General features: G+C 31.6%; 8 protein-coding genes across 8 annotated transcripts; 4 read left to right on the top strand and 4 right to left on the bottom strand.

Moving 5' to 3' along the window:
- Positions 1 to 39,204: 39,204 nt before the first annotated feature.
- Positions 39,205 to 40,290, top strand: J7T55_014061 (uncharacterized protein; the record flags this gene model as incomplete). The annotated part of the gene is made up of 1 exon (XM_053140994.1): positions 39,205 to 40,290. One exon carries the CDS (start codon positions 39,205 to 39,207, stop codon positions 40,288 to 40,290), a length of 1,086 nt encoding a protein of 361 aa, XP_052996395.1.
- A 216-nt stretch (positions 40,291 to 40,506) lies between these two features.
- Positions 40,507 to 43,422, bottom strand: J7T55_014060 (uncharacterized protein; the record flags this gene model as incomplete). Its single annotated transcript, XM_053140993.1, has 8 exons — positions 40,507 to 40,617; positions 40,792 to 41,060; positions 41,121 to 41,776; positions 41,829 to 42,210; positions 42,286 to 42,403; positions 42,633 to 42,762; positions 42,887 to 42,950; positions 43,413 to 43,422. The coding sequence occupies 8 exons, from the start codon at positions 43,420 to 43,422 to the stop codon at positions 40,507 to 40,509; spliced, it is 1,740 nt and encodes a 579-aa protein (XP_052996394.1).
- A 222-nt stretch (positions 43,423 to 43,644) lies between these two features.
- Positions 43,645 to 45,611, top strand: J7T55_014059 (uncharacterized protein; the record flags this gene model as incomplete). Its single annotated transcript, XM_053140992.1, has 5 exons — positions 43,645 to 43,824; positions 44,241 to 44,336; positions 44,533 to 44,929; positions 45,020 to 45,459; positions 45,528 to 45,611. 5 exons carry the CDS (start codon positions 43,645 to 43,647, stop codon positions 45,609 to 45,611), a joined length of 1,197 nt encoding a protein of 398 aa, XP_052996393.1.
- A 532-nt stretch (positions 45,612 to 46,143) lies between these two features.
- On the top strand, positions 46,144 to 47,098 carry J7T55_014058 (DUF899 domain-containing protein; the record flags this gene model as incomplete). The annotated part of the gene is made up of 2 exons (XM_053140991.1): positions 46,144 to 46,381; positions 46,584 to 47,098. 2 exons carry the CDS (start codon positions 46,144 to 46,146, stop codon positions 47,096 to 47,098), a joined length of 753 nt encoding a protein of 250 aa, XP_052996392.1.
- A 4,438-nt stretch (positions 47,099 to 51,536) lies between these two features.
- J7T55_014056 (uncharacterized protein) lies at positions 51,537 to 51,737 on the bottom strand (the record flags this gene model as incomplete). The annotated part of the gene is made up of 1 exon (XM_053140990.1): positions 51,537 to 51,737. One exon carries the CDS (start codon positions 51,735 to 51,737, stop codon positions 51,537 to 51,539), a length of 201 nt encoding a protein of 66 aa, XP_052996391.1.
- Positions 51,738 to 53,465: 1,728 nt separating this feature from the next.
- On the bottom strand, positions 53,466 to 63,557 carry J7T55_014055 (uncharacterized protein; the record flags this gene model as incomplete). The annotated part of the gene is made up of 7 exons (XM_053140989.1): positions 53,466 to 53,552; positions 53,626 to 53,736; positions 53,936 to 53,994; positions 54,602 to 60,346; positions 60,408 to 60,582; positions 60,648 to 63,261; positions 63,322 to 63,557. 7 exons carry the CDS (start codon positions 63,555 to 63,557, stop codon positions 53,466 to 53,468), a joined length of 9,027 nt encoding a protein of 3,008 aa, XP_052996390.1.
- Positions 63,558 to 68,593: 5,036 nt separating this feature from the next.
- J7T55_014054 (uncharacterized protein) lies at positions 68,594 to 69,355 on the bottom strand (the record flags this gene model as incomplete). Its single annotated transcript, XM_053140988.1, has 4 exons — positions 68,594 to 68,770; positions 68,835 to 68,913; positions 69,142 to 69,248; positions 69,311 to 69,355. The coding sequence occupies 4 exons, from the start codon at positions 69,353 to 69,355 to the stop codon at positions 68,594 to 68,596; spliced, it is 408 nt and encodes a 135-aa protein (XP_052996389.1).
- Positions 69,356 to 70,368: 1,013 nt separating this feature from the next.
- J7T55_014053 (udp-glucose 4-epimerase) lies at positions 70,369 to 71,866 on the top strand (the record flags this gene model as incomplete). Its single annotated transcript, XM_053140987.1, has 2 exons — positions 70,369 to 70,627; positions 70,704 to 71,866. The coding sequence occupies 2 exons, from the start codon at positions 70,369 to 70,371 to the stop codon at positions 71,864 to 71,866; spliced, it is 1,422 nt and encodes a 473-aa protein (XP_052996388.1).
- Between the last annotated feature and the right edge of the window lie 223 nt (positions 71,867 to 72,089).

The following is a 72,089-nucleotide window of genomic DNA, read 5'->3' as shown; positions in this document are numbered from 1 at the left end:
AATAAAATAATTATATTATTAAAATTAATTATTAATTTAAATTAATTATAAAAGTATATTATAATTAATTTTAATAATTTAAATATTTTATTTTTAAAAATTTTTAATAAATAATATAAATATTAAAAGCTTATAATTTAAAATATAATTTATATATAAAATATTTAAAATTTTTAGTATTAATTAATAATTATTTTTTAAAATATTTTTAAAATATTTTTATTAATATTTTAAATTATTAATTAATTTTTTTTAAAATATATATTATTATAAAATATTAAATAATATTTTTTTTAAAAAACTTATTTATATATATAATATATTTATATATTATAATTAATAAAAGTATATATAAAACTTTAAATATAAAATAAAATAAAAAATTATTATATTTAATATTTAAAAAATTATATTTATTTTAAAATAAAATTTTAACTTTATAAAATAAGTTAATAATTATATTTATATAATTTAAAGATTTTAATATAAAAATTAAATAAATAATAAATTAAAAAATATAAAATAACTTATAATAAAATTAATAAATAATAAAAAATAAAAAAAAATTAAGTTTTTAATAATTTTTTATATTTATTATAATAAATTATAAAATTAAATATATAAATATAAATAAAATTTAAAGTTTAAGCTATATATTATAAAAAATATTAAAAAATAAAATTATATAATTATATAAGGTTTTTAAAATATATTTTAATATAAAAAGTTTAAAAAATAATTTAATTAAATAAAAAAATACTTACTTTATAAAAATAATAACTTATTAATAAAAGTAAAAAAAATAATAAAATTTATATAAATTAAGTAAATTATTAAATTAATTATAAAAAAGTTATATAATAAAGTATATAAAGCTTTAATATAATAGTAATTATTTAAATAATACTTTTTTAGCTTAAAAAATTTAATTTAAAAATTATTAGTTTAATTTTTTATATTAATATAATCTTTTTATAAAAAAGAATAATAAAATATTATTATAAATATATTAAATAATTATTAGTAAATTATAATATATAATTTACTTATAGCTTTAAAATATTTTATTTTTTAAATTTAATTATAAGTATTTTAAAAGTATTATTTAAAACTTTAAAACTTTTCATTATATAATAAAAAGCTTAAATAAAGATTATAATTTTATAAAATATATTAAGTATTTAAAAAAATATTTTTTTAAATATTAATTATATAAAAAAAGCTATTTAAAAGTTATAAAGTTTAAAGTAAAAAAATAATTAATATTTTATTATTTTTTAAACTTTTAAAAAAAATATTAATTAAAATAAAAAATACTTTTAATAAAGTTTAATTAAATTAACTTTATTTAAAAAAACTATTAATATTAAGTAAAAAAATAATTTTATAAATATTAATATATTAAAAAAAGTATTAAAAGTAAATATAAAAAGCTATAATAATATTTTTAAAATTAAAAAGCTTTTTATATTTTATAATTATAAAAAAACTTTATTAATTACTTTTTAATTATAAGTAATTAGTTAATTAAATAATTAATAATAAAAATTAATATTAAAAAAAAATATTTAAATAATAAGCTTATTAAATATTTAAAAAAAAGTTATAAATATAAAAATAAATTATAATTTTATTATAAAAAATATAATTATTGAATTAATTATTATTTTTTTTTATTTTAACTATAAAACTAAATATTATAAATAATATTAAAAGTAAAAACTTTATTAATTTAAAAAAAAAAAAACTTTTATATTAATATATATATAAAAATTATAAAATTAAAATAAAATAAAACTAAAACTACTTATAAATAAATATTTTTTATAATTAAATTTATTATATTATTATATTAATTAATTAAAATTATAATTATTATAATATTATTAATAAAAAATAATTTAATAATTAAATTTTTTATATATATTTTTTTTTTTTTAAATATTTAAAAAAGTAATTTATATATAAATAAAATATTATTTAAGGTTTATAATATATAAACTTAAAGTTTATATTAAATTATATAAATTTTAAAAGTAAGTTAGTTTAAAAAAAAAAGATTTAATAAAATCTTTAAAGCTATAACTATAAAGTAAATAAGCTTTATTAATAAAAGAGTTTTATAAAAACTTACTTAAAGGCTTATAAAAATTAACTGCTTTAGCTATAATTACTAGCTTTAATTATTTTTTTTTTAAAAAAAATATAAAAAGTATTAAAGCCTTTATAACTTTATAATTAAACTAATAACTTTTATATTTTTTATTTTAAAAAATATTTATTTAATTAAAAATCTTTTTTTAAAAAATACTATTATATTTACTTATAACTAAATTATTTTTATTTTTTATAATTATTATTTACTATATTTTAGCTTTTTTTATTAATATTATTTTAATACTTTTTTATTTTATTATATTTATTTATATTAAAATACTTATTTACTTTATTTAACTTATAATAATATTTTATTTATTATAAGTGCTAACTTTTATTAATTATTAATTTAATAAAATTAATATATTTTTAAATATACTTTTTTATTTTTTATATTTTTATATAAATTTACTTTTTTATAATATATACTTATTAAAATATAATTTATATTTTTAATTAAAATATATTTATAATAAAATTTAATTCTAAACTTTATATATTAATAATTTATTTAAAATAACTTTTTAGCTTTATACTAATTTAATATATATTACTTTAATTTTTATAATAAAGTAATAATTATTCTATTATTTATAACTTTGTTTAAAAAATAATTTTAATATTAAAAGTATAAATTTACTATAGTTAGGTACAGTATATATATATATAAAGAATGATAATATTTATTTATTAAACTTAAAGTAATAGGAAGGAAATTATTTAAGTTTACTTGCTAGCTAGCTAGCAGATAATAGCTAGCTAGCCTCTTAAAGGTCTTAAAAGGTGCCTATAACTAGCTATAGTAATAGCTCCCTTTTAAAAAAAACCACTAATATTAATATAAAATAAATAAAATAATATATATAAAACCTAAACTTTTAACTATTTAAATTTACTTTTAAATTTAAAAGTAATATATTATACTATCTTACCTTATAATTTAACCCTATAAAAAGGTAAGTATTATTTGAACTTAATAGTTTATATATACTTTATTTTACTGCTTAGCCTCTTACTAGCTATTTATTTATATAAATACTTTAAAAATAATAATAAATTATTATATTTATTTTATAAAAAATCTGTTTTAAATATATATTATTATCTTCTAATATAGCTATTATAAGTAAATAATGTATTATTAAAATATAAGCGCTTTATTTAAAAAGTAATTAAATAATTAATATAATTTATACAATATATACTTAACTAAAATATACTTATTTAATATATATTTACTTTTCCTTTTTAGTATTATTTATTATAAAAAATACTTTTAAATATAGGTTAGTAATTTAAATACTTATAAAATAATAATAACTTTTATTACTTAAACTTTTAATATATAAGCTATATTATAACTAACTTACTATAAGGTTTTACTTCTAAAATAAATATATAAAAAGTGTCATATAAAAGTATTATTATTTAATATTAAATATTTATAAAAATATATTAATTAATTTAAAGTTTTACTTTAATATATTTTTTTACTTTAAATTTCACTAGTACTTATTATAAAGTTTTACTATTATAAATATTTTAAAGTAAAACTATACCTTTTTTAAATAAGTAAATATATAATTAAAAATAATAATAAAAAGAAAAAGAGAAATATTATTAAAAGTAATAATTATAAAAGTAAATTTCCCTTTAGCTAATAGCTATATATTTAATATAAGCGCTTTAATACTAATAATAAGTATACCTTTTTAGTAAATTATTAAAAATAATAAGGTTTACTTTAAAGTTATTATAATATTAAATTTAGTAGTAATATATTTTTTACTAGTCTTTTTTAAAAATATTTATAAAAATATTTAAATAATGAAATAATTTTTAGCTATATAATATTTACTATAGCTTTTATTTTCTTTTAAAGTTAGTTTATAATATTATTAAAGGGTAAGTTAATAATATTAAAAAGGTTTTATTTATTTTTATAATGCTATTAGTAAGTATAAATAATCTTTTATATATTTTTTAACTATTATTTTATATATTAAATATTATATTTATAGCTATAACTAACTTATTTAATAAAGTGTTTAAATTAGCTTTTAGTATAGCTTTTACTTATATAGTAAGCTATTATATATTAAACCTTTTAATTTTTATTAAAGTTATTTTAGCTATTTTTATAATTAATTATTATTAGCTTAAAAAAAACTTTTTAATAAAAAAAGTTTTTTCTTTATAATATAAAAAATAAGTATAATATAAATATTATTAGATATACTTAGAATTTTAAAAAAAAGTTAAGCTTATAAGCTAAAAGGCTAATTTTATATTTAATTCACTATAATTTATAATATTATTATAAGTATTTATTGTCACGAGAGGGACATAAAAGAGGCGAAGCTCTCAAGTCTTGCTCATTATTGTAGAATTCTAAATAAGACCTGGTCTTGCTAAGAAAAAAGAGTAGGAGGAAAGGATGCCTCCGATTGCAGTCAGGCCTTAAGAGCAAAGGGCCTTAAGGCTGCAGGTGGTCTGTGCGCTGTGGCCCACCTGCAGTCACTCAACCTGCCCGCAGCGCCGTCACATTTATAAAGCAATTTATTAAATAAATAATATTTATTATATAAATAAAGGTATACTTTATTACCTTTTTTAAATTTAATAATATAATAGTATTAATTATAATAATACTTTACTTTAGCTATAATAAAGTTAATAATTAGCTTAGTATTATATTAAAAATAATTATATAAAAAGTATATTTTTTTAAAAGAAAATTTACTTATTACTATAATGGGTGTATCCTATATAAGTAAGGGTTCGGGTGTCCAGCCAGAAGCCAGGGTTTTTTAGTGCTTTTCTGCTGAAATCCGGTAAATCTGGCTACTTGATCTTTTCTTCTTCTCTTTATTTAACCTAGCTTAACTATAATAGTGTATTAGTGTTAGTAAAATATATAAACCTGTTATATTAAATTAGATTTCTTTAAATTTCCTATAATTTCTATAGTAAAGGAGATTTTAGTAGAAAAATATTAGAAAACCTGTTAAAGCTAGCTAAAATAAAGAAAAACTTTAATAATATACTAGGCGCTAATAAAAACCTAATAAAAACCAAATTTTTTAAAACGAAATATAATTTCTTATACTATATAATTTAAAACCTTGCATTTAGCTAAACAATATAAGCAGTAATATAAAACTAAAGTTTTTTAAGCAACGTTATATAATAAGTAGCTGAAAGCGTATTAAAAGCAGCTACTAGTATAATAAAAGGAACTATATAAAAGCTAAAGAAATTTATTAAACAGATAGGCTAACTGTAAATAATACCTTTATAACCCGTAATAACTTACCTGTAACCTACAACTACTTCTACTTTATTGTACTCTAATTGCACTTTTGCAGTTTCCAGTAATAATAAATATACTTATAAAGGGCTAAAAATAGTACTTAAAATTAGTTTTAAAATAGTACCTATAAGCTTATTGTAAAAAGCCCTTTTATAGCTTATATAAAATAAAAAACTAAACAAATATATCGATTTTCATACCTTATTAATTTTAAAACTTCTAATAAATAAATTAGCTAAATATATTAAAAAAAAGTAAAAAGTATAATATAGTATATACTAATATTTAAAAAAAAACTAAAAATCTAAAATCTAAATATTTTAGGAAAATAATAGTTTTAATAAAAACTTTAACCCGTAAAAGCTAATTTCCTATATAAATTGCACGTTTTTTACAATTATTTATAAAAAATAAAAAAAAAATAACCTAATAAAACTAAAATAAAAAAATAGCTAAGCCTTTAGCGAATTCCTTATAAATTTTAAAAATACTTTTGTAAAAACTAAAAAGTATGTATAGAATAATAAATCATATATCGCATAGCTATGCCAAAGAATATTGAAAGTATTAAAAAATAAGCTAATAACTGTAGCTTTCCTACTAGTTTTTAAGAAATATATAAAAACAGTTTAACAAGTAGCTTAAAAGTTTAAATAAATAAAGGAATTTAAATCGTTAATAAGCTATTACTAGTAAAAGCGTAAAAACCCAGCTTTACCCCTTTCCTCTTTTAGCTCTAACTATTTAAACTCTAATTTATAATTATTAAAAAATAATAAAAGGCTTATAATAAACTTTAAAGGTAATATATTAATAAAGATAAATTGTATAATAAAAGAAGAAAATTAAAAAAAATAAGGTAAAAACTGTATTTAGCCTATAAAATATTAACAAACAAAATAAGTCTTTAAAAAGGAATATAAAGCTTGCTTTTAAAATAAAAAGTATAGGAAATATAAAGCTTTAGGCTATTTTTAGAAAGGGTATCTATACGCTTTACTTTTAAACCTAAACTAAACCCCCTAAAATTTAAATATAAAAATAAACTTTACACAGGTAATTAAACTAAACCTTTCTAATAAATAGGAAAATAAAACCAGTATTTCTAAACTAAAAAAAAAGTAGCCCTAAAACAAAAACAAGCTTTAAAGCACAAAAGAACACTCATACATAGCTAAAAATAAAGGTATTAAAACTAAAATTTATATTTATTTATATAATTATTAATAATATTAACCAGAAAATTACCCTTATAAATAAAAAATATAAGTATTTTACTATAATTAATAAAGAAATAGTATATAGAATAGGTATACTTATTATATTAATATACCTACAAGCTTTAAAAGGTACTATACTTAATATTACTAATACATTTACCTAAAAAATTGCAAAGTTTAATATAAAAGTTAAAGGCTACTAAAAACTAGTTTATATATATATTATTCCTAACCTAAAATTTCCCTTAATCTTAAGAAAGCTATAGTTAATAAGGAATAAAGTATTTTTTATACTATACTAAAAGGAAATTTAATATAGGAAAGTAAACTATTAAATTCTTTATATTAGTTAAAAATAATAATTAAGTAAAATAAAAAAGCTAAAAGCAGTTATCTAAATCTTAGGTTTGACTTTTATAGTATACTTAAGGAAAATTAAAAGGAATTATAGGAAAACTATAATAAAATTAGTAATATTTATAATCTTTATAAAAAATATAAATAAAGCATTAAAAGTAAAAACCCCGCCTTTAAAGGAGGAGCTTTAAATAAGGATTCCCTTAAAATTCTATAATATACTATTATTATTTATAAAAAAAAAATAAACAAACTTAACCCTTATAAACCTAAGGTAAATTATAAAATTAACTTAAAAAAGAATAAAAAAAACTAAAAAATACCTATTCCCTTTAAGCTAGTTTATAGTATATTGCGAGAAAAACTCTTAATTTTAAAGAAAACGCTTTAAAACCTTTTAAATAAGAGCTTTATTTAAGTAAGCAGCAGTAAAGCTAAATCCCTAGTTATCTTTATTTAAAAACTAAGTAAAGGCTTGCAATTTTATTATGATTATAAAGCACTAAATACTATTATAAAGATAAATTAATACCTATTACCCCTAATCTTAAAAACTTTATATAACTTAATAAAAGCTAAATAGTTTATAAAAATAAACGTAATTTAAGCATTTTACAAAATATAAATAAAAGAGGATTATAAATAAAAAATAGCTTTTTATACTAAATATAGGCTTTTTAAGTAATTAATTACGCTTTTTAGCCTTTGTAAAGCTCTGGCTATATTTCAACAGTATATTAACTCTATCTTACAAAACTTACTAGATAAATACTGCTTAGCATATATAAACAACATCCTTATATATACTAGCAGAACCTAGAACTAATATATAAAAACTATACAAAAAGTATTTAAACGCCTAGCTTAAAATAAACTATACTTAAACCTAAATAAATGTAAATTTACTTAAAAACGTATAAAATACCTAAGGTTTATTATAATAGTAAGCGTTAAAATAATACTAAATCCTAAGAAAATATATGCAATATCAGAATAAAATATACCAACCTTAATTAAAAAAATACAAAGCTTCCTTAATTTTACTAACTTTTACTATATATTTATTAAAAATTATTCTATAAAAGCCGCGCTATTAATAGCGTTAATAAAAAAAAAGTTACATTTTAGTAGATAAAAAAACACTAAAATACGTTTATTAAACTTAAAAAGGCATTTATACAAGCTCTAATTCTAATGTAATAAAATTTAAATAAAAAAACATTCTTAAAAGCTAACTATAATAGATAAAAATTTAAAAAAATACTATCCTATAAAGTCAACAACTAGTTAAAGCTAATAGCCTTCCACTTGAAAAAACTAACAGTAGCTAAACAAAATTACTAAATTACCAATAAAAAAATATTAACAATTGTTAATTACCTCTACTAATAGCGCGCTAAACTAAAAAATATTAATAAGTTTACTATCCTTTCCAACTATAAAAACCTAAAAAAGTTTATAACTAAATAATAGCTTTTAAAATAGTAAGCCTAATATATAAAACTATTAGCAAAATTTCCCTTTAACCTAATATATAAACTAAATAAAAACACCTTAGCCCTTAATATACTTTCCTATAAAAACTAAAATTGTATAATAGTAAAAAATAAGAAAGCAAAAACTGTTTAAATAATCTTAAAAAAAGCACTAAAGCACTAGTATTTTAACATAACTCAACTAAAAAAAAGTATAAATCTAAAAAATCTTCAGATATTTAATAATCTAGATCTATAATAGCTATAGCCAGAAGCTATAGCTTGAAATAAAGGATATGTAGTAGTTTATAAAGCGCTTTAATAAAAAAATAAAAAGTTAAATTCAAAACTCTAATTCTAAATGTAGTTAGCTAAATATAATATTAATTCCTAAAAATACTTAAAATACTGCAAAAAATTATAAATCCCTAAAACCTTAATTACTATAAAAAAATAGTATAAAAAAGCTAGCCCAAAAAACTTAAAGCCTAATAAATTACATATAAAAATTATTTAAAATATCTACAACTTTAGCATTAATAAGCACTTTAAAAGGGAAAAAACGATTTTTGCTATAAACTAGTATTTTTACTAGTTTTTATTATAATAAAAAATTAAGTAATTCTTATAAAATTATAATATATATAGAAAGGTAAAAATATAAAAAAACATAAAAAAAGTATTTTTAAAGCCTTTACTAATTCCTAACTAATATTATTAAAAAATAGCTATAAACTTTATTATTAAGCTATTAAACTCAAAAAGGAATAAATTCAAAAGTATTCTTACTTTGCAAAGTTACTAATACTTATAAGTAATTTGTAATTGTTTAAGTAAGGAAATTATACTAAAACCTATACATTCTATAAATGTAAAAGCCTATATTAAGCGCTTTATATAATGCTAAGTAAGGTATTATTAGTAGCTAAAAGCAATTACTTTTAATTAAAAACTTAATTAAGTAAGCTGTTTTTAAAGGTATATTTATTAACTATTATAAATCGATTAATGCTTTAATATAGTATATTATTTAAAAATAAATAAAAAACTAAAAAAAATAAATTAAAAAATTAAAACCTACCTTTTAATTTTTATCCAATAAAATTAGAAAAACTAAGCAAAATAAATACTAGTAGTATAAATAGTGTTAAATAACTGTATAAACTTTAATATAAGTATATTAACTTTTTTTATAATTTACAATTATTAACCTAACTTAGTAATTTTAATATTTAAAAAAGTTAAATAGAAATTTTACTTAACTATATTTTTAAAAGGAAGAGTAAAAAAGTTTATAAATAAGCTATAATAAATCTTAAATATATACTAAGCTATTATAGCTTCCGCTATATAAACTTAAGAATTTATAGCTAACTGTAAAAAATCTGTAGCAGCTTAATTTTAAATTAAAGATTTAATTTAAATAAGCTTAAAAAATTATAAAACCCTATAATATAAAAAAAAAACTTAATTAAAAATATACGAAATTTTATATAGAATATATAATATCCCCCTTAACTATAAAAATTTTGGAATTTCTAAATAATAAGTACGCAAAAATCCATATAAAATTACTATAGCATGCTGCTATTAACCTGCTATCTAATTAAATCTAAAAAGATTCTTAACTATCTATAATAATAATTAATAAGTAATGAAAATATATAATAAAAAAATTGCTTTATATATATTTAAAATAAGTTAGTAAAGGGTATAAAAAAGAAAGCTTAATAAAATAAATAAATTATAGGAAATTTAATTAAACTAATTTAAAAAATTTAGTAAATATTATAACTTAAAATAAGTTTAAATAGAAATATAGTAACCTATAATAAGTTAGCAGCCTACTAAATTAATATATAATATATAATAGCTAGTAAAAAAAGGGAAATTAATAATGCAAGTAAATAAAAATAAATATAAAAAAATAAATATAAAAAAAGTAATACCCTAATTATACCTTATTTTAAAAATTAATATAAAAAAATATATATAGTATAAGTTATTAAAAAAGGAAAAAGGTATAGAATAAAAAAGGTAAAATTCTTATTTATAATAAAGAGATTAGGAAATTTAGAAAAAATTAAATAAAATTTAGAAAGCTACTAATAAAAATTAAAAAAGGAAAGAATTTAAACTTTTCTACCTATAATCCTTCTTTTTAAAGAAAGAGAAATAGGATATAGTAAAAGAGATTATAAAGAGAAGAGCAACTAAGGGGTATAAGAGTTAAAATTTATTATAAAGGTTGTAAAAAAGGGGTTTTTAATAGTTTTTTTATAGATTTTAGAGTAAAACTAGCGAAACTTAAAAAAAAAAAAAAAAAAAATTTATAAAATAAAAACTTAATTTTTTTATTATTAAGCTTATTAACTTATAAACTAGTAAATAAACCAACTAACTAGAAAATAAGCTACCTAAACTAGAAACCAAGCTATTTACTCTGAAAACTTAAGGGAAATTACTGGAAAATGCCTAATTGTTAGCGTTAGTATGCTAGATTACAGGGCTAAAAAAGCTAGCTATAGTATAACCGCTATTTCCGTTAGTATTAATTTAAAAACTAAATAAGAATATACGATTTTTACTTATAAAGAGAAAATACTATTTGTTTTATACTAAAGTATTGTATAGTATATAGTATAAAGCTTTTTAAAATGGGGATCCTAGAGGTATTAATAAAAGTTAGGAAAATTATAATAAAAACTAAAGAATTACTTTATAGATTTTATTATATTTAATATTTTTTTAATTGTAAAGATACTACTAGTATTTTAGGATTAAAGAGGGTAAGGTATAGTAGGTAGCTGCTAATATATTAGTAGTTTTTAGTACTTTTTATATAAAAATTATACCTTTAACAGTATAGCAATTTTCGCAGTACTTTAGTACTTTATTGTCTTTACTGCGGGCAAGAGTATAATTAAAGTTAGTAGAAACGCAGTAAAAACATTTATAGCTATTTCCCTATTAAATTGGTTAGGATTCTAGTTTAAAACATTTGGAAATTATATAAACCTAGTTTTAGATTTTAGCAGGTATAATAACTGCAAATAGAGGTATTTTAACGGACAAACGGAATATGGAAACTAATGAAATTTGTATAAACTTTAATCGTTAGCTACCGGAAACTATTAAATTTTTACTAGATTAAAGCTTACCTATAGTATTGGTAGTAGAAGGGGAAAAGAAAGTAAAAAGCGGGTAATTTTAAGGGATTTTATATTTTATAGAGGACGCTTGTGAATAGTTCTTTACTGCCTTTTTTCTGCTAAGCGATAAAATTCTAAAAAGGGGGTAATATAATGGGTGTGTCCTATATAAATAAGGGTTTGAGTGTTTAGCTAGAAGCTGGGGTTTTCTGGTGCTTTTCTACCGGAATTTAGTAAATCTAGCTACTTAATCTTTTCTTCTTCTCCCTATTTAACCTAGCTTAACTATAATAGTGCATTAGCGTTAGTAAAATATACAAACCCGTTATAATTATTATTAATAATTTAAATAATTTAGGAATTTTAAATTTAAATAATATCTTATATAATAAGTATTATATTAATACTAAATAGCTATTATTTAAATTTTATTTTAAAGTTAAAATAATATTTATTTAAATATACTTTAAATTAATAAAATAATAGTATTTAATAGTAATTTCTATAGTTTAGTTTTTTTGCTTAAATAAACTATTAATTTATAAGTAATAAGTAATAAATATAAGGACTTTTAAGCTTAAGCCTATTTATAATCTTTACTAAAAGTTTAAAATAAATTAGCAATTATAATTATAAATAATACTTTTTAAAACTAACTAATTTATAATTAAAAATATTTTAAATATAATTTTAGCCTAGCTTTAAATAGTATAAATTATATATTTTAAAATAAGCAATATTTACTTAGTAAACTTATTAGTAATTATTAATAGCTAATTAAAAGTAGCCTTATTTAATAATACTTATAAAGTTTCTTTTAAAGGTATATTAAAAAGCTTTTAAATAAAGTCTATAGCAATTACTTTTATAGGAATATTCTTTATAAAAATAAGTTATATATATTTAAAGTATTATTATTAGTTTATTTAGTTTAAATAATATATTTAATAATATTTTATATACTTTTTAACTTTTTATATTTTATAGTTAATATTAAAATTATTTAACTTAGCTAATATATAATTATACTTAAGATAATAACATTTATTATATACTATTTAAAATATATTTTAAATAAAATCTTTAAAAATATTAAGCTATTAAGTATTATTAGTATTATTAATATAATAAAAAAGCTTATAATTTAAAATAAATAGCAGCTTTTTATAAAAAAAATATTAGTATCTTTATTATAATTTTATTAAAATTATTTAATAATAAATTAATATTTAAAATTTTAATAATAGCTATTTTAAAATTAATTTTACAGCTATAGTATATAGTATCCTAGTATTCTTGCAGTTAATATATTTATTAAAATAATATAATTAGTTAGCGTTTATATATTAATTGTAAAATATAACTTAGGCTTAACTATACTATATTGTTAATTATTTAATATAAAATACTATTAAGCTTTTATTTATTATTAATTAGTATTTTATATATACAGCCTATTTTTTAACTTACTATATACTTAAATTTATTTTAGCTTTAATATCCCATTTTTATACTATACTAATTCTAGTATATATTTATTTACTTTTACTAATTTATAAATACTATATTTTATTATAATTATATTATATATATATTTTTTATTTATATATATATTATACTTATAGTATAATTTATTTTTAACTTTTTACTCCTTTTTTTTTATTATATATAGTAAAAATTATAATTTTAGCTACTACTTTTATTTAAAATACTTTTATATTATTTACTATTATATACCTTTTTATTATAACTATTTAAACTTTAATTTTATTTATTTTATTAAATATTATTAATATTTTTACTATTAATATTAAATTATAATATTTAATTATTAAAGCAGCTATTATAATTATTTTTATAATAATAAACTATATTATTAGTTTATATTTATTATAAATTATATTAATTAAAAAAAAAATAGTTTATTTAGCTAATTTTAAAATAATTTATATATATTATAAAATATATACTAATAATTTAAATTCTAATTTTATATTTTTAACTATAAAAATTTATTATAATAATAATTAGTTATATAAATATAAAGTATTTTTATAAAAAGTAAAAATTAATTTTAAAATATATATTTTATAATTATATAGTATTTACATTTTATCTATTATAATACTTATATTAATTAATATATTTAGTATAATAGTAAATATTACTAAATTAAATAATTTTACTAATAATAAATTTAATACTTTTACTAATATAATTAAATAAAAATTTTTTCTTTTAAAAATATTTAGCTCTTTTTTTTTTAATTTATTTTAAAAAAAATAAAAAAATAAATTTTATTAAATTAAATTTAATATTTTACTATTAGTAATTATTTTTAATTTTATTTTATTAGTATATAATTAAATTTATATAATAAAGTAATATATAGTATTATAATTAAATATAAATTATATATTAATAGTATATATATATATAATATTAATAAAAAGCTTTAAAATATATATTACTTTGTTTTCTTATATATTCTATTATTTTTTATAAAGTAAATTATTTAAATTAATATAAGTTTTTTAAATATTAATAATATAAATATTAATAATAGTATATAAAAACTAAAAGTAAAGTAAGCTTTTTACTTTTTTATATCTTTTTTTATTACTTTTAAAGCATTTATAATAATTTTAAATAAAAAGAATACTATTATCCCTACTTTAAAAATAAGGAATATTAATATAGCGCTATATTAACACTAATAAATTATATTAAAAGCTATTATCTTTATTTACTTTAGTTAGGAATTATAATAGCGCCTTTTTTTTAAAGTTTAATATACTAAGCCTTAATAATACTATAAATAATAGCTTTTCTACCTTTATAAAAATACAATTTCCCTTTATTTATTTTAAATTAACTTTTATATATAACTTAAAGTTTTAATTAGCTAAGTAAATATATAATAAACCCTATTTAGTAAAGTATAGCTTTTTAATATATTTATTTATAATAAAAAAATTATTTTAATATTTAAATATTTACTTATACTATTTAATTATATTCTTATTATTAAAAGGTATATTATTAATAATAAAATACTACTAATTATTATTTAAAAATTTTATATTCTAATACCCACTTATATAATAATATATACCTAAGCTTTAAGCTTATATAATTTTATATAAACAGGTATTTCTATATATACAAAGGGTTTTTAGTCATATTATAAATAGGTTAGTAATATAATTACAGCCCTATGCTAGTAAAGGTAGGGTATTAAAGTAAAGCAACTTAAGCTTATAGCAAGGCGCCCTATTAAAGTGCTAACTAAATTTAACAACCCTTTTAAGCAAAGCCTTTTACTTCCTCTAGTATAAAGCGCATTACTTACCTAGTTTATTTTTAATATTGTTTTTTACTTATTTAGTTATAACTTTTAATAGCTTTTAATAGTTAAATAATTCTAATATATAATATATTAATATATTAAGTTTAAACTTATTATTAATATATACTTTAATATTAAAATAATATAAAATAAAGTTTTATAAAGCCTTTATTTAAAACTAAAAAATAAATATTATATAGTTTTTAATTATAATAGCTTTTTTTTAAAAGTTATTTTTAATTTTTTTATAAAGGCTATATAGTTTAAGTATATTACCTCTAATATAAATAAATTATTTTTTTATTTTATAAATATATTTTTAAGCTATTAAATAATTTTTAATTTTTTTAATATTTAAATAGAATTTATAAATATTAAAAAACTAAAAGTTTTTAATATTTTTTTTAATTATTTATTCTTTAATTATATAATAGTAAAGTATACTATTTTTATAATTTTTTTATATAATATAGTACTAATTAAATTTAAATTTTTTAATACTAATTATAAATGCTTTTTTATTAAATATATACTTTAAATAAATAAAAAATATTAATTTTATAGTTAACTAAAATTCTTTTACTAATTTTTTTAATAAGTTAATAAAACTAAGCTTATTATTAAAATTAATAGTATTTTATTAATTTCTTTCATCCAGTTATATAATAAAAAAAAATTATTAATTTAGTTTAAAAATTATAAATTATAGAAATAATAATAATAATATATATAATATAGGGAATTAAAATTTTAAAACTATAAAATTTAAAAACTTAAAACTAAAAAGGTTTAATTAGTAAAAAAAAGAAAGAGAAAAAATAAAAAACAGTTATAAAAAATCTATAATAGGCAAGTTTTATTAGCAAATTTTAAAATAGTATATAGGATATTATAGTTAGATTTTAATAGGTGTTTTAATAACTTTATATAAATAAATAGTTTTGCGTATAGCAGGTTAGATATTACAGTTTAATTTAATATTATTTTTAAAAATTGAAAAAATATAAGTATATTTATAGCTAAAAAGTATATATTATTAGAAGTAAAATTATAATTTTATAGTAATAGTTTATAATTAACTATAACTTAAGCTAAATATTTAAAAAGAATAGTTAAGTTATATTTTAATTATACTCTTTTAATATAAGAGTAACTAAATAAGTTAGTTATAAAAAGCATTTTAAAATTGCTTTAAGTTAAAAAATAAAGTAAGATTATTTTATAATTAATTATTATTTTTAAAGGCTTATTTTAATTATTATTTAAAAGTAATTAGGCTTAAAATTGCTATTAATAACTAGTATAGTTTTAATATATTTAATTACTACTAGCTTATTATTTTAAATACTAAGTATATAAAAAATAACTTTAATAAACTTTTTTATTTATACTAGTTTATTTTTAATTTTTTAATATTAATAAAGTTTTTTAATTAGTATATACTTAAAATTAATAAAAAATTCTTACTTAATTAAAGTTTTTTTAGTACTAGTATTATTATAAACTATATAGTTTCTTTTAGTTAATAACTTTTTAATAATAATCTGCTAATATATAAATTAATAAAAGTTAAAGCTATTATTTAGCTAATTTAAATTATTATATATAAGTATTTTAGGAAGATTTAGCTATTGTTATAATTAAGAAATCTTTTTTGATAAAGGCTATTTAGCTTTAAATATATAACTAGTATAAATATAGTAATATTAACTATTTTTTAAAAAGATATTTTATAATAATAATAATAGATTTATTTAATAAATTTAGCTAATAATACTTAAGCTTAAGGTTAAAGATAACTTTTTATTAATAATAGTAATTAGCAAATTTTCTTATAATATTTTTATTAATTTATAATTTTAAATTAGGTATAATAAATAAGGTAGATTATATTATTATTATAAATATATATTATTATATAGGTATTAAAGTTTTTATTGGTAATATATTTTAAGTTAATATTTTTTTTAAATAGTTTAGCTAGTTTAAACTTTATTATTTTTTTTTTATTAGCTTTGTTAGCTTTATAGTTACTATTAGGTTTTTATTTAAAGTAAGCTTTATTAATAGCTTTATTATCAACCTTTTAAGCTTAATGTTTAGCTAATAGTATGTAAAGGTATATATATTACTTTTAAGTATTTTGCTTTTTTTAATTTTTATAAGTATTTAGTTTTTCTTAACTAGTATTTATAGATTACAATAGCTATAGTAGTTACTTTTAAGTAAAAGATTCCTTATAGCTTATACCCTAATATTTAATATCTTTTTATTATTAGCTAAAACCTTTATACTAGGTAGTATTTTATAATATAGTAGGTTTAGCTAGTAATATTATATATAGTATAGTTGCTTAAAAGTGTGTTAAAAAATAAAAAATAATATTAGTATAATTAGTTAATTTAATAATTAAAACTTTTTTTATTATTTAGCTTATAGCTAACCTTTAATTAAAGGAATAATATTTTAATTAACTTAAATATATTTAATATATAACTTTATTTACTAAAGCTGTTAAATTAATATTTAAAAGTTTAAATTAAAATTATATTAAATTATTAATAAAGCTATATATAGTAAGTTATAGTTATTAAATTAAAAGGATTTTATATTATATTATTAATTTTAAATATATTAAACTACTACTTTAACATCAAAAGCAATCTTTTTAAAAATAAGAAATTTACTAATTATACTATTAATTATATTAATAGGCTATAGTTTAAAGCATATTATTAAAGCTTTAAATAGTATATTTAGCTTTAAAGCTACTATTAAATATTTTAATTAAAGTAGCTTATTTATTCATTAATAATTAGCTTTATTAGTAAAAGCTATTAAAATAATATACTTAATATATTAACTATTATATTAATAATATAAAAATTTAAAATAGTTAATAAATAGATTTATATTAAAGTAAACTATTTTTTATATAAAACTTATATTAGCTTATTGCTAACTTTAAGCTTTTTTAGTTAAAATAAGCTAATATTCTTCTTTTTTAAAAGTAGCTAAAAGCAGCTAAGTTATTAAAATTCCAGTTTTTTTTTTAGTAATTTATTTTAATAAAAAGTATAGTTATTTAATTAACTATTTTTATATTTAAACTCATATATATAATATTTTTAAATACTTAGCTTAAATTATATAGTAGTAAGCTATTAATTAGCTTAAAAAATATAATAATTAAGATTTTATTATTTAATTTAAATAGTATTACTTTTAAAAATAAATATATTTTATAAGCTAGTAGCTTAATATAATAAAAAGGGAATTTTAATTAATTTTAAAGTTATAAATAAAAAGTAGTTTATATTAAAAGTAATTATAGTATATTTTACTATATTTAAGCTAGCTAAATAATAATAATTCTTTTAATAGCTTTAGTTAAATTTTAAATTTTAAATAGTAAATAAATAGGAGTATTTATTATTAATTATATTAAAATTGCTAATTATAATAATAATAAAATCTTAAAGCTAAAAGAATTTATAAAGCTTTTAAAACTTTAAGTATTTCTATTAGCTACCTCTCTTTTTTTAAAAAAGCTTAAGCTAATAGCTTTTAATACTATAATTAATTATACTATTAACCTGAATATAATTTATTATAGTATATTTATTTATAAAAAGTAATATATATTATATAAGTTATATAATAATAGTTAAATATAAACAGATTTTCCTTTAGCTTTTATACTTTTTTAATAAACTATTATAATATATATATAATTATTTTAAATATAAGAATATAATAAAGTAAATAAATATAAGGGATTATATTTTAAAGTATTATTATAGTTATATTAGTTATAATATGAATTAGCTATATAGTTTATAACTATATAGATTTAAAAAGTATATATTTAAATATATTTTTATAAGTTTTAGTAGTAAGTAAATAAAAATAATATAATTAAAAAGCTTAAAATTTAAACTTTTAAATAGTATATAATTATATATAATAGCTTTATAGTATATAAGTTATAGCTACTAATTGCTATAGTTAGGTATAGTATATATATATATAAAGAGTAATAATATTTATTTACTAGATTTAAAGTAATAAGAAGAAAATTATTTAAGTTTACCTGCTAGCTAGCTAGCAGGTAGCAGCCAGCTAGCCTCCTAAAAGTCTTAAGAGGTGCTCATGACTGGCTGTAGCAAAATCTTAATATTATATATATATCTTTATATAATATAATATTTTTAAAAATATATAGCTTTTATATATTAAGTTTACTAAGGTAATTATAGTTTTTTTTTAATCCCTTTTTTTTATTATAGCATTAATAGTAATAGTATTATTGAAAATAAAGGAATATTATATAATATATTATTTATTTTTATTAAAACTTATTTAATACTATAAGTAATAAACTTTAAACTTTTAATATTTTAAAAATATATTTAATAGCTTTTTAACTTTTAAATATTAAATATACTTTTATACTTTTATTTTATATATACTTATACTTTTAATATAAGTAAGCTTTTTCTATTTATTTAATTTACTTATTTTATAAGTTTTATAATTATATTAATTAAAATCTATTAATATATTAACCTTTTATAATATAAAGCTTAATTTCCTTTTTTTAAAAAAGGTATTTAACTACTTAAAAAGCATATAATTAGCTTACTTTAACCTTTAAAATTAAAACATAAATAATATATATTAATTATAATATTAAAGTTTATAAACTAATATTTATTAATAATTACTTTACATAGTATATTTAAAATAATTAGTAATAGCTTTTAATATAATTTTTTAAAAATAGTAAAATTCTTTATTAAAATAATATTTAATATTTATAAAAGCTTTTTATTAAAGTTTTAAGCTATTTTTATTTTAAAACTTATTATTTATAATAATTAAAAATAATAATATAATTAAGTAATTAATAAAATATTTATAAAATTAATTTATTTACTTTTAAATTTATTTAAGCTTTTATAGTAATTATAATTAAATTTAAAGCTATAACATAGTTTAAAATTAAAATATTTTCTTTAAATATATATTTTAAAAAGTTTAAAAGTAACTTATACTTTGATTTTAAATTTTTATAATCTTTTAATATTAATATTTTTAAAATAAATATATACTTTAAAATAAAATATATTTTTAAAATTTAATATTTTTTTAATTTATAACTCTATATATTTAATTACTATTATTAACTATATTAATTACTTTTTATTTACTTTTATAATTATACTTATATTTATAATTATTAATTTATTTTTATAATACTTATTATAAAAAATATAATTATTAATAAAAATACCTTTTTAAAATAATTTTAAATAATATATTTTAGCTTATTATAAATATAATACTCTTTAGTTTTATAATTATACTTTAGCTAATTTTAAATAACTTTATATTACTATATAATTTTAAAAGAAAAGTAATCTTATTATTTTTATATAAAGCTTTAAATAATACTTTAGTAATTAATTAATTAAACTAATATTTTAATTATAAAATTTATTAATATTAAATGTTTTTATAATTTTCTTTTTAATATTTTTATTTTATAATTATTTAATTAAATAATAATTAAGGTTTATTTATTAAGTTAAAATATAATATTTTTTTAAAGAAGTACTTTTTTATTTAAATATTCTTTAGCTAATTAATTATAAAGTTAAAAAATATTAATAAGCTTATTATAAATTTTTTTAATAAATTATTTATAACTTATATAATTATTTTATTAAGCTAATATATTTACTTTTAAATACCATAAAACTTTATACATTTTTTAATATTAAAATATTATATTTTAATTTAACTTTTAGTTTTTTTATTTAAATTATTTAATTTACTTTAAAGCTATTAAAATAAGTCTCTTAAAAAAGTAATTTAATTAAAATAGTTTTCTTTTAAATAAAAATTAATATTAATAGCTATATTATTATTTAAAAACTTTTAATTATATATATATAATTTTAATTAATATAATAATAATTAGTATTATTTTTTAAGTTTATTTTATAACTTTTATTATTATATTTTAAAAATTATAATTTATAAAATTATTATATTTAATAAGTAAATAAAAGAATTTAAAATAATATTTAATTAATTATTTAATTTTATTTATATAAACTTTATAAATTATAATATTTAAAATAATAAAATAATAAAAAGAATAAAAAGGATTATAATTACTATTTTTAATATTTAAGTTATAGTAAAATGAGTTATTAAAAAAATAAAAAAGGCTAATACTACTTTTTTTATTAATAAAGAAATTAAAAAAAAATAAAAAAGTAAAACTTTTATTATTATTAAACATTAAAATAATAATTATAAAGTTATTAAAAAATATACTTATAAATTATTTAAAAATAATATTATTTTACTTTTAAATAATTTAAATATTATATATTTAATATTGTTTTACTTTTAAATAATTTAAGTATTATATATTTAATATTCTTTTTATTTTAATATAAAGTTAAAAAATATTTTTTATAATAATATAATTCTTTTTTATGTTTTAATTTTAAAGCTTTAATTTAGTATTATATTTAAATAATATATATTTTTTTTATTAATTTTATATTATTTTTTTAAAAAAATTAAAAAAAGAAGTTTATTTTACTAAATTTTAATATTTAAGTTTTTTTTTAAAAAAAAAAGTTTAATTTTTTTTAATATTAGCTTATTAATTAATTTTAATTATATTATTAATTATATCTTTTTATTTTTTAAAATATTAAATATTATAATTTATATATTAATAAATAATATAAACTTTATTATTTATTTTATAAAATATATTAATAAGTAAGTGTATAATATAAACTTTTTAAAAAATACTTTTAATATTTATTATAATACTTAATAAATTATATATAAGTAAATAAGCTTTAATATTTTATAAATATTAATTTATTTATAAAAATATTATTATTTAATTTACTTATTTTTTATTTAATATAATTATTAATAAAAATAATTAAAATATAATATTTTAAAGCTTTTTTTTATTTATTTCTTATAAAAAGCAATAATATTATATTTATTATAAAATATATTTTTATTTTTTACTCTTTTATAAATTATAAATAATTAAATATTTATTTAAAAAGGTTTAATTATGAAAAGATTATTTAAGCTAAAATAAGTAGTTTTATTTATTTTAATAAAATTCTAGTAAAAAAGTTGCTTATAAGTAGGAGTTAAATTGAAATACTTATTATTATTATAATAGTTACTATTATTCTTAAAGAATTTATTTATTAATATAATTAAACTAATTAGTTAATTAATAAATTAATAATTATATAGCTTTTATAAGCTATAACAAATTAATACTTTTAAATTTAAAATATAATTTAAGCTTTATAATAAATATATAAGCTTAAATTTTATATTAAATTATATAAATTTAAAGAATAAGTTAGCTTAAAAAAGAAAGAAATAGAAAAAGAGCTTTAGCAGGGCTTTTAAGGCTGTAACTATAAAGTAAATAAGCTTTACTAATAAGAGGGTTTTATAGGGACCCACTTAGAGGCTTATAGAAACTAACTGCCTTAGCTACAGCTACTAGCCTTAATTATAAGTAAGTAAAAATTTAGTATTAACTTATAAGCTTGTATATTTTCAAATTATTTTAAATAAGTATACTTATTATATTATACCTTATATTATTTTAAGCTTTAATATAACTTTATTTTTAAAAAGCTTTAAAAAATAGTTTATTTAAATAGAATTTATTTTCCTAATATAAAATAAATTAAGAGAATATAAATATAAGAAAAAAAGTATTATAAGCTTATTTTAAAAAGATCTTTAAAAGTTAGTATTTTAATAATAAAAGCTATATTTTAGTATATTAAAAAATTCTTTTAAATAAAACCTTTTTTAATTACTATAACTATAATAAATATTACTAAAGCTTTAACTTTAAAATAAAACATTTTAAAAAATAACTTTTTTTCAAAATTAAATCTTTACTAATCTTTTTTTAATAAAGCTAAATTAAAAAAGCTTTTCTTTTTTAAAAATAAAATAAACTATATAATATATATACTGTAAAATAAAATAAGCTAAAAATAACTTTACTTTTTTAAAGCTTTTTTATATAATACTTTTAGGAAAAAATATTTATTTTATATAAAATATTAATAAAGCTATTTAAATAAAACTATATATAAATAATAGCTTATTAGTAAAGGCTTTAATATTTTATATAAAAAAGCTTAAAAATAACTTTTACTTTTATATAAACTATAAACCTTTTAATATAATTATAAAACTCAATAAATATTTATAACTACTAATTAAAAAAATATTATAAAATATTTTAAATATAAAGTAATTTATTATATTTAATATATAAATAGTTTTTTATAAGCTATATATTTATTTAAATAATAAATAAAGGATAGTATTTTAAATTAACTTTAAGCTTTTTGACTAACTAACTACCCTTTTTAAGCTTTTAAAAATACTTATTAGTTTTTAATATTATATTAATTAATTCCTTTATTTATATTTAAACTTAATTTATTTAATATATTTAAATAATATAGTTATTTATTCTAGTAATAAGTAATTAAGTAATATAAATAAAATTAAATAAATATTAACTATTTAAAAGCTATTAAATTAAATTTAAATATCTCAAAATATAAATTTATAGTTTATAAAACTAAATATTTAAAATTTATTATTAAAAGTAAGCACTTAAATAAAACTTAAAAGGCTATAAGCTATTAAAAAATAAAAAGCTTTTTAAAATTTATTAATTTTTACTATAATTTTACTAGCTTTTATTAAAAAAAACTTTTTTTAAATAAAATAATTATAAATAAATAATATTTATTTATAAATAAACTAATATAAGCTTAATAAAATTTAAAAAAAGAAATTATAATTAAATTAATTATTTAAAGTATATATTTAAAAGCTATTTATTTTAAGTTAATAAATAAAAAAGCTTATTTTTTATAATATACTATTTTAAGTATTTATTTTTAGTTAAATATAATTATAAAACTTATAATAAAAAGCTATTAATTATTATAAGCTATTTAAAAGTATAATTATAAAACTTAAAAGTTTAAAAAATACTTTTAAATGTTTTATAAAGTATTAAATATATTAATTAATAAAATTAGCTAATTATTAGTTTTATATTTTTTATAAAGCTAAAAAAAGTATATAAAAATAAATACTTTATTATAAAAAAAGTAATATATATATTAAAACTTAAATAATAAGCATTATATAAAGTATAATATTTAGCTTTTTTATAAAAAATAGCTTATAAGTATTTTAGCTATTAAATTTACTATTACTTATAAGTTTAATTTTTATTTTACTTTTAAATAATAAATTATTTATAAATAAAAGTTTATAAAATATTTAAAATAAAAGGTTAAAAAAACTTTTAATTATATACCTATATATTAAATAGTTTTAAATAAAACTTATTTTTTCCTTTATTTATACTTAATTAAATACTTAACTTTAAATATTTTAATAAATAAATATAAAATAATTAAAAATTACTTATTATACTTTAAAATATAAATTAAAATTAAAGCTTACAAGGTATTATAAATAGTATTTATTTAATATTATAACAATTATAACTGGTTTTTGGCTAATAAACTTAGTAAGCGGGTTTATATTTCGGAAGCGTTTAAAGTAGTAATATTTTAAGTAATATATAATAATAGTTAATTGAAAGCTTTATAGCTATTTAAAGTAAATATTTAAATTAATTACTAAAAAGCTATTTTAAGCTAATACTATTTATTTAATAATAAGTATATTTTATATAATTTATCTTTTTAGCCTAAATTATTAAGTTTAAATATAATTTTATTAATTTATAGTATTAGCTTAAATAGCTTAAGAATAAGCATTTTAATTTAAATAATTTATACTTTATATAAACTCATAAGTTATATAGCTTAATATATCCTTTTTTTTTACTACTTAGCTATATAATAGCTAGCTTATATTTATTTTTAAAACTAACTATTAATTCTATTTCCGTTAAAGTTATAATATTATTTTCCTTTCTTTAAAGTTTTTATTTTTAAAAATTTAATTTAATTGTTTTCTGGTTTTTTATATTCTATTTTTTTATATAAATTTATTTTTGCTAACCTTTTTTTTATATAATTTTTATTCCTTTTCCTTTATTCCTTACGTTTTTATTTTTTAATTATTATATTTAAAGTTAAAAAGCTTTATTTTAAAAAAACTAAATAATATTAAACTTTTACTATTTTAATTTAGTTTTAGAGTATTAAAAGTAATATACTTTATTTTTATTATTATTAATATAACTTTTATTACTTTTATCTAAAAAATTCTACTTAATATTTTAAATATATGAATTAGAGTTTATTTTATAATAAAAACAATATAATTTAAGCTTATAAATTATCCTTTATTCCTTTTTTATATATTTTATTTTTAATTTCTTTATAGTAAAAAAGGTTTAATATAAATAAAAGTATATTAAAAAAAAAGTTAAAAAAGCAAAAAAGGAGTTATTTATTTTATAAATAAAGTTATAGGCTGTATTAAGGCATTTTACATAATTATATTATTAAAATTATTATTTTAAAAAGCGTTATATATTTTTATTTTAATAAAATATATAAAATTTAAATAAATATAATACTAAATAAAAGTATTTTTATAAAGTAAAGTTATAAATAGTTTTTAATATTGCTTTATTAAGTACTATAAATATAGCTATTTAGCTTTTATTTAATTTTAATATATTTAATATAAATTAAGCTTTACTTTTTAAAAATAATAGGTTTAATAATAATTTTATAAAAACTATTAATAGTTTATTAAATTCCTAATTAATTTTTATAAATTATTTTTATTATTATAGTTTTTTTATTTAATTAAGTATTTTATAATATTACTATATATTTTATAATTAAAAATTTATTTTACTTTATATTTTAATTTATAGTTATTAAGTTTAATATTATTAGCTAGTTTAGTATTTATTAGTACTGATTTTAATATTAAAATATAAAAAATTAAATAAATTTTTATATTTTTAAATAATAAAAGTTTATAATTAGTTTTTAATATTTATTTTTTAATTTTAAATAATTTAATTTTTTTAAAATTAAGTTTATTATTAAATTTTTTTTTTTAATTTAATTTTTTTAAAGTAAGTAAATTATATTTTTATTTTTAAAATTATTTATTAGTAAACGTTTAAATTAAATTTATAATTAATATAAAATAATAAAATATTAATAATATATATATTTATATTATTATATATAAATTATATAAATAATAAAAGTTATATTTAATTATTTTATTAATAATTAATATACTAATATAAGTATTATTTTAATATTTAATTTAATTATTTTATTTATTTATTTATTTATAAATATACTATAATTAATAATTTATATTTAGCTTTTAATTATTTTATTAAAAAAGATTAAAAGTTTAATATAAATAGTTTATTTTTATTAAAAATAATTTTTTTAAATAGCTTATACTAATTAATAATAATTTTTAAAAAAATATAAATAAATTTTTTTATTATACTAATTTCTTTATAAAGTATAAAATAAATATATTTTATAAATTTATTTATTATAATTAAAATACTATTATATTTAACTTTAATTATTAATTTTATTAATAAAAAACGCTTAATAATAAAGTTTAAATTAATTAATTTTTATAATTTTTTAAATATTAATAATAATTAAAATAGCTTATATAGCTTATATTTTATTAATTAACTTTTATTATAAGTATTATATTTTTTAAAAATTTAAATAACTTTTTTTTATATATTAAAAAAATTCTAATATTTTCTTAATTTTAAATATATAATATAAATACTTTAATATTTATATACTAATACTTTATAAAGTTTTATAATAACTTTTTTTTAAAAAAATATTAATAAATATTACTTATTTTTATAAAATAATATATTATTAATATTTTATAGCTATATTTTTTTATTATTTAAAATATTATTATATTACTATTTAACCCTATTAATTAAGTTTTTTTTAAACTATATTTTATAAGTTATAACTAGCTAATATTATTTTATTTTTAAGCTTTTATTATTATTAATATAAAGTATTATTTATATTTTAAAAAGTATTTTTTATTAATAATTTAGCTTTTTATTAAAAGCGTTTACTTATTTATTTTTAAATTTTTTTTAATAAATTATTTTAATATTAAATTATAAAAAAAGTTTTACTTATTTAATTTATTATTTATTAAGTTTTTTAATAATAATAAAGTAAATTAAATTTTTATATTTAATATTTAGCTTTTATTAAATAGTATTTTTATTTTTTAAATACTTTAATTATTATTATAAGTTTTTTATTATATATTAAATAGTTAAATTTAAATTTATTAAGTTTTTATAAAAAAAAGTAATTAAATAAAATTATTTTTATTTATTTTATTATTTTAATTTTCCTTTAATAGTAAAGTTTAAAATATTAATACTTACTTTATAAACTTTATTAAGGTTTACTTTTATAAATATAAGTTTTAATATAATTTATTTTTTAATTTTATTAAATACTTATTATCTTACTTTATTTTAATAAAAAAATTAGTTTTTTTTAATAAAGTTTATTAAGAATTTTAAAATATCTTTATAGTTTTTAATAAACTATTAATAAAAGTTAATATAGCTTTAGAATTTTTTAATTTTTTTAATATTAATAAAAGTTAATTAATTTTTAATTATTATAATTTTTAAATTTTATATGTAAATTTTTTTAATTAAATTATATATTTAAAAAAATTAATTTTTTATATATAAAAATAACTTTTTTTTAATTTTATTAAAAGCTTTACTTTTTAAAAAGTTTAAAAAATTTAATATATATATTACTTATATTTTTTAAATATTTTTAAAAAAAAATTAAAATATTATTTAAATAAACTATTATAAAAAAATTAAAGTATTTTTATAAAATATTATTAATTATAGCTTAAAATAAAGTTAATATATTAGTATAGCTAAAAGATATAACTAAATATTTAAAGTAATTATATTTTATTTTAAAAATAGTTTTTTATTTAATTTTTATTTTTTATTTTAATAAAATTATATATTTTTTTTAAGTTTAAAGTTATAAACTATTTAGCTTTTTAAAATTTATTATATAGTTTTTTAATAAATAAAAAAAAAAAATAATTTTTTATTATAATATTATTAAGTTATTAATAATTTATATATAAATATAATTTACTATTTTTTTAAAATATAAAAAAAATATAATATTTAATTAGTAATATAAAAGGTTTAATATATTTTTTTAAAGTTTTTTTTTAAGTAGTTTTATAATATTTTAAATTAGTTTGTATTAAGTTTATAAATTTTATAAAACTTTAATTAAGTTTTTTTTTAAAAAGTATTTTATAATTTTATTAATTATATTTAAATAATTTAGTATTAAGTATTACTTAAAATAGCTTTAAATATTTTTAATATTTTTTTAAAATACATTTTAAATTATTATTTTTCTTACTTTTTTATATAAAGTATATATACTTTTTTAATAATAATTATATTGCTTTTATATATAAAAGTTATTATTATTGTTTTATTTATTATAAAGTTTTTTTTAAAAATATTATTATAATTTTTAAAATTTTTAGTAAATAGTATAACTATTTTATTATTACTTAAATTTTTTTTATTTATTATTATATTATATATACCAACTTGGTGCAGCGCTTGGGGGGTGCACTTGGAGGAAGCCTTATCAGTGATTAGATAAGCTGATTAGATTAGATAAGAGATAAGATAAGGCCAAGGGCTGCAGCTTACCTGCAGCCCCCCGCAGCCCACAGCCAGCTGCGCCTTCTTTCCTCTACATACTACGAATACGAACCCTACTGTTTACCCACATACTGTATGCTTCACCACAACTATTTTTTATTTTTTTTAGGTTTTATTATTAATTACTGCTATATATATAAATTTATATAAGTATAAGTATTGCTATAGTTTTTAAAAATTAAATTTAATTTTTTACTTTTAATTATTCTTTATTTTAAGTTAGTATTTTAAAATATTTAGCTAATAATTTAATTAATTTAAAAATTACCTTTTTTTAGCTATAATATTTTTAATATTAGCTTATATTTTACTATATTTATAATATTAAATTAAATAGTTTTTTTTTAATTATTAAAAAAAATTTAAAAGTAATTAGTTTTTATATTAATAATTTTATTTTTATAAAATACTTTTTATTTATTAATTATATTAAATAAATAAGGTTTTTTTTAATTTATTATAATAGTTTATACTAATTTACTATTACAAGTAAAATAAAGTTTTTTTATATTTTACTATTTAAAAGTATTATAAATAGCTTTTATTTAATTTATATTATAATTTTTATATATTTATATTTTTTGCTATTTATTGTGTAAAAAGACCTTTCTTTAAGTTTTTTTATAGCTATTTAAAGCTTATTTAAAAACAATTTTTATTATTTTTTACTATTTAATTTTAAATTAAAATATTTTTTATTTTATTAATAGCTTTTTTAATAAGCTTTTATACTACTTTTAGTATAGTTATTGCTATTATAAAGTTTTTTAATTATATATTTTTAAAATTAAATAGTAAAACTATATTTATATAATATTATTAATACTAGTTTTAAAGTTTTAATTTAAAGTAAATTTAATAATTTATTTAAGGGTATTATTGCTATAATTTAAGGTTTTATAAGTATTTTAAAAAATAGTTTTATTATAATTTTAAAATAGTATATTTTTTTTAAGTATATATTTTTATATTATTTAAAAGTATAATTTTTTTTTCTTATAAAGTTAAACTATTTTTATTATTTTATATTATTTAAAAAAGAAATTTTCTTTAATTTTATTAATATAATATATTTTATATTAATTAAATATATAAAAAGCTTATAAAATATCTTTATAATAAAAGTATTAGTTATATATTTTTAAGTTGTTTATTAAGAATTATATAAATAATAGTTTAAATAGTTTATTATAAGCTGCTATTATTACTATACTTTTATTTTATTTTAAAATTATAATTTAAATAATATTTATTTTAAATACTTTAAGGAATTATTTTAAAGCTTTTTTATTAAATAAGTATATTTTATAATAGTTATTAAAATATTTTATTTAGCTTTTTTTAATATAATTTTTAAGTACTTACTATTATTTAGTAATATTAGTTTACTATATTTTTAATATTAGCTTTTTTACTTTTTTTTTTTACTCTTATATTCCCTTATAAAGTATTTTTTCTTATTACAGTTATAATATTAAATTAAGCTATAATATTCAATCCGCTGCATATAAAACTATTTATTTATATAAGGTTACTAAAATACTTATTAAAATTTAACTATAGTATTTTATATACTATTTTAAAATTTACTAATAAAACTTACTTATTATAAATTTTTTATAACTATTCCTTACTTTTTTTTTCTCCTTTTTATTAACTAAACCCTTTTAATTTTAAGATTTTAAACTTTATAATTCTAAAATTTTAATTCCCTGCACTATATATATTATTATTATTATTTTTATAATTTATAACTTTTAAATTAAATTAATAATTTCTTTTTATTATATAATTAAATAAGGGAAATTAATAGGATATTATTAGTTTTAATAATAAGTTTAGCCTTATTAACTTATTAAAAGAACTAATAAGAAAATTCTAATTAGCTATAAAATTAATATTTTTTACTTATTTAAAATATACACTTAATAAAAAAGCATTTATACTTAATATTAAAAAATTTAAATTTAATTAATACTATACTATATAAGAAAATTATAAAAATAGTATACTTTATTATTATATAATTAAGGAATAAATAATTAAAAAGAATATTAAAAACCCTTAGTTTTTTAATATTTATAAATTTTATTTAAATATTAAAAAAATTAAAAACTGCTTAATAGCTTAAAAATATATTTATAAAATAAAAAAACAATTTATTTATATTAAAGGCAATATACTTAAACTATATAGCTTTTATAAAAAAGTTAAAAATAACTTTTAAAAAAAAGCTATTATAATTAAAAACTATATAATATTTATTTTTTAATTCTAAATAAAGGCTTTATAAAACTTTATTTTATACTACTTTAATATTAAAATATATATTAATAATAAGTTTAAAATTAATTTACTAATATATTATATACTAAAACTATTTAGTTACTAAAAGCTATTAAAAGCTATTATTAAATAAATAGAGAATAATATAAAAAATAAACTAAATAAGTAATACACTTTATGCTAAAGGAAGCAGTAGGCTCCGCTTGGGAGGGTTGCTAAAATTCAGTTGAGAAGGGGGACCCCTGGCAAGAAACCCCTCCCTCCGGGGGGGACCCCCTACGCAGGGGCGCCACTAAGCTATAAAAAGAAAAAGATGCTAACTGGAAAATAGCATAACTAAAAACCCTTTATATCTATAAGGATACCTGTTTGTACAAAACCATATAAGCCCAAAGCCTAGGCCTATATTGCTATATAAGCAGGTATTAAAACGTAAAACTTTTAAACAATAATTAGCAATATCTTATTATTAACAATATACCTTTTAACAATAAAAACATAATTAAACAGTATAAGCAAATACTTAAATACTAAAACAATTTCTTTATTATAAATAAATATATTGCTATACTTTATTAAATAAGGTTTACTATATATCTACTTAGCTAACTAAAACTTTAAGTTATATATAAAAGTTAACCTAAAATAAATAAAAAGAAATTATATTTTTATAAAAATAAAAAAGCTACTATTTATAGCATTATTAAGGCCTAATATACTAAACTTTAAAAAAAAACATTATTATAATTCTTAAATAAAGTAAATAAAAATAATAGCTTTTAATACAATTTATTAATACTAATATAGCACTATATTAATATTCTTTATCTCCAGAGCAAAAATAATAGCACCCTTTTTATCCAAAATTACTATAAACGCTTTAAATATAGTAAAAGAAAATATAAAAAGGTAAAAAGCCTACTTTATTTTAAACCTTTATATACTACTATTAATATTTATACTACTAATATCCAAAAAACTTATATTAGTTTAAGCAATCTACTCTATAAAAAACAATAAAATATATAAAAAAATAAGGTAATATATATTTTAAAGCTTTTTATTAATACTATATATATATATACTATTAGCATATAATTTACACTTAATTATAACACTATATATTACTTTATTATATAAATCCAATTATATACTAATAAAATAAAATTAAAAACAATTACTAATAATAAAATACTAAACTTAATCTAATAAAATTTACTCTTTTATTTTTTTAAAAACAAACTAGAAAAAAAAAAGTTAAATATTTTTATAAAAAAAATCTCTATTTAATTATTTAAAAAAATATTAACCCTACTAATTATATTAACGAAAGTACTAAACTTACTATTAGCAAAATTACTTAACTTAGCAATATTTACTATTATACTAAATATATTAACTAATATAAATATTATAATAAACAAAATATAAATACTATATAATTATAAAATATATATTTTAAAGTTAATTTTTACTTTTTATAAAAACATTTTATACTTATTTAACTAATTATTATTATAATAAATCTTTATAGCTAAAAGTATAAAACTAAAATTTAAATTATTAATATATATTTTATAATATATATAAATTACTTTAAAACTAGCTAAATAAACTACTTTATTTTTCTTTTTTTAATTAATATAATTTATAGTAAATATAAACTAATAGTATAATCTACTACTATAAAAATAATAGCAATAGCTATTTTAATAATTAAATATTATAACTTAATATTAATAGTAAAAATATTAATAATACTTAATAAAATAAATAAAATTAAAATTTAAATAGTTATAATAAAAAAGTATATAATAATAAATAGTATAAAAGTATTTTAAATAAAAATAATAGCTAAAACTATAATTTTTACTATATATAATAAAAAAAAAAAGTAAAAAGCTAAAAATAAATTATACTATAAATATAATATATATATAAATAAAATATATATATATAATATAACTATAATAAAACGCAGTACTTATAAATTAGTAAAAGTAAATAAATATATATTAAAATTAGTATAGTATAGGAATAAAATATTAAAATTAAAACAAATTTAAATATATAATAGGTTAAAAAACAGGCCGTATATATAAAACGCTAACCAACAATAAGCAAAAGCCTAATAATATCTTATATTAAACAACTAACAATATAGCACAGCTAAGCCTAAGTTATATTTTACAACTAACACATAAACGCCAACTAACTACGTTACTTTAACAAATACACCAACTATAAGGACACTAAGACACTACATACTACAGCTATAATATTACTATAAGTAGAAAGATATTATTTAATATATTATTTATTTTTTATTTTTTATTAAAATTTGCTTAAAGGTATAGCTAGTAAATTTTAAATTTTTAATATTTTAAAAATATATTTAATAGCTCTTTAGCTTTTAGCTATTTAATATACTTTTATACTTTTACTTTATATATAGCTATACTTTTAATATAGATAAGCTTTTTTTATTTATCTAATTTATTTATCTTATAGATTTTATAGTTATAATATTAATATTTTAACTTTTTATAATATAAAACTTAATTTTTCTTTTTTAAAAAAAGTTATTTAATTAGCTAAAAAGTTTATAATTAGCTTATTTTAATTTTAAAAATTAAAGTGCTAATAATATGTATTAATTATAATATTAAAGGTTATAAATTAATGCTTATTAGTAGTTACTTTATATAGTATATTTAAAATAATTAATAATAGCTTTTAATATAATCTTTTTTAAATAATAAAGTTTTTTATTAAAATAGTATTTAGTATTTATAAAAGCTTTTTATTAAAGCTTTAAGCTATTTTTAATTTAAAATTTATTAATTATAGTAAATAAAAGTTATAATATAATTAAATAGCTAATAAAATATTTATAAAACTTAATTTATTTACTTTTAAATTTATTAAAGCTTTTATAATAATTATAATTAAATTTAAAAGTAATTTATTTTTTAATTTTAAATTTTTATAATTTTTTTATATTTATATTTTTATAATAAGTATATATTTTAAAATAAAATATATTTTTAAAATTAAATATTTTTTTAACTTATAACTTTATATATATAATTATTATTACTAATTATATTAATTATTTTTTAATTACTTTTATAATTATAAATAGTATTAATAACTATTAATTTATTTTTATAATATTTATTATAAAAAATATAGCTATTAATAAAAAATACTTTTTTAAAATAGTTTTTAATAATATATTTAAGCTTATTATAAATATAATACTTTTTAGCTTTATAATTATACTTTTATTAATTTTAAGTAATTTTATATTACTATATAATTTTAAAAGTAAAGTAAGCTTATTATTTTTATATAAAGCTTTAAATAATAATACTTTAAATAATACTTAAATATAATTAATTAATTAAGCTAATATTATAGTTATTAAGCTTATTAATATTAAATACTTTTATAGTTTTTTTTTATTACCTTTATTTTATAACTATTTAATTTAGTAATAGTTAAAGTTTATTTATTAAGCTAAAATGCAGTATATTTAAAAAATATATATTTTTATTTAAATATTTTTTAGCTAATTAATTATAAAGTTAAAAAATATTAATAAGCTTATTATAGATTTTTTTTCTTTTAAATTATTTATAGCTTATATAATTACTTTACTAAATTAATAAATTTATTTTTAAATATTATAAAAATTTAAATATTTTTTATTATTAAAGTATTATATTTTAATTTAGCTTTTATTTTTTTATTAAAATTATTATATTTATTTTAAAGTTATTTAAGTAGCTTTATTAAAAAAATAATTTAATTAAAGTAGATTTTTTTTAAATAAAAGTTAATATTAATAGCTATATTATTATTTAAAACTTTTTAATTATATTTATATAGTTTTAATTAATATTATTTTTAAATTTATTTTATAGCTTTTACTATTATATTTTAAAGGTTAAACTTTTATTTTTTATAAAGTTATTATATTAAATAAGTAAGTTAAAAAATTTAAAAAAATAATTAATTTATTATTTATAAAAACTTTATTAATTATAATATTTAAAGTAATAAAGTAATAAAAGTATAAAAAAAATTATAATTATTATTTTTATTATTATTATTATTTAAATTATAGTAAAATTAATTATTAAGTAAATATAAAAGGCTAATATTACTTTTTTTATTATTAAAAAAATTAAAAAATAAAAAGAAAATAAAAGTTTTATTATTATTAAGTATTAAGATAATAGTTATAAAATTATTAAAAAGTATATTTATAAATTATTAAAAAGTAATATTATTTTATTTTTAAATAATTTAAATATTATATATTTAATATTTTATTTATTTTAATATAAAATTAAAAACTATTTTTTATAAATTTATAATTTCAAAGCTTTAATTTATTATTATATTTAACTAATATATATTTTTTTTTATTAATTTTATATTATTTTTTTTAAAAAAAATTTAAAAAAAAGTTTATTTTAATAAACTTTAATATTTAATTTTTTTACTTTATTTTTAAAAAATCTAAATTCTTTAATATTAATTTATTAATTAATTTTTATAAATAATATATAGCTTATAATTTATTTTATAAAGTATATTAATAAATAAATATATAGTATAAAGCTTTTAAAAAATAGCTTTAATATTTATTTTATAATACTTGTTAAATTATATATAAATAAATAAGTTTTAATACTTTATAAATATTAACTTATTTATTAAAATTATAAATAAAACTTTATTAATAAAAATATTATTACTTAATTAGCTTATTTTTTATTTAATATAATTATTAATAAAAGTTATTAAAATATAGTATTATAAAGCTTTTTTTACTTAGTTTTTATAAAAAGCAATAATATTATATTTATTATAAAGTATATTTTTACTTTTTTTATTAATAGTTATTATAATTACTTTATTTATAGTTTTTAATTATTAAAAAATTATTTAAGCTAAAATAAATAGTTTTTTTTATTATTAATAAGGCTTTAATAAAAGAATTATTTATAAATAATAGTTAAGTTAGAGTACTTATTACTATTATAATAATTATTATTATTTTTAAAAAGCTTATTTATTAAAGAAATTAAATTAATTAGTTTAATTAATAAATTAATATTTATATAACTTTTTTAAGCTATAAAGAATTTATATTTTTAAAATTAAAATATTATTTAAACTTTATAATATATAAACTTAAAGTTTATATTAAATTATATAGATTTTAAAAGTAAGCTAGTTTAAAAAAAAAAGGAAGAAAAGAAAGCTTTAGTGAAGCCTTTAGGGCTGCAGCTATAGGGCAGGTAGGCTTTATTAATAAAGGGGTTTTATAGGGACTTACTTAGGGGCCTGTAGGAACTAACTGCCTTAGCTACAGCTACTAGCCTTAATTATTTAAACTTTTTAAATACTAAATTGAAAGTTTAAATATTAAAATTTATATAAATAATTTCTATTTTTAAAACTAATTTTATAATAATAATATAAAGTATATATATATTTATATATTATTTTATTAAATTTAATTTAAAAATTATTTTTATAAAAAGTATAATTTTAATTTTTAAAAATATATATAAAAAAATATATTTATATTTATTTTACTATTTTAAATAACTTTAATATAAATAATTTATATATAATAAATACTTTTTAAATAGCTTATATATTTATTTTAATTTCTTTTTTAATAACTATTATTATTTATATATTAATATAAATACTAAATTTAACTATAATTATATTAAGCTTATAAATATAATAAAATATATATACTTTAATTATTATATTTTTTTTTAATATTTATTTATAATTTTAATAAATAAAAATAATTATATTTTATTTTTATATTTTAATTTTTAATATATTATAAAACTTATTAAACTTTTATTAAATACTAATAATATTTATAATATACATATTAATTATATAATTAATATATTAAAATAGTTATAAATAATAAATTTATAAATTATTTTAAAAAATATAAATTTTATATTAAAAATATAAAATATTTTATTTTTATTATAAATTTATTTTAAAATAAAAGTTTATAATAAAGCTTTTTACTTTTTTAAATAAAAAAAGTTAAATTTTTAATTTTTTTTTAAAAAGCTTTATTAATATTTTAAATAAAATAATATAAATTAATTAATTAAAAACTTTAAATAATCTTTTTTTAATTTAATTTAAATTTAAAATATTATAATAATTAAATATTTATAAATAATTAATATATTATTTATTAAAATAAGCTAATAATTTTAAATTATAATAACTTATAAATAAAAATAATTAAAATATATTTTTTTATATTATAATTATATATTTTAAATATAATTTAATTAAAAAGCTTATATAATAATAATATTTATTATTTTATAAATAATTACTTTTACTATATTATTAAATATTTATATAATAAAATATTAAAACTTTTAATATTATTAATAATATTTACTTATAAATTTTTAAAAATTATATAATAATAAAAAAGATTTAATTATTTTTTAAATATTTTTAATTATTTTTTTATATATTTTAATATATCCTTTATATTAATAAATATATAGCTATTTATATTATTTATATATATTATAAAGGTTTTTTTTATATATTTAAAGCTTTTAATTTATAAACTTAATTAAAAACTTTAGTTTATATTTATATTTATAAATAAGCTATATTAAATCTTTAAACTTAAATAAAATTTAATAATAGCTAAATACTTTTTATTTTAAAAATAAATAAAAGTTTTATTTTAATAAATTAACTAAAAATTAAAAATATTTATTAGTTTTTATTAAAATAATTAAATAATAATTATACTTATTATTAAATTTGTGTGAATAGTAGCGTTAGCGTTTATAGCAAGCTGATTGGTCCGTTGGGCCTACAGCTATAAGTAGGCCTTGGAGGGATGCAGCCTTCAGCTGCTTCCTGCAACCAAGCAAGCAACCCACACCAAATAAAAACTAACATCCCCAAACGCGCATCGTATTCGAATACGTGACTCAGCCAACAAAACTTGTATAAACTTATTTTCCTTATAATATATTAAAAGAATTTTTAAATAATAAAATTCAGTATTATTAAAAATTTGATTTAAATATAAGTAATTATATATTTGTTATTAAAAATATAATTAGTAAATTACTTAAATAATAAGTTTAACTTTTTTTTAAAAGAAAGTATTATTTAAAATTTAAAAAAAATTTATATTTTTTAAATTTAAAATTATTTTAATTATAATAAAATTATAAAATATAATTAGTTTTATTAAAAATTTAAAAAGTTATAATTTAAATAAAAGCTTTTTTAATTTAAAAGTAAAGTAATAAACAATAAAAAGGAATAAAAGGTTAATAAAGTCTTTAATTTTTAATTATATTATAATAACTTTTTAGTAGTTACTTTAAGTATTTACCCTAAATAGCTATAAAGCTTTTAATTTGCTTAAAACTTTACTACTTTAAATACTCCTTTTAATATAAACCTGTTTATTATGTTTGTTAATTAGAAACCAGTGAAATGTTACTACTCTGCACGCTCTTGGATGAGACAGAGAGCGGGAACTGCTTCGGCCCCACAAGGGTCACAGTTGATATATCTGCTCGGCATTGCAACGCAAGGTGGAAACACAAAATCATCCTGCCCCGACAATCCACAGCACCACTTGTTGGCACTCAATCGTATGAAAATGATGACAAGTTTTTTCAATGAGGCTCTGCTCTATGAGGTTTCTTGTCTGGCCGATAATGGCCTCGTGAAACCCAGATAGCCGCTAATGGCTGAGCTGATTCACCTGCTGTCCACTCATAAATCTTAGCTTTGTCGCCTCTGATCTTCGCCGGTGGTGGCGAAGGCGAGCTGAACGCGGCAGTGCAATCTCTTCGTCCGACAGATGTTTTAGTGCAATCAACGATGATGCGGTCAGAAGCTATAAGATGCGCCCAGAGCCCAAGGAGACCCAGTATTAATTATCAAGCTTAGCAGCCTGGCCGGTAATGCAATCATTCAATTATGAGATACTTCTTGGTTCTACTTCTCGCAGTCGCGGTTCCTGAAGTAATTGCTAGCGATAGATACAGGTTCCGCCACTGGCTACCCTACTATGATTATCTATGGGAGAGAAGAGCGGGGGCCTGCGCGCTGCAAATCCAGCAGTATCACAACAACAATCGCACCGAGGTTCGTCGCCGTGCGGTCTGCGCTGTCGTCGTGGACTGCCTGCTGACCAACGTCACCGAGTCCATCAAGAGCAACCTCGCCTCTGCAGACATTCTCCTCGGCCTGACTCCGCAGATCTTAAGTCTTGCCGGGCCCCGTAATGGAGAGTTGGCTCTTTTATCGACGCAGAGACCAGTCCTCACAAGCCTCTTGTCCTTTGGGTTTCCTTCCATGTCTATCTCCGGCTTATTTGTTTCTGTCGACGTAACCTCTCTCCTGAGGAAGCCAGTGGCAAGAACAGCTCGATCCTATCATTTGTGGCTCCACGAACAGACAAAAGGCCGGCAACTGTCCATCTTCACTTTACAGTATGCGTTAGCAGCGGGAGCAGTTGCTAACAGCATTTATACATCGGTCTATCTGGATTCAAGAACCGCATCAGGATGGCGATGCGGCGCGAACTATATGCCCCTTGCCTGGAGCATGTCGGGATCCTTGATCGCAATGGTTGAGATGCTAGCCATTCGAACAAGGTGCTCCTCTCAAGGGTCTACAAGAAGGCGTCCAAAACAACCAATCACTCGTCTCTCCTGGATAAAGTGCCACCTCCACAACAGTATCCGCCCAGAGACGAAGGATACCTGCATGACCGAGATTCTCTTCTGGATTGCAAACTTCATGAGTGTGATACAAACTCTTTTTGGTACTGCTGTGCTTTCTTCCCTCTTGTTCGTATCATTTTTGGACGCCCTGCCCATTCTGGTCCGCTATGGACTTAGTGCCGCCGCATGCAACGTGCTCCTGCGGCTTGAGCTCGGTGGTTTGAGGCGCGAATTAGAGGAGAAACGGGCATCAAGTGACGAGGAGAAGATAAGACACTTCGAGATGGTGGAAAGAAGGTCTGGATGGGACTTACACTTGATGCGAACAATCCGATGAATGGCAGGAAGCGTGGAGTACTTGGTGAAAGCAATTTTGTCCAGTGTAATAATAAGAACCTAGCGAACGAGCTAATGCTAGAATTCTATCAGACGATGCAATTTTCAACTGGGCCAGCGTAGCAAATCGTCTAATGATGTCTTTTAATGACCCATAAGACGATACGTGATTACCTGTGGTGCAAGCGAAATCGGCAGTGCCTCTGTCCTGGCAGACTCAGGTGAGTGCGTCCGGTGGCTCGTAACGCTGTCGATGCGAGAAAACGGTGTTGGGGGCCCTCATTCGCAGTATTGTAATTGTCACGTTCTCAGAAGACCTTCTCCACATCTATAGCAGCTCAAGAAGAGCTTTGCGTAGTGCAGTGATCCACTGTCCGGTCTGAGCGTCAGACTTTGGCAAATGAATGTCCGGCAAATTTGCTTGGTAACAATTATTAAGGCATCTCTCCCAATGACTGCTTTCTCAAAGCACATATCGAAAATGAAGACTGTAGTTTTCCACCATGATATCCGTTGCAGCCCCTGTACTATCTTTCTCAGTGGAGTCGTATTTTCGATCGAGTCTCTTATTCTCCCATACCAGCAGTAGACGCTGTGCTAAAGCCAACAGAGCCGAGAAGAACATGAATGCTGCACAGATGCTCATGCCCTTGACGTATCTGGGTGCCTCGCTGGAAGGAAACCTGGTCGTACCCAGGAACGGCCCGCACTGGCCGATGAGATTGATGATCACGATAGACATTCCGCGGCGGCTGTCACTGCCTTGATTGTCTGGGGGAAGGGACTCTTAGCCTTTGGGAGCCTCCATTCAGATGTGCGTAGAAGACCTACTAAGCGTCAAAGCTAGAATGTTGGGGATGGTTGAGAAAACTCCTGCTGATGCGAGAAAGGTGGCAAAGTAGCGAATCCCGACAGTATCTATTGTAGCAAGAATGGTGTAGCCGACCCCTCCTACCACCGAGGTACAGAAGAGTACGAAGCAGCGCTGCTGAGTCTTGTCTGCTATCCAAGTTGTTAGGAGGGCAAATAAGAAGGCTGCGAAGGAAGGTGGAGCAGAAAGGCCTTGCGCATTGATCGCGGTATAACCTATGTCCTCAAGGATGGTCGGTAAGAAGACTGGCAAGCTCGAGTAAGTCACATTGCCACAGAAATACATCAAACCGCACATCCAAATCTTGACATCAATGAGCGCGGGCCCGATGTCCTTGATGTTGAACTTCCCGACCCTCGAGTTTGGGTCCGTTCCGACCTGTCGTATCGCTCTCGACCGCGTGATGTTTCTCTCATCATCTGTCAGGAACTCGGCCTTTTCAGGCGAGTCTGGGATGAAGAAGAAGGCCACAGCCGCCATTGCGACTGTCGGCAAGCCTTCTACGAGGAACAGCAGCCGCCAGTTGGCAAGGTGTGCGTGGCCGCTAGTGATTCCGAAGGCTAGGGCACCAGCGAACGTAGATGCCAGCGGAGCTGCCGAGGCGAACATGCCACATCTGAATCCGATTTCATTGCGTAGGTAAAAAAAGGACAAGAGATAAATGATACCTGGCCTGGTGGTGGAGGATCACAGCCTCGTTGTTAGTTTCGGGCTTGTAGTACCGTGTTAGGTTGTGAGTTGCGTGATTCGTGACCCACCCGTAAGCCGCTTCAAAGACTCCCAGAAGGAATCTCAGCGCCATCATGCCACTCCACGAATGAGTGCCCGCCTGTATGGTCGCAACGAGGCCCCAGCCAAGCACCACGACTGCACCAACTATATGTGGAGGAAATAGCTTCCATAATATGACTCCAAATTCAGCAACAACGTAGGCAATATAAAAGATGTTGAGCAACCATTGATAATCGCTACTGTCAAGGCTGAGTTCCTTTTGCATGCCTGCAATTCTTGCGTTTCCAATGTTTGACCTATCAAGAAATGCCAACATGTCTTGATAGGTGCGCCTGTCAGCACCTCAATCACGGCGGTTGGGGCCAAAAGTATTTGATTTATGAATGTACTTACATAGGAAGAAAAATAGAGTCATCAGGTTGAGATCAAGCTTGCGGACGACACGCGCTTCCTGGCCCGGTGTGTAAGACACCGCAGTGCTGTGGTCGTGGTCATTTTGTGATTCAGCAGCCTGTGAGGAAGCATGTGTGTGTGCCTCTGACTTTGGTGAGACCGGATTTGTAATCTGCGGCATGGTCCTCATCAGCGTTGACGAGTGTAGGTGGGAACTGTATGCAGCCAAGAACCCCGATGAGAAAGCTTAAAAGGTGTGGAGGTGAAGAGATGAATAAATCGCCCTTTTCAAGCTGATGGGTGAAATGGGGCGTGTGAGGTTGAAGTAAAGTATTCCCCTCTCTTACCTCCTTGCGCTCCTGGCTCCGAGTGGACGCCGAGAGTTTTGAAGCGATGTGATTCTGGACGGTTGGCTTTAACCCTGATGCGAAGTCGGACAGGGAGAACGAATGAAGGGATCCTGGCGTGTCCTCGCCCCTTGGATCCCATGTTTTCGAAAACAGTTCTCGGGGGACAAGATATATGACGTGTAGTAAAACACAGAAAGTTCTCAGTTCCACTATAACGTGTACCTCTTTTGTTCTCCAGCCTAGGCACATACAATTTGCAACAGATGGCTGCTCTTGACGAGTTCCGGCCCTTGCTTCCTACAGGAGCTGCAGTGACTTCTTCATGTTATGTGACGGACTGCCCCATCGGGTTGGCTTGATATACGTTCAAGGCGCGCTGCGGCGATGTAACTATTCGTCCAGCTACGTCCCTGGGTTCACGGGATTGGGTAGGTGCACATCTGATCTGACCACCCTCTCCAGGGGGGAATAAGCAATTGCCAATGCTTGCCCACTTGTGGTCACATTGAATGTGATGCGACGCAAATAATTATGCGATTGATGAAGTCTGCTTAAATAGGCTCTCCGACCACGCAGCTCTTCGCAGTTACCTTCGGAAACGCAGTGTTGTATCTGTTCGGACGTATGTCGTAACTTCGGCGCCTACGGCTAGCAGTCTCGCAGTCTGCTACCTTTGTGTGCTGTGAGACCGTACCGATCAGTTACTCCGTGCAAAATACGCGCGAGGAAGGCGCTCCGGTTCTTGGATGGCGCATTAGCTTTCATATGGCTGCTTACCTGCCAACATGGTCGGTCGCGTTTTGAGTTGTGGTACTCTTGAGGGGATTTCCTATATCACAACCACCGTAATGCTCACATCCCGATCATGGGCGTCTGCCGCGCCTTCGCTTTCTCCCCCTTTCACATTTCTCTTTAAACATCCTTCACGGCTTCTATATTGCAGAGCTATTGCCCCCCCCCCCCCTTCCCGGGCAAACTCCTCTACGAGCACGTCGGGACCCGGTCGGACATGTCCGCATATAAACTTACTCCAGCGCAAGAGGCTCTTGATTATGACACGAGACAGCCGGCGCTCTGGGCATCACTTGTTGCCTTCGTCATCATTAACAATCTTGCCATCTTCGCAAGGACCTGGATTAAGTGGGTAACAAAGCTGAATGGCAAGAGGATCACTGCAGAGGATATATTTGTATGTGGTCTTTTCAGTCCTAGATGATATTCGGTTCTTCTTCAAAACCGACTGTCAAGCTCACATCAGCTTTAATCGTCGTTAATTGGTCTGGGGGAGATGTTGACACTCGGAAAACAACAACAGGTCATCCTGAGTGGAGTAGGCAGAGTGCTCTGAATGCCCCCTCAAAAGCGTGGAACTGTCGTTCTGACCAGCCATTCAGATATTTGTGAACGCAGTGATAGCGAATCTCATGTTAGCAACTTATTACGGTCTTGGTTTACATACGTTCAGTGTGAACTTGAGAGATCCGGACTATCCAACGAATCTCTCTCACACTTTCAGGGTAAAATAATACTCTTCGCAACATATGTTGTATTCTAACCAAGCGTATATCATCCAGAGCTCAGCTGACCACATCTCAAAACATATAGCATGTTTGGATCACCATGGTCTTAATGGCCAGCTTCTTCCTCTGCATCAAGATGACCTTGCTATTCTTCTATAAAAGACTGTTCTTGGTCACTATTGTAAGTTGTCTATAGGACAAAGATGACATTTCTTGGGCTGTTTTTAGGGCGGGGGATCTTTCCTTAAAGCATTATGAAGCTTCATGTTTTCACATCTGAAGAGAGAGTCACTACCGATTCGGGAGCGTACATCCCTGATATTCCCACCAATCATACTTCGTCTACATCGAATTTTATTTCTGACTTACTTCGACAGCTCGGAAAAACGATGCGTGTTTTCTGGTGGGTGAACCTAGTCTATGTCATTCTGTGGTGGATTGGTGCAACGGGCTTCTACCTCTTCCAATGCAGCCCAGTACAATGGTACTTCATACAGTACTATGCGAGGTTTGGCAAGCCAGTACCTGGAGGAGTCAAAGGCCAGTGTAAAGCCACAAAGGTACTGAATGTTGCGCTTCCCGTGGTCTTTAGCCTCGTATCAGATGTGGGGCTTATGGTCCTACCAATATGGGCCATCTCCAGATTGAAGGTTAGCAAAAAGAGGAAGTATGGTCTATTGGCAGTCTTTGGGTTGGGTGCGATCGCTTGTATGCTGGAGCTGGGGCGGATACTGGATCTTCTTCTCGATACTGATGACAAAACTGACCCTAGTTGTGAGTAATCAACCACGGGGATGGCCTGCCGTGGAGAGCTTCAAGCCCAAAGTCAGTGGTGATATCGTGGCTGACTCTTATTCTCTGCAGGGGGCGTCGCCATCTTCCTGATTCTCACCGCCGCAATCGAGACCGCCGCGGTGGTGTGCGCTTGTCTTCCTGTGATCGGACCTCAGCTAATCAAAGGATACAAGAAACTTGCCGGCACCAGATCTGACTACCCATCCTATGGGAATAGCAGTGGACTAAGCGCCGACAATAAGTTAGTTCTCCTGCAGAACAGGCGAAGTAAAAGTACGCAGGGGAACTCCAATAACGACCAAATAGGGCTCAAAGGGAGCTTCCGAGGGGAAGATGGAATTCAACTGGCCGATTTTGTTGCCCGCGACGAGAACTCTTATGATGAAGGCGACGCCTCGAACGGCCCGCATTGGAGATCACACGCTTTTGTCGAGGACACCAGAACATGGCCGGTCTTGCCGCCGCCAGCCCTGGGACGCGTACTTGTTCAGGCGGACGTTGAGATTGAGGTATGTCCTACAATCGAATTTGTTCATCTGGAAAACAGACTGCTTACCGAAACTGCCTCACGTCACAGAGCGGCCCTGGGTCAGGAGTTAGACTGCATTCCCACCTACACAAGAGCAACAACCACGCTTTCGCAACAACGGCTAGGTTCTAGCCAGCAAACCCGAAGTGTGTGAAAATACGTGATTATATAATTAGATTGATGGCTGTGCCAAATTTTCTTGAACAAGGTTATAAAACTTTTAATAGTCAAATCGAGCCTTCGTGCTGTGACATTATACATATCCCCATAGGAAATGTCAATTACGAGCTACCCGGGGTCTGCTTCAGTTACATAAAGGTCGTTACCGGACTCATTTAGCCTTAGATTCACCCCTCGCTCGGGACTCATTACAAGTTGACCCCCAAGTGCTTTCTACAATAATGGATCGTTCTATTACAAGTGCGTTCCACAAGGGTTGTTGGTGCCGACTCCAGTCCCTTCGCCAGGCAGACGCTCTCGGGCGGAGAATTGAATACTAAAACATATTACCAACACTCGACAATTGAGTCAGACCTCTAGGACAACTTAAAGTCAGAGGCTCAGCTCACAATAATTCGTTTCACCGGACATAGTATGCGCAAATCAATTCTTTAAAGAGGAAGGTACACGGTGAAATCCCCCACTGCCATTAGCCCATCCGACTATGGAGACTACAACAGTCAAGCCGCGTGTTGTCGACCGCGCCGTCTTCAAAGAGCAGCTTACGGCGCTGCGAGACCGCGAGAAGGCGCATACCCGCGAGGGCGACGCTATCGCCGCCGCCCGCCGCCGCCTGCCAATGGTAGAGGTTGACAGCGCTACACGGTTGGTCGGAACGGCCGGCGAGTCGACTCTGCTCGACGCCTTCGAGGGCCGCAAGCAGTTGCTCGTCTACTTTCACAGTAAGCAGCTTCCGGAAGGGATTTTAACTTCTCCAGGGAGCAGCATCCGCCATATGCGTGGCCTGTCTCACTGCTTGAACTAGAGCCCTTTGTTAGACCGCACTATCCGAGACAGACACTGGGCATATGGTGGTCTACTTCAACCTCTACCCCAATGGAACTTCCTCTTTGATGCTTTGATGGCTAACTCTAAACGCTGCAGTGTGGCACGACGGCAAGCCCGCCCCGGACCAGTGCGAGGGCTGCACCTTTTTCAATGGCCACGTGCGCGAGATGTCGGTCCTGCACTCCCGCGAGGTCTCCTACGCCACCTTTTGCAAAGGGCCCTGGGAGCAGATCTCGCGCTACAGGGACTTCCTCGGGCTGGACGTCCCATGGTACCACCTCTCCGAGGAGGCGGCCGACAGCATCGCCGACGGCGCCCTCGTCGCCTACCTGCGCGTTGGGGACCGCGTCTTCCAAACATACGCAGCCACCGGCCGGGGGTGTGAAGTGATGTCAAATTCCTATGGGCTCCTTGACCTGACCATTTACGGCCGCCAGGAGGCCTTCGAGGACTCGCCTGAAGGCTGGCCCCGGGCGTACGGGGACCGTGGCACCCAGTTCCGTACGGGGACTCGCCCTATCCTCCAATGGCCCCGTGTCGACGCGGGGTATTGCGACGACCTAAGTGGCGCTTCAAGTGTCGAGATCGAGGACCACCCCACACTTGCCTGAACTAGGAGTCAGCCAGGCGAGTAAAGACTTGCAGAATTGACGAAAGTGTCTTCTAATCAATTGTTTCTCTTGTGAAATTGACAGAGGTACAAGGCCAATGAGGCTTATCTACGCAGATCATATCCTGTGCACCAGGTTGCCGGTTTCAACTATTGTGGCAGTAAGACTGTTTTGCGCATTTTACCAGATTATGGCCCCCTGTGGTGAGGACTTTCGGATATGTTACTAGAAGGCAGCTCGAGGTCTGATATTGCTGATATTAGTGTGGACATCGTGACGACTGTCGCCCGATGTGCGCGATTGTTGACACCTCGGATTTGAGTTTCATCTAATTATCATACCCTGGGTAGCCTGATGATGTCGACAAAGGCTTGAACGACATCTCAGCGATGCTGCCCCCCGACCCCGGCGGGCACTCGATGAGACTTTGATGCTATCTCTCTTGCCGGCCGTGATTACTCTTTGTATAATGAAAGCACCTTGATGGTCGGTAGTTGCTGTCGGGATCCGGTTCTACGCGAAGACGAGAGTTTGGAAAAAAGCGACGCACGAATAATTTCAAGTCCTCTTCCAAGGCAAGACTTATATTCACGGGAATATTCGCCAGTTTGACCTTTTTTTCATCTCACCGCGTATCAGGCATTCTCCTGTTCGCCCTGGTATGCAGGCCTGAGCCCCGCATCAATTGTTGTGGCTGACCAGGATTGCAAGCTTGATCTTCTGGCACGGGACTCGATCTTTCTTCATTCAGCTTGTCAAGGAATTGCCCACCATCCTTAGGACTTTCGAGCCATTCACTTGCCTCATTTTCTCTACGTAAGTGCTCCTTATTGAGACCAACTAAATGATCATGGTGCCCTGCAAAGGCTGGTTCCCAAAATTACCTACATAGCGCATGAATTTTATGTTCCCCAGCTTTGTGCGCCGTGAAGTACACCGTACTTATCTAACTCCGAACGGATCTTCGCTATTGGTAAATCCCGTGATGCTATCTTCTGGGCAATTTCTTGTTTTCGGTTTCGGCCTTCAGTACATATTAACCCAGCACAACAAGACAGTCCCGCCGGAAGCATAACCCGAGGATATTAGCTGGAGACAGGCGTGCCGCAGGATATACCGGATAGCTGCTGCTAGTATAGTTTATTGAGTCTTTTCGATGGATAGCCAGGATCAAGCGATCTGGGTTGGAAGGGCTAGACTCTGGTAGTAAGTCAACCATTTCCCACCATGTAAGGAATGAAAGCCTTACCCATTCACACAATTTTAGGATGGGCGAATTTTCCAGCATCTTGCTGGTTGCATAGCGTCCATCCTCCCCTCGATTTTGGTGGCATCTGCGTGGAGACAAGGTCCAGACGATGAGTTACAAAGTCACCCATCAAAGGCGGTAGCTCGAACTCAAGATTCAATAGGTCTCTGGCTAACACACCTAGAATAACGCGTACGTGGAGCCTGACCGACAATGGGAGACGTGGTCGTTTTACCACATGTAGATATATCACGAGAGCGGTCACAATGTAAGGCTGTAAAGGCAGGATGCCATCTTGTCTTCAAGTTCGGGTCAGTTGTGTGGCTCCACTGCTTAACTCTAGGACCTCTCGAGGAGGTACCTAGCCAGCCGCACACGACTCAAATCTATGTGTTTTTGCCGTCTCAAGAGTGCGTTAAGCACAATCATCAGGCACAGTCGTGCGTACGATATTTTATACTATTGAAAGGCCCGTTATGCTTCACCGACCCAAATCTTGGATAAGACTTCCTGCGTCATCATACCACTGCTCCACACCGCCCTCATGACATCTGCTATCGATTCCTCCAGAAGCTCCAAAAAAGCACCTTCCGGGCGTCAGATCAGGGCACGAAACGCTAAGCTCCATATCGTCCACCTCGGGCAACGGTTGTCTTGGGTTCCCCCACGAGAGAAGTCAGTGTTACATTTAAAACACTGGCATAGAGAGAAGCATCTCATAAACCGGTTGCAATGGCGGTCACCGCCGCTTTCGGCTACCGGGAGCTGCAGCATTGTTTTGAATGTAGCCTTCCTTACCTATGGCATCTGGCTGAGCGCACGAGCCCAGGCTGGGATCAGTGGGAGGACAAAACGTTCCTCTGCCATAAGGCGGAACGTCCAGACGGGACCTTAGCTTGAGTTTAAGAAATTATTCTGCCATTAAAATTGCCTTAACGCCACGGCCTCTTGTGTCTCGGGCGAGTTGTAATCAAAAGGCATCTCTGTTTCAAAAACAATTGTGTCGGTAGGAAAGGTGGGTGCGGCTTCGGGCTGGCCCGAGTCAAAGAATGGTAAATTGTGTATATCGATTCCACCGGCTGCGCGGAAGTACCACCCACGCGCAGTTGTTCTGGGATCGAATATAAGAGGCATGGTTGTAATGCCCCGTCAGAATGGCCCAGGAAGAGTGCGAAAAACGGAAGACGCTCTCGTGGATGACCCGGGCCATAGCAATGGCGTTCCTCAGGGGACTGGGTAGGGATTCACTCCGTGAAACGGATGCAGGTTCACACCGATTTCTACGACGAAGAGCGCAATATCTGTCTTCTGTATGAGTTCAAGCCCGGTCTGTGGACCAAGGCGTCGCTTCGACGAGCGTTGGCGCATTCGCATGTCGTATATACGAAACAAGTTCCAAGTCCTCTACTCTTAGAAGTGTGTAGGAACGCCTTTTACGCTCAACTGTGCCGGGTTTCCATGTCTCTGGATCGGGGTCACTTGGATCCTGGATTTACAGGCTAATAGCATTCTCCCGAGTCTCGCGAGGACTTCAAGCGCTCAAGATGCCAAACAGGCAGTGAAATGCTGACGAGAACGCCTCACCATTAGCTTTCACTGCCTGTTTGGCATCTTCACGGTCCAAGCCCTGCTCGAAGAGGTGGACGGTATCATCAGAGCATGGCGGCAGGATGACTCCCAGAATCGAGGTCCCAGGTCATAGCTCCGCTGCTCTCCTTGGATAATTTTGGAGCATTGAGTCAGTCATGATGATGTATAATCAGCCTTGAGGGGTCGAACCCATTTCTGATAAAACCATGGGCTGCTCGTTCAAATTCGCCGTTGCTAGGATGATGATGGGACCGGACAGGGACTTTATGAAAGATCTGTTCTCAAGTGGAAATCTCACTGGCATCGAAATCCTCGAGCTCGGTACTTTTGATCCCGGGGAACGAAAATCTTGCCCCTTTCTTAGTTCATGTTGCCCCTTTGGAGAGACGACCGTAAGTGTTGCCCGGCGATGAGTACAGTGTTGGGGTGTCTTTGTCAAGTGACGGGACAGATGCAAGTCGTGCTGGCCGCTGTGCACGTCCGCGGCAATCTTCGCTGCAATCTTGTCAGTGAGTTCTTGGGGCAAGCATCCCGTCTCTAGTGAACGAGAATGTGTTCGGCAGCAAGTGAGCGTTGCTCGTGTTGACGGGAGGCGACAATCTGGAAGGAAGACGAAATTTGTGTTGGGTTCATGAGAGACAAGCGGAATTGCGGCTTGCGGCACAGCAATGCTACATCTATGGGGTGGATGCCGGTGGTGCTCGTCAACTCTTCACACCGCCACCAAGATGTCGATTTCTATTGTTGTTACCGAACCTTGTAACAACACCTGCTTTACTAGCATTACGCGCCCCAGGCTCGGGCTTCGACCGGCGCATGGCCTTGACCATCTTTGTTTCCACTGACTGGTCATAGAATGTGTACTCAAGGAGTTAATTGGCTAAGAACACGGTCCCAGTATTTGCACTCGTCAACACGACTCGCATAGTTAGTTGGAAATGGCGAGTCGCAATATTGTGTGTATAGCCATACAGCAATTGGTCACTCGCAATTCTATCAAGCTTTGAGTGGTTCACTAACCCTATCAGGTCTGCATAGTTGGCCTCGGTTGCGGCCCGACTCGAGCAGCTCATTGGATCTCCTCAATACAACTTGAGCAAACCTTGTTGTTTCGAGGCAAGAAGGCTTTGAGTCGTAGAAAATTAGAATGCATGACCTCGTCCAGTTGATGGGTTGCAGGATACTCTGGGCAAAAACATTGAAGCAGACGTTCAAACATCGGTGATTTGGCGAAGACGTGAGATTGTGTATTAAAATGTACTAGTACATCAAATTCTTGGCAGATACTCCGTCTCAACTCAGGGCTTGGCGTCCATCCCCATCAAGTAGAACAACGGGTATACAAGGGATGGATCAGATGGCCGGTGCCGATAACTACAGAAATCTCAATGCCCCTTCTATTCCACCGTAAAACTCTTGAGTTCGCCAATATCGCTAGGCGAGACGCTGCCATTTCGATCTAGAGACATAGTCCTTTTGGAAGCGTGCGCTGTTTCCTGGTGTGCACATTACACCACTGACTCTATTATCAGCTTCGAGGTAGAGCGACAGGGGGGTTGTACTTATTGACTGACCCTTTCAGGAAATTACTGTCACCTCTTACACCACAAAAGCGTCCTTGTTGCTCCGTTCCGTGCAGCAGGAGATTATTCGACCAAGCAGTATCGTTCCGACGAAGACGCAGAAAACGAAGATGTACATGAAAACAGCCCAGTCTAAATCCATCTTGGTGTGTTGGAACGGGAACGGGAATGTCGTGGCGGTTGGAGCCGCCTGGCGTGCGATTAGTACGGCATCCATGATCGAGTTTCGAGGGCTGACAAAGCTCGTTGGCGGTGACAGTGGCGTGGGTTTAAGCGAAGCGTAGTAGTGCAACCTGTGCACCTAGTAAAAAGAGTGTGGTTCGTCCTTCACCAACGCGAACCCAGCTGACCAGCAGGGGGAAAATCGACTTGTCGTACGATAGTCGTGATGCACCAGGCACAAGAAAGTATAATTCGCACTTAAGGAAAACAAAAAGTGGAATGGAGAGGACTTGGGAGGAAAAAGTGGCCTGATTTTTTGCAAGAACCCACGGGGTATGCCAGATGGGATAAATGGGAAACCTGGGGGAGGCTCACTTTGGACGAGATGGTGTGTGTGCCCCTGACAGGAAGATCAGACCGAAGGTGTCACACCACCATCGTTGCCAACGTATGTGAACAAGACTAAGCAAACCAAGAACGGCCACTAGCTCATTAGCGGTCTTGGCATCGAGGAAATGCCACTGAATGCGTCCAGCATGAGATTAGGTTTGAGATCTCCCCAGCACTAGATCGACCATTTCTATGGGAGACTTCGTTCGGGCCGCCGGGGGCTGATACGGCTCTCAGTCTCACCAATGTCCACACGTCCCGGGCTTCGCGCCGATGAGGCATGTCCCTGAGCGATGACGTCCATCGCATCAGAGGGAGACAATGAGCCCCTTCTTGCCCTTCCACTTACTATAGGCCCATTTTCCTCGAAGAAAAATCGGCATACTCATTCTCGACGTGACCTGAAACTGCAGGAGACATGGACCTGACCGGCAGCAGAATTTTTTCAAGCTACGGTTCATTAGACCAGCATCCCACAATGTCACCAGAAGCGAGGGAGTACATCTCTCCAAGTCGGAGACATATATGATGATAATCTAGACAGAAATGCAAGGCTCGATAAAGTCAAGGTCTCTGAAACAGCGATCTTAATGGATGGACATGGCCTCTGGACATACCGACAGCAGCTTGTTGTTCTATGGTGTCGGAACCCACATTGCGTTTGACGCTCCGAATTGGGGCGACTGAGCAGCAATTACGGCAGACCGGACTTTGCCCCGACTGTAAAACAATAGATAACTGAATTTACATGCCCACGTCCAAGATCTGCACCGGCTGCTACTCTTCGTGCATCAGCTTGCTCTCAGGATACTCACGAAATGCCTCGCCATGCATCTGCGGCTCAAATGGCAGAGCTGAGATGCTGAGCTACTTACGAGGGTTCCTCCAAGTTATCAAGAAGACGAACGTCTCACCAGTACGCCTCTTTCTCCCATGAGCTCTGCTTCTTCTTTTCCGTAGCGCTAATTTCGTCCAGATGGTAGTTCAGGCCTACATACTTCATGGGCGGCCCACAATCTCTTGATCGAGACTTGGACGCGTTGATACTAAGTGATCAAAGAAACCACCAACCCGCCCACCACCCCTCTCTCTTTCTGTGCCTCTCTCTCTCTCTCTCTCTCTCTCTCTCTCTCTCTCTCTCTGTCTGTGTGTGTGTCTGTGTGTGTGGGGGGGGGGGGGCCATGCCGCGGAGGCGTACCGGTCTGATCATTAGCGGCCCTGGCTAGTCCTTTTACGCCTTGGGGTTGCTTGACCTCACAACCGAAGATCATCGATCATCTGTCTGCCGGAATCAGTGTGGCATAGGCTTACTCGTCTTTCGACAAAATCCCCGATGGTCACATTTGTATTTGTCTCTTCTCTGGTTATGATAAGTGGCTTCGCGGGGATGAAGTTAAAGAAGACCGAAGACACCATTGCTCGGTATCCCGATTACGAGCCAGATTATGGCCTGGCGCTCGAAAGTGAACTCGTCGCCCAGCTTGGTGGAAACAATCGGGTCACTGCAGACGTAGGCCACTGTTTAGGCGTGCAGCCCGAATGATTCCCCTCACACTGATCACGACGAAATACGAGATGAGGTATAGGCTGGCCCGGCTTCTCATTCGTTCTGTTAAGGGCACGCTATCGTGCTTCTCGAAGTGCCCAGAAATCAGGTTTCCGTGCTGTGGTCATCCCTCTTGATGAGTTAGTCGGAGAACTTCGACATGCCTGGAAGCAGATTAGGGCATGGCAAATAGTGTAATCATAACGAGAAACTTTGCTCCAAAAAAGTGAGAAAATCAGACAAGGGCAAGTTGAGAGTTCGTACACTAGAGGAAAGTTTACGGAAAGAATTCGGAGGAAGGGAGCGGTTTAGACTACCGGGTCCTCTTTGATAGAGGTTGTGTCTAAGGCGTCCTTTAGCGTGCACATCACCATATCTGGGGAGCGCAATCGGTTAGCATAGCGCCTTCAACCCTTCTAATCTATGCTCACCGATTCTCGGGGCTTAGACATGGCGGCAGGAAAGGCCGAGAACGTGTGTAACTCGCTCAATTAACCTGTTGGTTGTAGTATCTCCGGGTAGTGCAGCGGGAATTATTCCCTAAGCGTTATGTCTCTGAGAGACGGGGGAAGGAGTGCTAGGTTCTTGTGTTGCCGGCTGTTTTCCCCATGACTGATGCTTACGATTAGAGAAAACATAACTTCACCGAAGTCCGTATCTGTCTGCATTTAGGTGATTTTGCCGAACTTGACAAAGAGCTTGAAGCCGATAGCTTATATAAACGGGAAGCGGTCACTTGTCTGGCCGTCCTCACGCAAAGGAAGCTTGTGGCAAGAATATCGTTGGAGTGCCACGCCAGAAATAAAGATTGTGATATTCACATGGTTATTCTCGGACTGTAGTACAGGGAATACCTGACTAATGATTGGAACATATGATATTCAATAACAACGCTGTCTTATCTTATACCTCTCTTGACGAAATATAGGAACCGGCTCGTGACTCAACCCACGGTCTCCTCGGCTGCTTACTCAACCTCCTACCCTCATAGTTTGAGAACAGCGAGGTTCTGCTCATGTTGCTCGGCGGGAACTCCTGCCAGCGGACGGATCTCTTTCTACTCAGTGCAAGTGCGGCGCCATTCGCCCGACTCAGAAGCCCTCCGGTGTTACGACCCGCCCTTGTATCGTTCACAGCGCGGCTTCCGTTTTGGCCGGGCCTCTCACTAACATCCAGGACACCCCAATCCTCCGTCTCGGCCCACATTTCCTCCTCGGAGACATCACTATACCGTAGCGGCACGGTGGCCCCGAACCTGAAGCTTCGGGTGGCAGGTGCCATGAGTGCCTCGTCGGCACGCATGCGAGCCATATGCCACTGAATCCAATACATCTGCTCGTGCTCGCGCAAGTATCGTTCGCCGTGGAAACCTTTGAGGACGACACCACGCGAGAGCATGCCGAGCTCGCGACGGAATTCAGCCTTCTCGTACATACGGCGAGTAAGCCATTCCACGTCAGAGTCCCTGATGACGTCTGGTAATGTGAGACTCGGGGGCACCGCTTCTTTGTCGCCAACTTCGCCTGTGAACTTGGACCACGCGCCCACCATAGACAGCATGGATATTTGTGCGCGAGCCAGTGCCACGGGGTCGTTGGGTGGGACGACCTCGCCGTACTTGCGATCCTGATCATCAGGGTCTGTCAAGACTAGCGCAGTGGCACCGACGGAAGTAGCAACAATGGGCACGCCTGCGAGCGCGGCCTCGGCGATGGCAAGAGGCAGACCTTCGGACAGGGACGAGTTCATGAATAACCAGGCATCCTTGAGAACCTCTTGTGGCCGGCCGAACCCACCCAGGATAACCTTGTCAGACATCTTGCACTGTTGTATAAGCTTTACCATGTCAATTGTGTAACTCGGCTCGCGGTCTTGAGCGCCATACACGACGAGCTTGTAGTCCTTGAAGCCGAATTTGTTGATGATGACGTCCGCGGCCAGGATGGCCGTCCTCACATCCTTGATAAACTGTACGTTGGACAGCATGATGACGGTAGGCACTTCGGTGCGGACCTGGTCCACTGGCTCAAATGCGTCCATGTTGCCAACGCCATTCACAATGGGATCGATTTTGCGGCGGAACTGGTTCCTGTGGCTGACCTTGCCCATGTCGGTGCCAAGATCAGCTTCCCATATGGGGTTGAAGAAGGAAGTGCAAGGCAGGATAACATCGGCGTGGAAATACGCCAACTTTGTCGCCAGGCCTATTCCGGCAAGAAGCATAGACTGCACCGGGATCGAGAGCTCACACTGCGCCGGCGAGATGTTGAGGCAGCACTCCCGCCAAAGGATGGCGTGATCCCAGATGCCGAACGTGGTGCCTCGCTTGTACTTCAGCAGCATGCCGAACAGACTGCTAATGCCATGGTGGGTGCTCTGGAATACCTGTGGGCAGTTCTCAGGGGACTGAACGCTGAAGATGAAGAAGTATGACTTGTAGATGGCCAGCGCATCCCTGAAGTCTGTCATGCTCGGGCGGGACAGCTCGAACCAGTCGGACGGATCCGTGATGTCAGCGTCGTCGTAACTCTCCAGCCAAGCCTCAGCCCACGCAGCAGCGACCTCCTTGCTGTTATATGCCTCGTTGTAGTCCTTGTGCTCAAAGAATTTGAACATGGTAAGCATGATGTTGCTATAGTGGAGAAGTCCAGCCCGGTCTATGTGGCGCGACCTTGCCCCCTTGACGAACTGCTTGAGCAGTGGCACAAATGTGTTGATGATGTCCCGCTTGATTTCAGTATTTCCGATCTTGCGGTCGACTTCGGACTGAAGAAGATTGTCGATAACACCGTGATTGGGCGTCTTGCCGTCCAAGCCCCATAGTGGCAGAATTTTCAGGGACTGGACGTTCTTCTCAATCTGGAAGCGAGGAATACCATACTCGTTCGCAGACTCGGCAAGGACATGATTCCGGATCGTGCTGTGGCCATTCACCAAATCACGTCGGCAGTTGGACACACCACCAGGCGATTCGGGCCAGCAACCGACGTCGTTGAAGATGACCGAAATACGCTCTTGTGTGTCCTTAAAGCAATCTTCTGGGCGGGTAGTCATCTGGTTTGCGTCTTTACCCAGACCCATGGCATACAAATCAGAAGCCTTGATGGGCAACATGCAAACTTCCGAGACGTCCTTCTCCAGCTCGATAGCGGCGACAATCCGTTCAATGTTCTCGTCAAGCTCCCTCTTCGCGGCGGTCAGCTGCCCAGACGAGCGGTATGACCAGTACTTTAGCAGTGTGGGTTCCTCGCGAAGAATCAACTCATCCATCCAGCATGCCGTGATGCCGTCGAGCGAGTTGGACTTGAGCCAGTTGTTCCAGAGTTCCGTTCGGAGCCACCAGGTGGGTACGCGTGAGTAGACCTTCTTCTTGTGCCAATAGTTCCATGCACCAGGATTGATCATCGTCCTCAGAGACTTGACAGCACGGTTGCTACCAATGTACTTGCAGATACGGCGGACATCAGACCGGCGATGCCGGATGAACAAATCGTCGTTCTCGAACGAGACGTCTGTCGGCCGGGTCTGCATAATCTGCTCCTCTGGGAAAACCTGCGGAGGTTGCGCCACCAGGCAGCGCGCACCGGCCTCTTCCATGACAGTGACCATGGTTGGGTCACGTCGGTGAGCGTAGTTGCTGGTAGTCGTGTACGTCTTGGTGTCGATCTTGCGCACAATCCGACAGACACGATCCGAGGGGACCCAGTCGAGCTTTGTGCCTACGTCAGCACGGAGAGGCACACCCCAGTAGACGACCAAGATGTCGCCGTTGATGGCCTTGGCAAGCTTGAACTCAGCACGCAGGATTTCGTGGCTGCTCTTGGGACTGGACTTGTAAGAGTAGGTGAACTCATATTCCTTGTCGCCAAATAGCATGTCACCATGGGTGACGCGCCCGTACTTATCGTAATAGCATTTCTTGTAATTCTGGCCGTCGACAACCTCTTTAAAGGCTGGCCATCTCGAACGCGAGTCCTCAGCGTAGTTGTATGTGGCAAAGGTCCAGGGATTAGCCTTCTTGTTCTTGCCAGTCGACTTGTCCTGACGGTTGGAGAGTCTGAAGACATTGTCGTACACTGCTGTGGATATTGGCTCAACATCTGTGGGACGAGTCGAGAGCTGCTTGTCGTAGATCTCCAGAGTGATCGAGTTTTGCTCGTTGCGTACCGCAAAACCGGTAATGACCTTCCTCAGCTGCTCAATGACGACTCGATCTTTGACCAGTGTCCTGGATGCCCCCTTCTTTGCCAGGCGGGAAATGCGCACCAAGTTTTTGCGGTGATAGATGAGCAGGACGTAGACCCAAACGTTCTTGAAGAACCAGCAGAAGCGCCAAAACGTGAGGAGCACCCACAGGATCGGGCCTCGGGCGTAGGAGTACCGGAACTTGTACCACAACTCTCTCTCCACATCTGAACCAGCACCGGTGATTATGCCCACCCACTTGGTAAATGTATTCGGAATGGACGAGATGGTTTCGACAAGGCCCAAGAAGAAAGTCTGCTGACGAGGCCCCATATGCACCGGCGCACAGTGAAGCTCTGATTTGGAAAGTGGCGTTGTGCCGGTCTCCAGCGAGTAGTCGGCGTTGATGTGCTCACGCTCCAGTGTCTTTAGGTAGATGGTTAAGGCGGTCTCAAGGTGGAAATCTGACGTCTGCAGGTCAATGGAGTTGTTGGCCATGAACTGATGCAAGTCTCGAGACACCGACACAGGGTCACCGAGGATGCGGCAAAAGATGACCTCACGGACATAGGGCGGCAGATCACGCCACTTGCTATCGACATGGATGCCAAGGCAGAGGTGCTTCATGATCTTGAGATTGGTCTTGCGCTGAATCTCAAGGAGAGTGGGAAGGTCGGACGTGGACAGCTCAAAGTCAATGCGCCGAGACAGTTGCTCCGTCTCATGGAGGAAATGCTCAGCCTGGATGGCGCGCTGGCGGTCCATATGAAATATGGCGCGAGCGGTGTGAAACAGGATGGCTTCGGTGGCGAAGTAAGCGAGGAGAGGCTGCCATGTAGGAACGTTGATCTCGTCCTCCAGGAGATAACCCGTCGAGATCTCCAGCATATTTCCGTCGTATCGACTGAAGGACATTGAGCTGCCAAAGCCCATTTCGATGAAGGAAGTACGGGTACTGAGGTTCAGCTCAATTCTGCCTGCCTTCCACATCTCGAGGGCCACCTTCAAGACATCTTCTGACCATGCTGCATTTTGGGCATGCACATTGGGCTGGCCAATTCCCAGGCGCAACAGCTCTGGAATTCTGTCGCAAATGAGATTTGATGAATTGACCGTGACCTTATTCCCGGGGAGGTCTTTCCAGGTGGCAACTTCTGAAGTCTCCGAGACGGCCATGCTCGGGTTGGATAGACGAGGCTGTGTCCACCCCGTCGGGGCTCCGTTGGGTGTCTGGTTCTTCCGTGATGGCTTCTGGATGTGTAGGTCCTTCCAGACGAAGAACGTCGTCAAGAAAGCAGCCATCAGCGCGGCAGTGTTTAAGGCGATTACGTCTGTGTAGAATGGCTGCTCTTTGCCGTAAATTCCATGGAGGGTGCAGCCAACGATGAAGCCCGCCACACCGCCAGAGAGGATCGAACCGACGTGGTATTTAACATCCGTCGTGAAGCAACGGTTGAACTGGAAGATCATAACAGCGGTGTAAGCAATGACGTACGCGTAGTATAGGACGATGAGTTGTTGATTTGAGACAAAGAGCCAGACAAAAATGGAAGAGAAGCCAAGCCAGAAGACCAGTCTCTGGGACAGCTCGAGGAGAGCGCCCAGATACTTTCTTCGCCGGTTCTTCTCCCAGTCCTGCTGGACACGCTTGGCGTGGTCAAAGCTGGTCAGTTTCTCCTCAGACAACGTGTAGTTACCTGACCAATAATTCTGTAGTGTTCCATCAAGGGTCATGACGGAGGAGCAGAAGTACAGAATGGCGAAGCAGATGGCATAACGGGCCGTATCATCGACGAAAATGATGATAGGATCGTTGCGAGCGCTCATGACGATGCTGACCCATCTGTCCATCAGCGCAACCAAGAACAGGCCGACACTGGAGCCAATGTCGAAGCGGGCATAGCGGAATAAAATGAAGATGTTGTGTTCCTTGAGACCTTGGGCTAACTGCTCCTGCGTTTTCAAGGCCTGGTTAACCTGGCCAAACCAGCCAGTAGTGAGGGTCTCTGCCCTGGGCCTTGCAGGATCGTCCTTTTTCAGGAGCCAGTCCAGATATGGCATGCCCTGGGCCACACGCGTGACCACTGGATCGGCGTGCTTGGTTCGGCCAAAGCCAAATATACCGTCGCTGTACGCCTCTACTTCCTTGCGAAAAGCCAGCAGCGCCAGCTTCTTCTTGGCTTCGGGGGACAGGTTCTCTTCCGTCTTGGTCCTGGCGAGGCACTTCCCGGTCTCTGAAGCCATTTCAGTTGATTCCTCCTCTGCCCTCGCCTCCATCTTGGCACTGTACCAGCTGATTATGTCTTTCTCTGTGATGCGAGGGATCTTGGTCATCCAAGTTGACCACTCATGGCAAAGTTGTCGGTATTGAAAGAGAATGACTACCAGGAAGCCGTAGATCACGGGGAGGTATACTTCAAGGTCGTGGCCGGGGACGAAAGTTGAGATGAGGGGCGAAAGAAAGAACATGGGGATAGTACGCCACAGGACTGTGCGGCCTGAGGTGAGAGGACTACCGTGTTGATGCATCGTAGCCATGACACCTAAGCAATTACCTGTTAGTATATACTTTATCAAGTCGAGGTAACTGGAAGAGAGGCATACCCAGGACATTCAGATACATTGAGATGGCAATGAGGTACAGAATGAACACAATGCCGGTGCCGATGTTGACCTTGACAGTGAAGATGATGAAGCCCACAATTCCAACAAGGACGGTGAGGACGAAGCCACCTGAAAGTCTCTGTACGTGGAAGTAGATCATGTTGTCATACGCATACTGGCTCTCTGTCAGCAACGATACTCCTAGTTTTGATTGGCAACGCAGGCCTGATCACAACTTACATTGCAAATGTAGTAGTTACCGATGCTTCCAACCCAGCCGGTAACACCAGCAGAGATGAGCAACGACATCAGAAGCGCATAGCATGCGGCAATTAGGTGTTCATTACCAAGCCATGCCGTCATGAACAGCCCGCGGCCGAGAAAGGTCAGCAGCAGGATGTCGATGATGGCGGGGAGGCAGAAGATGGAAAGTGCGCCGAATTCTGCAAACTTCTTGCGCAGATGAGTGACCGTTTTCACGAAGCCCTTACGTGACGGGCCATCTGGATCCATCTCATCACTTCCCGCAGAACCATCCGGCTTGGCGAAGGCTGTCATGATCTTCTTGTCCTTGAAACCTTCTGGTGGGGGATGCTCCGCAAGGAATTTGCGATAGCGGTCGTAGATGATTTCACCCAAGTCCCGAGGAAGCATGCCGAAATAAGCCTCGCACTGGGAGCCGAGAGCCCAGAGTTCGGAGAAGACAGCGGCCTGGTCTGGTTGGGAAAGAAAGAACGGACACCGGTCTGTGGTCTCGATGTAGACGTCTTCAAAGGCGCCCTTTCGCAGGGCGGAGAAGAATATCAACGCGAAGAGATCCGCGTTCACGTCAACATACTCACAGTCTGAGGTCCACGAGCCCCAGGGATCGTAGGCGTGAAGCAGCGCGTCGTTCAGCGTGTTGAGCTTTTCACGGTCTCCGGCGAAGAGGGCATCGACCACGATCTTGTCAACGTAGCGGGAAAGCAGCAGTAGGTTAGAAATGGAAGGAAGCCTATTTGCTCCCAGTCGTACAAAGTCCTGAGATCGACGACGGAAGAGGGTCTCCATATCCGATGACCCGCTGAGAACCCCTTGAGAGGCCGCATGGTTCCATGATTCCGTCGCGGCCTGATCCAGAAGGACTGAGCGGCAGTGCTCCTCGATGCCGTATTTGAAATGGTGCGTCATGTCGGACACCTTGATCTGCTCAAGCAGGAATAGTGTTTCGGCCGGGGTGGCATTCTCAATCTGATGCCTGATGCTGAGGGGCAAAGCAACATCGGTGAGCTCGGGGCTGAGGATGCGCTCAAACTGCAGCTCTTCCTCGTACCGCTCAATGCGGGGGACATCGTGGTGTGCCAGCCACGTGTGCAAGATCGCGCCGATGTCACTTGGGCAGCGCCGCGAGATGAACAAGTCGATCTCACCCAGAGTAGAGTCACGGTGAGAATTCGCCTTGCCTACATTATGCGCAGCGGAAACACCCCAGAACTCAGCAGTATTATCGGGCATTGTGAATCCGCTGCCGAGGCCTTTATACAAGTGAATCTTTCGCTGCTTAAGGCCACCCACGAGGTTCCCAACGAGGTCGGCGTATTTGGATGTCGCTGAGAATCGTTCGAGCCCCTGAATCAGCTTGGTCAATTCGGCATCCGTGATGCGCTGCAGCATCTTCAGGTTCCGGAGATGGATCTGTGTGTCCAAGATGGCCTCGTGCTGAGCAGTCGTGGGTTCACTGAGGAGCGGCACACAGCCGTAGAGTGATATCTGCTCGCCCTGAGATGTGCGCTCCCAAAAGTCTTCTCGGTACGGCCCATCAGGGACGTAGTCTGGGGGCGACACCTTGATAGGTCGCTCCACCCTCAAAGCCTGCAGGTCTTCAGGCAGAGGGAGCGGTCTGAGAAGCTCGTCGATGTTTGGGATGATCTGTTGCAATTCGCCAAATGGCAGACTCGCGACCTTCTCGATCGAGTCTCGTCGCCCATTCCCAACATGCGTGATCCGCTTTCGTTGCATCCACGAGCTCTGCAACTCGGACGTCTCTGGCCGCCGCAGATACTCGAACGCACTTAAGCTCGCGGGCATCTTGGCCGGAGCACCTGGTGAGCTCGTTGGCGATGTCACCGGCCCATGCTCGAGGACTGCCGCAAAGTGGTCTGACAGCTTTGCCGACCGACGTACCACAGCAGCGGAGGGACGGGCATTCCAGCGGTCGAAGAAGCCCACAAAGAAGCTCGGCCGCTCAACCCGCTGGTCCGCACACTTGGCCATGACATCCCGCAGCGCCACGGAGCGGAAATAGTCCCTCCTCTTCCCATCCTCGAGGATACAGGCATTTTCGATGATGATGCCAGCAAGGAATTTGAGATTGATGGCCTTGAGGAGCTTGCTGTCATGGTGGCACTTGAGCACCACAGGCACCTGGAGCTCGCACAGCCGAACCAGAATGTCGGGGATGAAAGCCACACCATTGTCTCCGAGTAGGCCGACGTCGATGACAAGACCTACCACAGCGTTATCGCTGTATATGGTGAAGAGGTAGTCCACTGTCCTTGAAATTGTGGACTGTGACACGCTCTCTGGCCCCAAGTCTTGGCCGTCGACCAGCCCAAGGACGGGCGTCGATGGCGGCACCCCGGCGATGGTGCTTGATGTCTCGGAGAATGAACCTTGGTCAGTGTCGTCAAGGGCAGCGGCGGCTGCGAGGAACGGCACAGCAATGACGAGAAGGTCATGATCAGCACTCGTCTTCCCCAGGTTTGGGACAGGGCTGTCCTTCCCAAAGATACAGAAGGACTGCACTGCAGTTAGGTCCAGGCATGGGGATGGCTCCAGCGCCTTGGCTCTCTCGATCGTTTTGGCTTTATTGGAACTGCTATGTGGTCAGCCCAAGGCCGCGATGCACCCAGCCTACGCGTAAGTTTGCACGCACCTTTTCCTCGATCTGTTCCATGACCGCAGGGACTTTAATGATCGATCTCCTAGATATAAGAGTGTCGGGACTCCGAGGGCGACAACGGCCAATATGAAGGTGAACCATTGCACCGGGGAGACGAGGCGGTCCTCGCCAGGCAGGACGGAGTTGCAGTATATCTCCCAGTGGCTATCGTTATTGCATTTGTCGATTGCCGGGTCTCCATTCAGAGGAGGCTGGAAGAAGGACGCCATGATGTTGGACAAAAAATGGGAAGCTGAGAGATCGCAATGCAGTACAGCGATGCGAACACCCGACGACTAAGAGCGTCCAAGGGAAGACGACGACGAGTGAAGCGAGCGTGACATTAATGATTATTGTAGGCAACACAGAACATCTGGGGTATCAAAACATGGCTCGGATGGTATCAAGACAGATTTGTCGGCGAAAGGGATGACGACTAAGACGGGGGCAGTCGATCAACCTTCTCGTCTCTCTCTGGGTGAGGTTTGAGGGACAAGCGATTGATAGATGAGATAGATATCCGAGTCCTGGGCCGTATCGAGACAAGGGGACCGGGAGACAGAAGAAGTAAGTGCAAAAATAGAAGAATACCGGAGTGGGATGACGAGACTTGCTATCCGCGCATATCGAAAATGGCCATGGTTCGGGAGGGCAGGATCCAGCTTCGGGTCGAAATGGAACAGAGGGAGGACAAAGACAAGAGAGTGTACGGTATACCTGGCTAGGTAGCTAGGTAGGAAACGCAACAGGCAACACAAGATGGACTGGCCAACAAAGCAAATGCTAGTCCATCTCAAAACACGAACGAAATCGTCAATCATCCGAAATAGAGCCAGGCCCCGGCACTGCCAGGCTGGACGGTCGGACATGCTCTGTGTGCATGTGGGCCCCAGTTCTTGGTCCTAGCAGAGAGCAGTAGGAGGCCCAGTGACGGCCAGGAGGACCAGGAGCAGGTTTGCTCAGGTGCGCACTCGCCTTGACGCCGGCTGGACCGACTAGGGTCCGTGATGGGCATGGCAAGGGTCTGAGTCTGGTGAGCCAGCATCTGGGCACGTCAGGGATGTTGGATGTCCTGGCACAGGGGGATTTGCGATTCGTTGGTAGCATATGATCCACACGAGGTACATGCCGTTACAGTGCTGACTGTGTATGCACGTATGGATATAGTCTAGTCCGGTGCGTTACAGTCCAACCAACCCCACCCCGCTAACCAGCCTCCAGCCCGGCCCGGCAGGTAGTCGTACCAAGATAGTACTTGAGCGGTGCCGTCTGTGTCACAGCGCTAGGGCGCCGCCGGCGCATGTGTTGGTATTATTACACTGTAGGCAGCACGATGATCCAACAAAGAAGATCGTGGGTTGGCCACAGTGAACGGGCGGAATAGTTCAGGTGGAAACAGCACGCTTGACGGGCACGGCTCGCCACCGTGGGAACTTGCCGGCTGGGGCTGAAGGGAGACATGCCTCGTACATCCTTGGAGCTGCAGCAATGCGCAGAGCCGAGGGAGAGCTCGAGCTGAGCTGACCCGAAGTCGTGCAAGCACGTAGTTAGCACACAGTAGATAGACAGATGGTCTCGTCTTGTTGAGCTGCGAACAAACCAGCAGGCTTCTCTCACCGCTTCTGGAAGACGAGTGCGGCCCGGAAACGAGAGCTGGATTGCAGATGCAGATGCAGATGCAGATGCAGATTTCCACCTGGCCGCTGAGACAGAATTTGAAGGCTTACGCTTGGCCGCATCCAGGCTTGTTGAATTCTCCTCGGTAAAGGCATTACCCCCCTTAGTGGGAGTGTAACCTTCCCTTCTCTTCCCAGTCCCCGCGGCGGCCCCTTTTAATTTATCTCCACATGGAGCCAATACCGAATGGCATCAACGGACTTGGGGTTTTCGAAATTACCCGGACTGCTGATGAATACAAAGTGCCTCTATGTTGAGGATCCGCCGAGGGACCAAAACAGAACAGATTCGGACTGCACTACAGCTAGAGTTTACTGTATCTGTCTAGAAAAGCATCGCTTGACATGGCGCGCAGGCAGGAAGGGAAGGATGCGGTGTAGATGCCGCCCTGCTTCCGAACATTGGAATATTGTCCATCTGTAACTGGACCGAGCGGGCCGCTCCCGGAAGCGATTGGCAACAGTGGATGTCTGGGTGAAACAAATGCGTTCAGTAGGACTGCCACAGCGTGCGAGTCGCCTTGACTCGAGCCTGGGCTGTTGGACTACAACGCAGACTGCGGAAGAAGCCTGTGAGCATTGAGATCACCACCATCACGAGGTGACACGGCCATGCCAATGTTGGGCGCGTGCGTGCAACCCTCGGCGCCACGCGGGCAGATCGGCACAACCAGAGAGAAGATGCAGAGGGACAGAGACAGAGACAGAGACAAGACACAGAGACACACATGTGCTGCGGACAGCGGGCACGAGCGGGCTCAATCCCAACCGCGGGGGCCGAGAGAAGACCATGCCGCCGTGCCGCCTGTGCCGTGCCGTGCCGTGCTGATGCTGCTGCTGGATGCTGCTGCTGGATGCTACTGTTGCTGCTGCTGACGACGCTGATGCTGGTGCTGATGCTGGTGATGGTGATGCGCGCATTGAGGCAAGCCCGTGGGCCATTTTTGGGAGCCGGGCTGGTGGGCTTGGTGGTGTTGGTGCAACCCCGGATTTCGCTGGAAATTGCTGGGTGACACAACACGGCGCTCAAGGTCGGAATTGCGAGTGCGAATGGCAGGGGCCGGGGAAGAGGGCAAAAAAAAAGTGGCTGCAGATCGATCATCCTCATCCGATCAATGCTACCTGGTCCTCATAGTACGCGATGGAGCGATCACTGAGAGTGTGCTCGAAGATACATGTCAACAAGCGATATGCACACATGCACCGTGTACCCGCTGTTCCGCATCGTCAATATGTAACAAGCTGGAGCCTCCAGGCCTGCTATGGCATGACCAGGAGGCTTACATCAGCACAGGGTATGGGCCAGTGTACGAGCATTAATGTATCTAAACATGGAAATGTGAAATGAGGGTCACTGCGAAAAAGGGGTGTGCTGCCATTCCTCGAGGGGGAGGGAGAAAAGGGGGATGAGGTTGGGAGGCGTAGGAAGAAGCGACGAGTACTACCACGGCAGTCCATAGCGCAACATGTACAAGACCGGTACTCACGGTTCCTTTTTCCTGGGCGGCGAGGAGTTTTAAGCTTATTTTAGTGTGTGTCTCTTATGCTTGTACTGGAGGAGGCTTTCTGGTTTTTGTCTCGTATCACTCACACTTGACCCATTGCATATCAGTGGATACGCAGATACGGTACATTTGAAGACACAGGTCTCCCAGTCTGTCGACACGCTTACAGGCATAGATAGCATACGTGAATCACACTGAACTTACCCACATGGTCCCCACCTGCGTGATACCCGCTCCACTCGAATTGAGCCTCACCTGACCGGCATGATGGTTACGGTGGGCCCCCTCCGCTCGGGGAAAATGCTCATGCCGATGGGTCCTCGGGGCCATGGCAGCATGGACGCAGCAGTAGCGTCTGTAGTTTTGCAGGGTCCAGTCGCCACACCTCTACCTGATGCTGGCTTGACTGGCAGTGACTGGCAGACACAGAGAAGCACACACGGATTTGTGGGAACAGCCACACCTGGCTGCTAGGCCATGCACCCGGTGCTCTTGGCAGAGCTCGTGTTCATTTTCTATTTTCACCTGCCCACTCTGTTCCACGGTGCTGTCTGCTCTTTGCTGGCGTGCTGGCGTGCTGGCTAACTGGTTCAGCCCTCGCATCATCATCCAGTGAGCCGCCGGCCATTCCAGCCATCTATCTCATGCTGCTGTCAGAACCTTCAAGGAGCGCCAACGCATCAACATGAACATGCTGCACAGCCACCGACCAATGCACCAGCCAGACGGGCTGAACAGTCAGTACAGAGCCCAATAGTCGAGTGCAGTAGTCGAGTACAGTAGTCAAGCCAGGCTAGGCCTTTCCGTTGCCCGACACACTCGCCTCGCCTCGCCTCGTCTCGCCTCGCCTTGCCCCACACACCACCATCGGATGGCTCGCTCTGCTAAGGGAAACCAACCAACGGTTCAACCCCTTTTCTTCGTACCCGTACAGCGACGAAAACCAACGGCAAGGACCAAAGCAAAGCACAGCACATCACATCACAGCACCGCAAAGGCAAAAAAAAAAAAAGTAAAGCAGCAAAGCACCGACACGACGGGCCACCCACACTGCCTGGCTGCCTGACTCACCATACTGACTCGGCGTGTGCACTGGCTGTTTTGTTTGTTTACCGACAATTTGGACGGGCCTGACGGCACCACAGCACGCTACGCTGCGCTACGCGCCGCGTGGGTTATCTTGCTCCCCTCATCTTACTTTGTGTGGTTTCCGCTCTCCACCACGTGGTGGTGCTAGTACTCCAAGTGGCGTTTGCAAAGACGTGCTTCCTTCTTCAGCACCGCATGGCCGCGCCATGAATAAACGGGCGAGGCCACCCACTCCAGCTCCAGCCCGCTTCACGTGCACGAGCACGATTCCGTCGTGGGCTGACACTCGCGCCGAAGCTTCTTCCTTCCTGACTGAGACTGCTTAAGCTTTCCCGTCCTTTTGTGTTGTGTTCTGTGCCGACGTCCAGCGTGGATGGGATGAATAAATAGCCCGACCCAGAAAAGCGGCCCTCCTTTTGCATGGCTGCATGCACCTTGGGGACCTGGGCCATCGCCCGAAGAAGCTCCAGACTCCAATTTCAAAAATTCCAATTCGGGAGGAGGGGCCTTTTTGCAGCCCACCATGCCATCCACGGTGGACCTTGCTCCGTGCGACTGTTGACGGACCCGAAACGCCGAGCTGCCCTCGGATGACAAGTACTTGGTCTACATACGGCCCCTTGCTCACCCCGGCGCATGCTCTTACGGCGTTGTTGTGTCTGCTAGGCAGTATGCTCATATGCCCCACATATGTCAATATGCTCATATACCCCTGGCACCAAGCCCATAACAGCATGGCCAGGTATTGCCTAGGTGGCTAGTCAGCGGGTACGTGCCTGGGTGCCCCGTCTGAGGGCCGGCTGGCTCGCTCAATGGGCCGGCTTGCTTCACTTCAGCCTCTCCCGCAACTATTTCCGCTTAACTCACAGTGGCGCCAAGTGCCCCTGGCTAAGAGCACAGAGGCTTGATTTTCGCGCGACCGAAGGAAAAAAAAAAACAACAACCAGGTTTTGATCCGTCATCCCACCTCGGAATGCCTCCAGCGTGCTTGGCTCGTCAGAGCTGCTCTACTAGGGCGACCTCATAGCGCGCCGCACGCTTTTCCTTCGCCATCTGCTTCTCGCTCTCGATCTCGGGGCTTGAACCCGACGGCAGACGGACGAGCCCCCTCTCAGCTGAACTCGCAAAACACACCCCCGTGGCCAGCATGGCGAGACCCGACGCTGCTTCCTTCTAGTGCCTCGCCTCGAATTGGGTTCTACAGCATGCACTGCTACAACCCTCCTCCGCGGCGTACTGTGTCGGGGGCCACTCCTACGCAGCAGCACAGCTTCAGCGTCGTATCTAGATCACGCATTATCCCTCCAATCTCCAGCCTGTGCGCTCGACTATCGTCTGCTCAGCTGCCCTGAGCCCGGGCTGCCCTGGCTGGGGGCTTTCTTCTTCCCCCACCCCCCTCCCTGCACCCTCCCCCCGGCCCATCGACTGGTTGGTACGGCATGCGGCTCTCACCGTCACTCAAGACTCAAGCCATGTTGCATCTTGCGACTTGCAGCAGCTTGCTTCTTCCTGCCCTTTTCGTACGCCCAGTGGCTTCTCTGAACCAGCACACCGGGCTCGTGGCCGCGTGGCTTGCCTTGCTCTTCCCAAACTCGGCCATGCCATCATCTGCAGAGTAAATGGCCCTCCCCCGGGTGGCGTCGGTGGTTTCCTCAATGGTTTGCGGCCCCGTTGTGGGATGGGGTCCCTAGCGTCGAAACATTCTCTACTCACGCCTTGCCCCTGGACCTGGTCGCCCGCCCACACGGCCGCCGTCATTACGAGGTTTGGAAGGAGGCAAGCGCTTGCAACTAAACCCCTGGTGCCTGTGCCATGTCCTTAGCTTCTTGGCGTTGCAGTAATTCATCCAGCCTGATATTAGCAATACCGCCGTACGGTCTCCCCTCTAGCCAACACCAACAAAACTCTTCACCGGAAAGCCATCCGGAGGAACAAGCACAGAGCCGGTGTTGGAAGAGGGGGGGGCCGTCTTGATGAAGCACTGAGGACTGTCGCTCGAGTGGAACCACAAGTGGCATGGTCTGTATAATACGTGTAAAGCGAGGTGACAAGGTCATTGTCGTGCACGCTGCTGGCCCGGGGCCAAGTTCTGAACATCGATCGGTCCACCCGACTGTGTGGTGCGTGCTAGGGAAGGGGGCTACCAACCTTTCCTGTTTGTGTTGGTCTTGCTCGTGCACGTCCTGTCATTGCTCTGTTTCACCAACACCCGTTTTTCTCTCCCGCCCATGCTACTATTTACGGCTGCCTACCACCATCTGCAAGCTATAATCTTCTGGCCGAGGGCCGTAGCTCGCTTCGTTCCGGCGGGCGTCTGAAGTTGGATCCACGAGGAGCTGACCGGCCTATCGCGGACCGTCACCACTCAATATTGGTTTCTGTGCTCAGGCTGAAATTGATCTTCTACTTCTCTACCTGTCCTACCTTAGCCGGTATATCATCGCCCACCAGACCGTCCTCCCTCAGACGATGCGTTTCTAGTGCCGCTTCACCCGGCCTTCCCCCACCGAGACTATCGTCTCTCCTCCCGCTTACCTGCTCATCATCTTGCATGGCTACGACGTGATCTTGAGTCTAGAACCCCCCTCGTTCGTTACAAAAGAAGCCCTTCGTTTCTAGAAATATTCCCCAGTCTTCCCGCTCCTCTCATCCAAGCTCATCATCACCACTACCATCTTCATCACTCGTTTCGCACAGCAACATATCACACACACTCATTCACAGCAATGGTAGCACAACAGTCCCAGGTATCCTTGCGACTTGCCTCAAACATGGACAACTACACATCATCACAGATCTCGACGGACGGCTCGTCTCTGTCCGCGGGCTCACCTCTTACCAACTCCCCTCTCAGCACACCTGACACCACCGACCTCGAAGATGCGCCACCTCTGAATGTATCAGACAACCATGGGCTGGGGCTTGGGCTCCACTCCGGAACATCTGACCCTACATTCGTTCTCGTCATTGGCGGTCTTGGCTTCATTGGATCACACACAGTCCTTGAGCTTCTACGGGCGGGTTTCAATGGTATGTATAGTCCTCCTGGAACATGACGGCCATGCCAGCATGTCTTGGGCTTCCCATATAGCTGACACGAAAGCAGTCATCGTGGTGGACAACCTGAGCAACAGCTATGAGAGCGTGCTGCACAACATCAAGACCATTGCTGGCAAAGAGTACAAGGAGAGGAACGCACAGATGCCGCTTGTCCACTTCCACCGCGTCGACTACAGGAGCCGCTCAATGCGCTTCCTCCTGGAGAGCTACACAGACCTCGTCCCCGTGCGGGAGAGCTCACCATCGCAATCAGACTCGGATGATTCTGACAGGCAGCGTATGACCTACCAGTCGCGCATCACGGGCGTGATCCACTTCGCCGCCTTTAAGTCGGTATCGGAGTCAATCGACAAGCCGCTCCAGTACTACAACAACAACGTGTGTGGGCTCGTCTCCCTCCTCGAGCTGCTCGACAAGTTCTCCATCCGAAACTTCATCTTCAGCAGCTCGGCCACCGTCTATGGCTCCAAGGCCAACGCGGGCATCCGCCTGCGGGAAGAAGACCTTGTTCACCTTCCAGAAACCGCCCACGACCCGGCGACCAATGAGACCGTCGAGCTCACACCCGCCGTCGCCGGCTTGACGTGCCCCTACGGACGGACAAAGTACATGGCTGAGGCCATCCTGGCAGACCTCGCCGAGGCGGACGACCGATGGCGCATCATCGCGCTGCGCTACTTCAACCCTGTCGGCTGCGACCCGTCGGGACTGCTGGGCGAGAACCCCCGAAACGTCCCCACCAACCTGTACCCTGTCATCACACAGGTCCTCACTGGCGACCGGCCCAAGCTCGACGTCTTCGGGTCTGACTGGGACACGCGAGACGGCAGCGCAGTCCGAGACTTTGTGCACGTGCTGGACGTCGCACGTGGGCATATCGCTGCCCTGCGGCCCGCGCCAGCGGTCAAGAAGGTCGAGTCGGCCCCTGACTCGAGCGCTAAGCTGGCCACCGGATTCCGCGCCTACAACCTCGGCAGCGGCAACGGCACGACTGTCATCGAGGCCGTGCGCTCGCTAGAGCAGGCCGCGGGGAAGCCCATCCCCGTCAACATGCAAGGCCGCAGGGCCGGCGACGTCGGCAGCTGTGTTGCCAGCAACGAGCGCGCGTCACGCGAGCTCGGCTGGACGCCACGCGAGAGCATCACGCAGTGTGCTGTGGACCTGTGGAACTTTGTGAGCAAGGTCGTCACAGTCAAGCCGGCTGCATGATCTGGATCTGTATCTGGCATCTGCATCTGGCATCTGGATCTTGGGCATGGTTGTGAATGGACGCATGAAGTGGGTGTGGTCGCTTAGAGGAACAGGAATCTGTCAGTGGCGATCACCTGCGGGCCGGTGGGCCGTGGCTGGTCCGGGGCGCCGATCCTCTGCGCTGCACCCCGAACCCGAGCAATATCTCGCCCGACCGACCCTCTTTCACTTTCTTTGGTGG

The sequence above is a fragment of the Diaporthe amygdali genome (genome assembly GCF_026229845.1).
Source record: "Diaporthe amygdali strain CAA958 chromosome Unknown NODE_7_length_1459731_cov_64_868725, whole genome shotgun sequence".
Lineage (NCBI taxonomy): Eukaryota > Fungi > Ascomycota > Sordariomycetes > Diaporthales > Diaporthaceae > Diaporthe > Diaporthe amygdali.
This window is presented reverse-complemented; position numbering and strand designations above follow the sequence as displayed.